At 36.7% G+C, this 72,089-nt stretch overlaps 1 long non-coding RNA gene and 1 other non-coding gene across 4 annotated transcripts; both read left to right on the top strand.

Moving 5' to 3' along the window:
• Positions 1–18,489: 18,489 nt before the first annotated feature.
• LOC112427347 (uncharacterized) lies at positions 18,490–56,733 on the top strand. Of its 3 annotated transcripts, none has more exons than XR_003018867.2 (3): positions 18,490–18,632; positions 22,316–22,425; positions 56,575–56,733. It is a non-coding gene; the product is annotated as an uncharacterized lncRNA (long non-coding RNA). The 3 variants fall into 3 exon arrangements; XR_003018868.2 differs by having other exon boundaries at positions 22,283–22,425; XR_011610866.1 differs by having other exon boundaries at positions 22,197–22,425.
• A 3,297-nt stretch (positions 56,734–60,030) lies between these two features.
• LOC112427363 (U1 spliceosomal RNA) lies at positions 60,031–60,190 on the top strand. The gene has a single exon (XR_003018889.2). It is a non-coding gene; the product is annotated as a U1 spliceosomal RNA (small nuclear RNA).
• The last annotated feature ends 11,899 nt before the right edge of the window (positions 60,191–72,089 follow it).

The raw sequence follows: 72,089 nt of genomic DNA, 5'->3' as shown, positions 1-72,089 counted from the left end.
AGTTCAAGACAAGCCTGGACAACATATAAGACCTTGTCTCTACAAAAATTTTAAAATAAATAAATTTAAAAATTAAAGACATTAAGTAACTAAAAAAAATCTGAATCACAAGAGAGGAAAAAGTTGTGATATGCTTTTATCAGATATCATCACATACTTCTCCATGCATAATATTTAAGACTTTGCAACTACTGTGCATTAGACTCTGGGAAAGAAGAAAGAGGTGTAGGATTCTTTCCCTCATATTTTCATCCAAGACACGGGCCATATATGCTAATTCTACAAAAATTCCTCCACTTGCTAAGGAGGGTACCTGATAGTTTTCTTAGTATGATTCCTTCTTCATCTCCTGTAGTCGACCTTGATTAAGATACTTTCCCTCTGGATTTTTTTCAGTGGCATGACCCAATCAATTCTCTTGAACATTTAAGTCCATTTCATTTGACATTTCTGTTGCTTTTAACCAGAGGCATTTTAACTGATCCAATCAATTAAGAAAAACTATTGCATCCCCTAAGAAAAAGTCTAATTGAAAAAACATATATTTATGGTTCACTATGTGCTACAGCTGTTATCTGGATACAAAGAAAACTAAGTTAATACCGCCCCTCAAGGGGATCATAGTCTATTTTTAAAAATATAACATAAATAGTACAACAATGAAGAGACACTAATAAAGTACAGAGGATGGGGAGAACCTAATTCTTTCTGAGAGATTAAAGAATGGGAAGGATTGAAAAGTTGTTTTTTTTTTGTTTGTTTTTTTTTTTTTGAGATGGAGTTTTGCTCTTGTCGCCCAGGCTGGAGTGCAATGGCGTGATCTCAGCTCACTGCAACTTCTGCCTCCTGTGTTCAAGTGATTCCCCTGCCTCAGCCTCCTGAGTAGTTGGGATTACAGGGTGCCTGCCACCATGCCCAGCTACTATTTGTATTTTTATTAGAGATGGGGTTTCACCATTTTGGCCAGGCTGGTCCTGAAGTCCTGACCTCAGGTGATCCACCCACCTTGGCCTCCCAAAGTGCTAGGATGACAGGTGTGAGCCACTGCCCTAGCACAGGAAAGACTTTTAAAAGGAGAGAATGTTTGGACTACATTTGAAAGGACGATTGTTTTAATAGACTCTCATTTGCCTGTAAATGACAGAAACCTTCCTAAAAATGCTTTACACTAAAAGAAAAAAAAAATTCATAGTCTCAATACATGAGAGTCACATTTGATCTAATTACTCAAGCAATGCCATCCAGAATCTGGTTTCCATTCCCATGTCTGAAAGTAAGATGGCACTGCCATATTCAGGCTTTATCCTACCATCTTACCATCCTCAGGAAAAAGAATAGAGGGCTTCATTCCCAATGGTTTCAACAACTTTTGCAAATGTTCTTCCACTATCTGCTGGCCTCCATTGTTTCTGATGATTCATTTGTATCATTTCCTTTTATATGCATGTTATTTTTTTCTGTCTTCAACTAAAAAAAAATTCAGCAGTTTGACTACTATGGGCCTATATGAGATTTTCTTTGTATTTATTCTACTTGATGTCCATTGAGTTTCTTGAATCTGTAAATTTATGTCACTCACTGAATTTGGAAAAAATTTAAGCCATCATTAAAAAATGTTTGTATAACTCGTGTTCTTTCTGCTCTCCCTTTGAGACTCCAATTATATGTATGTTAAATCTTTAAATATTTCCCACAGCTCTCTGAGGATATTTTAATATTTTTCAATCTTTTCTTTGTTCTTCAGACTGGATAATTTCTATTGATTTATCTTTAAGTTCACTGACTGTGTTTCCTTGGTTATCTTCATTCTTCTATTTGTTCAATTCAGCAAATTTGTTATTTTAGATGCTATACTTTTCAGTTCTAGAGTTTACATTTGATTCATTTTTTATAGTTTATTTTTCTCTGAGCCAGCAGTGCTACTTAGTTGCTGCGAGATATAGGCAAGTTGTTTAACTTTTCTGGGCCTCCCTTTCCTCATAAGTGAAAAACAATTATTGCTATTAGGCAAGCTAATTGTTAAGACCAAATGCATGTAATATTTACTACAATGTTTTAAAACAATAGTAGCTATTATTATGGTGGATTATTATTTTCTGTTTTGTTTTGTTTTGTTGCTTTTTAGAGACAAGATCTTGCTCTGTTACCAAGGCTGGAGTGCAGTGGCATGATTTCACTGCAGTCTCGACATCCCAGACTCAGGTGATGATCTTCCATGGTGTATTATTTTAATTGCCTCCTGTTTTGTCTTGACTGCCACTCCCACTTTAACCATTCTCCACTTTCATATTATGTTAGAATCATCCTTACATAACATACCCTCTCAGACTCAGGTGATGATCTTCCATGGTGTATTATTTTAATTGCCTCCTATTTTCATTGCCTTGACTGCCACTCCCATTTAACCATTCTCCACTTTCATGTTATGTTAGAATCATCCTTACATAGCATAAATTAGTTGACTCCCGTCATTAAAGGATTTAATGATGGTTTAATACCTACAGTATAGCATCTCAATTTCTTTTATTTCTTTCTCTTTCTCTTTCTTTCTTTCTTTCTTTCTTTCTTTCTTTCTTTCTTTCTTTCTTTCTTTCTTTCTTTCTCTTTCTTTCTTTCTCTTTCTTTCTTTCTTTCTTTCTTTCTTTCTTTCTTTCTTTCTTTCTTTCTCTCTCTCTCTCTCTCTCTCTCTCTCTCTCTCTCTCTCTCTCTCTTTCTTTCTTTTTTTGATGAAGTCTCACTGACACTCAGGCTAGAGTGCAATGATCTTGGCTCACTGCAACCTCTGCCTCCCAGATTCAAGAATCCTCCTGTCTTAGCCTTCTATCTTTATTTCTTTATTTGACTTCTAATACTTTTCATTATTTAGCTCCACTGTTTTACCAGATCCATCTCTCGCTATTTCTATGGACTCTACACACTCACATGTCTCATCACCTGCTCTTTCCCATCATGGCTATTACAGTAACAATTCCACATTTGTACATGCTATTACCTGAGTCTAGCATTTCTCCACAACCTATCCCCTACCCTGCATGTACTTATCATCTTGTACAATCTGGCTTAGGTGTATCATCCTTTGTGGATTTTTTTCTAATTTATTTTGAGAAGGATAGTCTCTCCTACTATGCTCCCATGACACTATATTTATTTCTCTATTATTATACTTCAATTTTATTGAAATTATTATCTACTTATGTATCTCTATCCTTCCCAACCCGTTTCTCCCCTGACCAGACCAGACTACAAGATCCTTGATATCATTAACTTGTCTTTTTCACTTTTGGTTCTTAAGTTCATAAGCACATAGCTATGACATAGTAAAAAGCTGAAAAAAATATTTACATGATGATTAAATATATTAATAACAATAATTTATTTTACTTCTAATACTTTTAGATTACCAGGTATATTTTTGAATGAAAACCAAGTACATTTTTGTGGAGGACATCAACTTCTTGCCATGTGGACCACTTCATAAGGAAGCTTTCAACATGGCAGCTGACTTCCTTCAGAGTAAGTGCACAAGAAGGCAGAAATAGGGCACCCTAGATGGAAGACACTGTTTTTTTGTAATCTAATCACAGGATAACATTCCACCATTTTTTCCATATTCTATTTATTATGTGCAGGTCACCAGGTCCAGCCCACGCTCATGGAGTGATTACACAAGGGCGTGTGTATCAAAAGGTGAGGATTCACTGGATGCCACCTTAGAGGCTCTCTACTGCAACAACAATTAACAGTTTTAAACAAGCTTTTTTCTAATAATAAAAGTAAGAAATCTCATTACTGAAAATTTGGAAACAAACTTGTAGAAAAGAAGAAAAAGCCATTCTACTGTCTAGGGAAACCCAGTTAATATTCTGAAGTATCACACTAATTTTTAAACCAAATTTTATATAGTTGAAATGATACCATGCATATCTCATTTCAGTTATTATTATGTCTCCGAAAATGCCACATTATTGTGATAGATATATCATTGCTTATCCATTCTCTGTTGAATATTTTGAATGTTTACTTTTTTAGAAGCAATACTGCCATTATTTTCTAAGACTGGATTCAGTTTTCTTTCTTTTAAGACAGAGTTTCATTCTATCACCCAGGCTAGAGTGCAGTGGCATGATGACAGCTCACTGTAGCTTCTACCTTCTGTGCTGAAGCAATCTTCCCCCCTCAGCTTCCCGAGTAGCTGGAACCACAGGTGTATGCCACCACACCCAGGTAACTTCTTTTTTTTTTTTTTTTCTTTTTTTTTAACTTTTTGTAAAGACATGTCTCCTTGTGTTGCCCAGGATGCTCTTGAACTCCTGAGCCTAAGTGATCTTCCCACCTTGGCCTCCCAAAGTGCTAGGATTACAGGCATGAGCCATCACAGCAGGCCAATAAACAGTTTTCAAATGAACAAGCATAACTTGAAATTTTTTGATGCTAAAAAGAAAAAAATAATTTTAAAAATGGGGGCAGGTTACAGCTACCATAACAGAAGGAACATATCTGCCCTGTGCCATTGTTAGAGTGTGGCTTTTTTATTTTTACACTGTCTATGTGTTTGTTTAGGGGTTTTATTTGACGGTATTTACTTGGAACTAATCAGAAAACTCTTTCGTGTATGCTTCATTTAAATTCTTCTTCAGAGGTGGAAAAGACAGGCTTTATGAATAGATCATATTCCACAGGTTGACAAAACAGCCCTGTTGCAATTATTTTTATTAATAACAATAATAACCTTTGTTTAGTGTTTTACCTTGTGAAGAAGGTAAGACAGGTATTATTGTCATCTACATGTTTCAGAAATGTAGAGAACTTGCAGTCATTTGCCCCAGGTCATCCAACTATTGTGATGAAATATGCAAATTATAAAATTGGCCACATTATGCAAATTATACACAAATACACACACAAGCCAATTTACATACTTAACTATATTTCTAAATCAAGACTTCAGGTTTAAGTAAATTCAGTTTATGAAAAAGCCAACTGACATCCTATTCTATATCTTCAAAAAAGGATTTCAAATGTATTTAAATTCAGTTTATTCAACAGTAAACTAATATGCTTAACTACAGCTTCAAATCAAAATTTCAGGTTTATATAATTTCAGGGTAGTTGATTCTAGTCAAAGATCTGCAGATAGCACCTTTGAAATTTTGACAGACTTCCATGGTTACCATGATAACGTTTCTTAATGTTAGAAAAATAAATTTCCTAAGAAAAACTGTTCTATATAGTAAAAGGACATACAATATATTTGCTAAGAGAGTCTATAATATGTAAAAATAAAAACATAATATCCATAGTATACTAAAGAGCATACATTATAAAATCGTTCTAATATTATATTAAAAACCTGGGCAAGGTGCTACATACTTGTAGTCCCAGCTATTCTTGAAGCTGAAGCAGGAGGATTGCTTGAACTTAGGAGTTAGAGGCCAGCCTGGGGAACATAGTAAAATTTCATCTCTTTAAAATAATTATATTAAAAGCATGCATTATAAAATTGCTAGGGAAAACTAAATATATATATTTTTGAATCTCAAAAATAAGAATGATGAGCATACACTTTTAGAGGAATGGTAAATGCTTTGTGCATGCAGTTTTTTGTTTGTTTTGTTTTTATTTTTTAAAATAGAATTGTCTTGAAGACTGGTTAAAGTTTGCTCATCTCTGAACCTCCAGAAAGGCCCTCTCCTACCCCCTTCTCCATTTGAGTGGATTTTTAAAAAAAATGTATTTCGAAATGATTATAGATTCACCAAATGTTGTAAGTATAGTACTATAGAGAGATCTTGTATACCTAACTTTTCCTAGTGGTTACATCTTATATTGCTATGATACAATATCAAACATTGATATTGTTTGATATTATATTGATATTGTAACATTGCGACAATGTGTGTAAATAGTTTGATGCCATTTCATCACATATGTAGACTCATGTAAACACCACTGCAATAAACATGTAGAATGATCCCATCACTACAAGAATGTGGCTCATGCTACCCCTTGTAATCATATCCACTTCCCTCCCCACCACCATCCTTAACCCCTAGTTAATTTGTTCTCCATCTCTATGACCTTTTCATTTCAAACGTGATATATCAACGGAATCATATAGATTGTGATTTTTACATTGACTTCCCCCACTCAGCATAATGCTCTTGAGATCCATTCAAGTTGCATGTATCAATAGGTAATTTTTATTGTTGAGTAGTACTGTCTGGTATAAATGGACCACAGCTTTAAAATATCATTTTGGGGGGATATTTTTAACTAACAGTCTTAACTTGACTCAGAAGTGACCATGGAGAAGAATCTTATCTACCTATAAGGCATTCTCCTGGCACTCAGAGATTTTCCAATCAAGGAAGTAATTGAAGAAAGGAAAAAAAAAAAAAAAAAACAAACAACAACAACAACAACAAAAAAACTAAACATGATTACTGCAATTTTCAGGTTGAATAAAATAAATACCATAGAATAGGGATTTTTGGAAGGTGGCTTATGTCTTGATTTTCTGTTTAAATATCTTTTCTCTAGAAGTAAAACTTTACAAAAATACCAGTATCTATAGAGCCATTTAAATAAACCAAGCAAGCAGAAAGACAAAGCAAGAACCAACTTCAGGATTTAAAGCCAAATCTAGTTTAAAAATCTTGGTAGTTTATCACCAAATATTATGCTCTAATAAAGCTATCAGAATAATTTCTTTTTAATCTACAATTTCTTCCTACCCCAATATAATCTTGATCAGAAGTTTGAAAGAAAAATAAAATAAATTCCATCTACACGAATTTCTGGTTTTCACTCTTGTGCATATCCTCGATGTGCTGTCAGTCATATTTCCCCAGTTTTGTATGAAATTTGGTGTGACAATTTAAAACCTAGTCACTGCTTTCCTGATGAAGCAATAGCTCATCCTCTGATTTGCATTCTGATTGCTAGCCGGTTTATGGAGTGAATTATCCTTTTTATTGCTATTTGTAACTTAAAAGACTGGTATTAAAATCTCTAGTGGAGCAATTAAGATCTGTTTGTTCATGAGAATCGTGAAATAGATTTTATTTTCACACTGAATTTTTTCTATTCCAATAAATTATTTAAAAAATAATTTAGTTGATGCAAATATCAAAATATATACAGGTTATACTATATCCCTGATGGATAGAACTTCATTTTTGTGATTCTAAGTAAGAATTCACATATAACAAATAAAGGCTTACTCTTCCTAACATTTAAAGAGCTCTTAGAAATCAGTACAACAGGCCGGGCGCGGTGGCTCACGCCTGTAATCCCAGCACTTTGGGAGACCAAGGCGGACAGATCACGAGATCAAGAGATCGAGACCATCCTGGCCAACATGGTGAAACCCTGTCTCTACTAAAAATACAAAAATTAGCTGGGTGTAATCGCATGCGCCTGTAGTCCCAGCTACTCGGGAGGCTGAGGCGGGAGAATCATTTGAACCCAGGAGGCGGAGGTTGCAGTGAGTCAAGATCGCACCACTGCACTCCAACCTGGTAACAGAGACTCAGGTCTCAAAAAACAACAACAAAAAAGAAATCAATAAAACACAAGTTTCCAAATAGGCACCTGCTTTACAAATTAAGAAATATAAATAGCTAAAAAGCATATTAAAAATGTTCAATCTCAGTGCTAATAAAGACGCTAGTCAAAATAACATTAAGATAATATATCACATTTATTTTTTTCTTTTTTAGTTACTATATTGGATAGTATTCAGGGAAATAGTCATTCATGCTCAGCTCCAAGGTGATTTAGCAATGTGCGTCAAAACCCTGAACATTTTGCAAACCCCTTACCCTACAATTCTATCTTAAGGAAATGATAATGGATATGCCAAATGTTTATGTACCACTATCACTATATTTTTAATGTAAAAATTAGAAAAAAATTAAATGACCAAAGACTAGAGGTTGGTTAAATAAATTATGGTATATTTGTGCATTAAAATTCTATCTGATAATTAACAACTATGTTCTGAAGGAAACAAAATTGATATGAAAATATTTATAATGTGTTTTAAGGAAAAATAATTTATACAGGTGTTCAGTTTGGAGTGGCTCTATACATGTGTGTTTGTTCATGGTGTGATTTCTTGCTGACTATTCATCATTAGCTGAAAAAAAAAAAAAAGAGTAAGAAAATGACCTAGAAAATAATAGCAGCCACGGTATTTCAGGTATTTTATTGTACTTATTGGTATTTTTACAAATTAATATAGTCATTATGTATTACTATCGCAATCAGTATTGAAAAGAGACAAAACAATAAGAGATATTTTAAGAAAAGACCAGAGAAAGGTGTACCATTTCTCTCGGTAAATTTGGCAAGAATGATAGCTCTAAAATGAGAATTCAGAGACTCATACTGCATATTATGATTCCTTATAAAGAGCAACTTAATTTTGCTAAAGAAAAATAACACTGTTGATTCTGGAGTGGTGACTAGAAATGTAATGACTCATCTTCATTATGTATTCCTTACTTCAAGCTCAAATTCAAAGACTTGGAGAATAATAAAACTCTGTGATTCTCAGACTCCGCAATTCCATTCCGGATGAACATCTATCTCTCCTTTGTGCTCCAAGTTCTACCCTGTGGTTCATTTCATCTGTTAGAGCCTTTTACAACCAGTCAGGTCTTTCACTTAATAATTGATAAGCTGACCAACTGTACAGTACCTTATCAAATCTGGATCTATCATTTCTGTTTATGGGAATTCCAAGTCTCTCATCCTGCATTCTCTGGTGCTTCCAAAATGCATTTGTTCTCTGTACGCATTTGCCAAAGGGCCTTAGAAAACCTCGGAGTAGGAAGGCAACGCAGAGGGAATCTTTCCTAGGTAGCATCTCTGAGGCAGATTATTACATAATTTCTCCTCAAAAACCCTACACATTTATGAAAAGTGATTCCATTTTTAATAAACTGGCATGCCTCCATGCAAGCTGATCTTGGTTCTTAAACAACTCCATGCACTTTACCCTTCCCATGTCTATGTCCATGCTGGTTCTTTAGTCCACTGCATTCTTGCCTTTCACATCCTTCTGTTAAAATCCAGCTTATCCTGGATAAGATAAAAGTACTTAAGAAATAGTTCCATTATTTTATTATTGCCTTCTCCTTTTCCAATATTACTCTCAGGGTAAATTCTTTGCTCCTTTAGCCTCTATAAGGAATATGTCTTTTTCATTTTTTTATTCCCCACAGCATGTAATTAAGGGCCTCTCACTCAGTAAACAGAAAATGTTTAGTGAACTAATACTGCCTAGTAGACTGACCCGACAGATGATGTGGGGTTTAACAGCTCTTTCAGATTTGGAAAAGTCAGTCTAGATTGATGAAAGATGTCTGAATTCTAAAACACTTGTAAAAAAAAAAGTCCTGTAATGCCGCGGTTGATATATTATCTTTGAGTAATGTTACACACGTAGCTTTTCTTTTGGTAACAGTCCATAATAATGTATTGAATGACTTCTAGGTAACTTTTCCCCCACACACATGATTATTTCTGAAATATTTGAAAGTAATTTTTGCTGCTATTGATAAACGATCTTCGAGTCTTATTTATATTAACCATTTGCTTAGTAAATGTTTTTAACACAGCACAACAATAATAAATTCCCCCAAAGTGAGATCAACTTATTAAACATATATTCCGTGATCCTCTGCTATGTGTGGGAATCAGACATTAGGAAAAATAAGTGAAATATACAGTATGTTAGAAAGTGACAAATAATATGAAGAAAAATAAAACAATGAAGGGGTATCAGAGTTGGGGGGCAAAATAAATCCAAATAAATTAAACTTTATTGTACTTCTCACTTTACAGTTCTGTATGTACTTTGGTTCCTGTTTCTTGAGTCATACTAGAACCTCTTCATTTCTTAAGTTGTAAGACAAAGCATAATGGAACTTAATTGAACTGAAAACACAGGAATATATGTTTTAATGCTGCAATGTGGCCAAGACGATTTGAAGTGCTTGAAGAAATGAGGAATGCAGCACATATGTGTAAAGAAGTAAATTCACGTAGTTCATTGAAGTCAATAAAGTAAAAACAGAAAGCAATTATTTTTATTAGTTTTCTTTTTGACATGCCAACATTAAACATTTCGGAATAGATATTTGAATCCAGTTCCATAACACCTATATTACAATATCATTGCGATTAAATATTAATGAAATACATTAGTTTTATGGGGACATTTTTTTTCTACCATGGCAATCCAGGGTTGCTTCTTTCCCTTTAAACTCTGATCTATCCTGTTATTAGCTGATACTGCATACTAGATATGTAGAGGCACTCTGAATTTTGGAGTGAAATGCCACTTAAAATTTATTCAGGTAAATTGTGGATTCCTAAGAAATGTGATCCAGGCTTTGAATTAGGCATTTCTAGGGAAAGGAAGCAAGGGAGAAAAGGAAGGAAGGAAGGGAGGAATGGAGGGAGGGAGGAAGGACTGAAGGAAGGGGAGTAAGAAGGGAGAGAGGGAGGAAAGGGAGAGAGGAGTGGAGAAGAAGGAGAAAGGAGAGGAAGAAGGAGAAAGGGGAGGAGGAAGGAGAAAAAAACGAGACAGAAAAAAGGAGGAATAGGGAAAGAAAAAATAGGAAGTAGAAAGAGAAACTATGATAATAGAATTATGGCAAACTGTAAAAAAAATAGCATACTTGGATATAATATTATCAAGTGCTATGTAAATAACTTGATTTTCTGGGTTTTTGTTTCAAGAAAATGCTTATTTTCTTAGTTACAAAGTTTGTGGTCACTGAAAATGCCCTGGATTTTAGTCTACATTTGATCTCTATAAGCCATCTGCCTCTTTGGCAATAGCTATTACATAAATGTTACCTAGATATTTATTTGTCTTCAAATTATTTTTAATATACCCTATCCTCTATAGTCTACTATTGTTTTTAGTTCTCTGGCTCTTATGCTTTCTTTATAATAGATAAATATGTGGCATCCACGGAAAACTTTCAGTTCTAAAGGTCCTGAGATTTTACTAGTTTCTACAGCTCTCTGCTGAATATTTCAGAAACATTTACACAATAGTTTCTCCAACAGAGCCATAATATTCACATTTTATTTGTTTAGCAACTGATTATATGTGTGGTGAAACCTTTCTCAGTCAGTTCTGAGATCCGTTGCTGGCCAATTTATAATAAATAGGTTATTTTAACATTAGTAACTCTTACTTGACTTTTTGCTCTGGTTTATACCTGTTATTACAGAGCCCGCAAGCATCATTAACATTTTCTCCACCACTGAAGAATTTCTGGAGCTTCCCCAAGGGTACCTCACATGTGCTCGGATATGAGATCCATCAAGTACGAGTCCCACTTGCATGGATGCCATCCCGCCCACCACTATCCAGACCTGTCCAGCATGGCTGTCTATACCAGGCTTTCCTGCCTTGTCCTCTGGTACCACGACCACCCCTTTTGCTGGGGCGTCCCATGCATTGGAGTGTTCATGGAGCTGAAGCTCCAATGTATTCCGTGGCAAAATAAAGAAAGCTTCTCTCTCTCTGTCTCTCTGGCATGTAATACCTTGTTGAAACAGGTTTCTAAGCTGTGCTGCTTATACCTTAATTTAAGAGTTTCTAGTGAACTACATTTTTCAGTTTTCAGTCACAACGCTTCTTCCGCTGGGCCTTAGATATGCAACAAAATGAATGACAGAGACCCTGCTATAGGTAGAATCCCTCTGACAACTGATACACCGGAAATTGGGTAAAATCTAGACTGCTCTCTCTTCCCTAAGGAGGTATTGGTTCCTGATAGTCTCCACAGCCCCTCAAATCCTGGTATGACTACCCCAAACAGGTCAGGAGACATATCCATGGAGGCCTTGCTCCCAGTACTAGGCACTGTTTAGGCATAAATGAGGAGCACCATTCCGCAAGCTAAGCCAGGTCACTGTCTTCCTACTTTCTGTCTTTTGACTACTTCAATATTTTAGATTCTGACCACTTTATAAGTTAGATTATGTACTTTTTGTGACTCATATAGAAGATATTTTTTCAATGAAGTAACTTCAACATTTTTATTCAATTCCAAGAAAGATTTTGTTGAGTGAAGGAAAAAGATTATTCAAGGAATATCTATTAACATCAATAGCCCATGTGGCTTATTTCTTCCATTTCAAAGTTAATTGATGATGGATTCATTTGGCAATTAAATATGATTTATACTACTTGTTTACTATTTAACATACCTTGTTTTGACTAGTTAATGTGTTTCCAAAATAGAGCATGCTATTACACCCAATCAGCTTTATTATTTTCATACTTAAAAACAAATCATGACTAAGTAGACCATAGCTAAGAATGTGTTCATATGGTGATGTTTTTCTCTACTGATTCCCCATCGTCTCGAAGGGTGCCTAGAGCATGTACAAAACACACTGGATGCATGAACGAAGAATGAATGCGTCTATCAGTCATTCAATCAAGTTTTCTGGAGTGCAGTATGATCTTGTTAATTCAGTGTTTATTCACCTCCGTAATGTATTCAGATCTCTGCTAAGTTAACTAAATTCTACCAAAGGGTTTCCCCCAGCAACTCTACCCCTCATTTAGGTATCCTGAGTAGAGACTAGCCTCCCTGGTCCTAGCCCCACTCCATTCTTGAATGTGTCTGGCAGGCTTGGGGCTGCTTACAAGCCCTTTTCCACCCCACCTTCTCCTTTGCTCCCTTTTCCTTCAACAACCATCACTAGTCTGGCTCTCCACTTCCTTCTTGGTCTCCCACATCCAGTTCTCACGGCCATGTACTGCTGTGGGCCTTCACTCTAGCTCCATTATTTTGGATTCATCATACACATTCTCTCCTTTTGATGGGCTGTTTCCTCAGACACGTCCAAACAAACAGGTAAGTCTGAGATTGACTCTCCTGATCCACAGCCCTGCCCAGCCAGCCTTGTCCCAGAAGCAGCGAGATGAAGTCCATGGAGCATTGTTTCTCATCTGGAAACCCATGAGCCCCCTGATTCAAAAATTACCTGCAGTGACTTAAAAATAAAGATTCCCAATATCCTGCTTTCAAGAAGCATGTAACTGGAAAAATTGTGGACTGCATCTAAATGCATGAGAATATGTTGTTCTTTATTCGAATTGTGCTTTCTCCTGATGATTTGAGTATAAAAACACCTCCTAAACTCCTTCAGATCTAGTAGTAATGGAGTTAATTTCAATTTTATTAAGAATTTTCACTTGCATGTAAGAAAGCACTCAAGCTGAAATAATTGGCTCACTTCTTTGTAAAATTCATCTTCACATTTGTGAATTCCTCTGAACAAAATGTGAGAATTCTGTATATGTGTTTTGTCGAGCATAGCTATGTATATGAACCATTATTAAGTGATCAAAGTGCTCTGTGGGTCAGAATTTTCTGTTAGGTTTATAAAAGATTCTCCCCTAAATATATTGAGGCAGCTTTTTTGCTAACACATTTTGGGACTCCCGGATTTAGTTTCTGATGTCATTGTATGTCTTAAATCAAGTCTTCCTTGGCATCCCTGATTGTGGCACTTTCCAGCTCGAAACTCCGTAGCATCCTGTTTATACAGCTCTAATGGCACTTATCACACTGTATCTTGAATTGCATTTGTTTTCATTTATTTTATCTTGATGGCATTTCAGGGCAAACCGCTACCACCTGTCAGCAAAATGTGAGGGTAATGAAGCTGAAAATCTGGGGAGGGTCACGAATTGGATACTAAAGAATTATCAAAATGCAAAACCACACTCATGCTGGTCGGTGGAAGTCAAGTTGAAGATGTGGCTAATGGAACAAGAAACATTAAATCCATATAGGGCATGTATGAGAATCAAAGTCCATGGGGAAACATGAGGTTGTGGAGAGAGGAATCTAATAAAAAGGCAAACATGAGAAGTAACGGTAATATGCACTTGTTCTATTCAGATGTGTTTTCGTGGCTGTACTCTTGTACCATTTTGAGTTCTTTTTTGAAGGCCCAGAGCTTCTCACGTCTTTGTAAGTCTTAAAGAAGCAGTCAATTCTGTGTGACAAGCAAAGAATCCTATTTCCCATATTTCTATAACTTCAGTGACTGTGGCTACTTTTATTTCTCCATAGCATTTAACACTGACACAAATGTAAGTAATAAATCAAATTTGAATGAATAAATGAATAAAGTGTACATGTTTCACTTTTTTTTCTTTTTCTGAGACAGTCTTGCTCTGTTACCCAGGTTGGAGTGCAATGGCAACCTCAACTTCCCATGTTCAAGCGATCCTCCCACCTCAGCCTCCCAGGCAGCTGAGACTATAGGGACTCACCACCACGCCCAGCTACTTTTTGTATTTTCTGGAGAGATGAGGTCTCATCATGTTGCCCAGGCTGGACTCGAACTGTGTTTTTCACTTTTCAGAGTTAACTACAAAATTCAACAGACACTGGTATTTGTTCGTGAATACTAGTATACTCTTCTGTGGTTGAGGTAGCAAGTTCTCCAATTATACTTTCTATTGCCTCATGAGTCTTCACCTATTAGCAAGTAAGTTTTCTTTAATGGCATATTTAGGATCATTTTAGTGATGGTCATTTATAATAAAAAACAAAGACTACAGTACGCTTATACACAGAGTGCTAATGTATTGTTTAATTCTACTCCATCTGCAAATGTTTGCTTTCTTTTATTAGCTGCATTAGAAGAGGCTAATTTGTATAGTGTTTACATGTTATTTTCCCCAGTGAGGTGTCTGCTGTCATGCTTCCATGGCTCTATTATACCAGAAAATGGTACCACATTGCTTTCGATTGCTTTAATATAAAAATCAATAAAAAGAATTATATGGGGGGGAATCCTCTTAGAGCTGAAAATATGTAATAAACAAGAATGAGAGCAACATTTAAAAAATTCTTGAACATATTTGATCTTTTTTCCTCTCATCTTTTGCTTTTCTCCTTAAAAGTAAAAAGTCACCTCCTGTGTGTCTCAGAGGTACAGCTGTATTACCTAGTGCCGCTGCTGCATCATCTCTGTAGCAGCCGCTGTGTGACAGTTATTTTGCACAGTGCAGGGTAGAAAAAGGACCCAGCAGAGACAGTCGACAGCATAATTAAGAAACGCTCTTCTTGTTCCACTGATCCCCATTATCTTTTCTTCTCACCTTGGCCTGTGTTCTTCTTCTTCATGAAATGGTAGTAGTTTTCAGTCTTGGTGAGAAAATAACAATTCAGCTAACCCCAAACGATAGGAAAACTTGTGCACAGAGTCGCAGGTACATACAGAGTCCAAGTGAGCAAACTAACCTAGTCATTTTCGGGCCAAATTTGAGGCAGATAAAGCAAAAATAGAGATATGGCAGAGGTCAGACATTGCTAGCTGAATTTGTTAAAGAAACTGGAAGCCATTGATTAGTTGTAGGCTTTTTAGTCCAAGAAATGTTTGTCACTGTCCTCAGAGATTTTGTCTTCTTAAGCCATTTTGTGTGTGTGTGTGTGTGTGTGCGCGCGTGTGTGTGTGTGTGTAGACAGAGTCTCACTCTGCTGCCCTGGCTGTAGTACAGGGATGTGACCACAGCTCACTGCAGCCTCAGTCTCCGGGGCTCAAGGAATCCTTTTGCCTCAGCCTCCTAAAGTGCTGGGGTTGCAGGCCTGAGTCACCATACCTGGTCCAAATTTTTGATAAAGCATTTCTGGTGGAGCATTTCTGGGGTAAACCCCACACAAATAGCCATGACTCAAAGTGAAAACTGACCTAACTCAAACTCCACTTTGCTTCAAGGCCTGAAAACTGGTAATCAGTCAGATTACCACAATATGACAAATATTTTTTTGCTCAGATAGATAGGTGATAGATGATAGATAGATAGATAGAGAGATAAGCAGACTATCATTTAAACTATTCGTTTACACTGTACAGGTAGTTTGAAAAATGTCTTCATGGGTATGGCTTCACATTATAGATGTCTTATGATAGAATCCCCAAGCACGCACATATCACCAAAATACTTTTCTATTTGTATTCTAGGTTCAGTATTTAAAAGGAATCCTATAATATAATCTCCAATATATTACTAAATAAGCTTATTTTGTGTGTGTGTGTGTGTGTGTGTGTGTGTGTGTGTGTGTGTATTTGGATGTGTCATCACAAAGATTTTAAGGCTGATTGATGTAACTTCATTTGTTGTTCATAATGAATAGAATCATTTTAAGAGATGGATTTGAGGTCAGGCGCAGTGGCTCACACCTATAATCCCAGCATTTTGAAAGGTCGAGGCAGGCGGATTACTTGAGCTCAGGAGTTCAAGACCAGCCTGGACAATATGGTGAAACTCCATCTCTACAAAAAATACAAAAAAATTAGCTGGATGTGGTGGTGTGCGCCTGTCATCCCAGATACTTGGGGCCTCTGAGGCAGGAAGATCCCTTGAACCCAGGAGGTCAAGGCTTCAGTGAGCCGAGATCCTGCCACTGCACTCCAGCCTGAGTGACAAAGTGAGACACTGTCCAAAAAAAAAAAAAAAGGCCAGAGGACAGCAGGGGGAAGAAAGAGATAGAGTTGAGAGAAGGTAGTAGAAAGATTTTTGTCTAGGCCGGGCGCGGTGGCTCAAGCCTGTAATCCCAGCACTTTGGGAGGCTGAGACGGGTGGATCATGAGGTCAGGAGATCGAGACCATTCTGGCTAACACAGTGAAACCCCGTCTCTACTAAAAGTACAAAAAAAGTAGCCAGGCGTGGTGGCGGGCGCCTGTAGTCCCAGCTACTCAGGAGGCTGAAGCAGGAGAATGGCGTGAACCCGGCAGGCGGAGCTTGCAGTGAGCTGAGATCGCGCCACTGCACTCCAGCCTGGGCAACAGAGCAAGACTCCATCTCAGAAAAAAAGAAAAAAAAGAAAGGTTTTTGTCTGACTCTAAATAAGGGTAAAATTCATGTTGATTTAAAAAGAATTAGGTTGGCTCAAAAAGAAAGGGTGGGGAAGGGAGTATATGCTAAGGCCACTGGGGAGCTATTCTTGTGGGTGGTGGCCATTTACTCTTCAATAAAACATGACTACTTACCATAGCAACCAGAGTAGTAGATAGTATATGTGCTGCCTCTGAGATACAGTGCTTAATAAAGAAATACTTGCAGTGAAGAATGAACAAACACATGGGCAGTTTTTTACAATCTCATAATAGAAAACAATGTCTTTTTCAAAAGCAGTTATATTTTCCCAATTTTTAATACACAGCTACTGTGTGATAATCAATACAATATGCCACAAGCCATTTGTCTTTCTTTGTGACTGGCTTGCCTTTAAAAGTGATAATTTTTATTTGGGTGCTTGTTTCAACAGGATGAATGTTGCATTTCAGAAGGCACCAAGCTGTGATGGGGGGAAGGTAGCCTTTACTTTTCTAGAATGGGAAGTACAAAACGGCTCAAGTCCCTGCCTAGGGAGCACACAGATCCATGTGAGTCTCTGAGGTATGACCAGGTATATTTCTCACATAATATCTACAACTTTCTTTTGAATTTTGTCAAGGGAGGAGGGGCTTCAGTGGTCTGCTGAAGAGGCTGTTCATTGCTTTCAGTGGCAACTTAGATCCTCCATGCTTTTTTCTAAGCTCATTTATATACTTTGGCTGCTAGTTTACCTTGCAACTCCCTGAGCTTTGCATGCGAGGGTCTTGAATTATCTTGTAATAATACTACTCCCTGTGAGTGGTTTCAAAATTTTACAATAATGTTTATTTTGCATGTGTGGGATTATTCATGTATCATTACTACAAGCAGGTATGTTCCATATGTCATAAAAGTTAAATTTTTACTTGGAAATCATAGCCAAAGAACACTTTTTTTCCTGATGAAAGTAATTTAAATTGAAGTAAGACCCTCTAATACCACCATCTGTACAAGTAAATTACTTTCAGAGTAATTAAATATGCATATCTGAGCCATGTACTGTACAGATGAACCAAGTTTTATTGAAGCAATATGCTTATAAATCCCTTAGGTGTTAAAGCTGAAGAACTAATGGCATTTTATATTTATGCAGATACAAATAAGCACAAAGAAATATATTTGACTAGTTTCATCTTTTTTAAAAAGTACATTTTATCAACTTTTCCTAGTTAATATTTCCACCAAATAGTATGATCAATATCTTTATTAGTCTAACATTCTGCATTGATTTAAAGCTTCACCAGTTATTTTCCTATTGTATGTATGTCTGGATTTAAGATAGTGCCCAATCACTTATCTTCTGCAGGTTCCTGGGGAGCAGAGCAACGCAGTGAAACTGAAATTATTAAGTTGTCTGAATTCATAACAGTTGGACTTGCCCCTCCATGAAATAGCACTGCACAGCCAATTGGAATTCATGGCCCTGGCCCTTTATTGCATCATCATGGTTTATAGTCCATAACAAATACAAATACAGAAAGGAACCATAACAATATGATACATCTGACCTGCCAGCCTACCTTCTGGGGCTTTACTTGATGAGCTTACATTCTCAATGCATGGGACAAAAGCAAAGGGAACACTCTCCGTTTACCCCTTATAAGGCCTGACCTTGGACCCCTAGTCCGTATCTTTGACCTTGTCATCACCACCGCAGGCAGCCAATCTCAACTGGGAACAGCAGTGATTTATGTAAGTTTTCCCAGAAACAAGGCTTCGTGAAGGCTTCCCGATGTGAGTTTAAAAGTGGTTTCCCACTGTGGTGAGATACCCCAGTTGCTTTTATAAAGCATTAATGTCTTCCTTACTAGAGCTGAAAAGTGACTTGGGCTCCGAAAATGGTCTGATAAATCGAAAGCTACCAAAGGAAGTTTCTTTGTCAGGAACTTTTTCATCTCAGATTGATAAAAATGGAATGTTTTTCTCTCAGATTGTTCTTAATCCTTAGGAATGTAGTAATTAATTTTTATTTCCTTCACATCAATTAATTCTCATTAAAGTAAAATTAAATGTTCATTGGAAAATGTTGGGACTTTTTCTTATTGCTAGCATCCTCTCATCTTTATAACAAAAGTGGATAAAACCTGCAAGTGATACGGAACTTAAAAAAAAAATGCATACTTACTTGCCCTTTAACAAACAAACCAAATAAATAAATGCTTTCCATTTCAAGACAGGGTCTCACTTTGTTGCCCAAGCTGCAGTGCTGTGGCATGATCTCAGCTCACTGTAGCTTTGATCTCCTGGGATCAAGTTATCCTTCTGCCTAGGCCTCTTGAGTAGCTGGGACTACAGGCATATGCCACCACACCTGACTGATTTTTTTTAAATGTTATTTTTCATAGAGGTGGGGTCTTGCTGTGTTTCCCAGGCTGGTCTCGAACTCCTGTGCTCAAGTGATCCTCCCATCTCAGACTCCCAAAGTGCTAGGATTACAGGCATGAGCCACTGCACCCCAAAACTTGCTTGAACAAAGGAAATTCCAAGTCATCTTTGGAATAGAAGCACCAAGGAATGCTCTATGTATCTTCTTTGGTGCATTTCACTTTTTCATTTGTTTAACATAAGTCAAAGGGAACAAAAAATGCAATACCTTTAAAAGTCAGATTAAGGTTGCATATCACATTATTGAAAATGCATTTAAGACTAGAAGGCTGGAATTGTCCTCTAAAAGCAATCTATTTTATTCCACTCTCTTTTGGCAGGAGCTCATTTAAACTATCCTGTTCAGTGTATCCTCATTGGAAAAGTCACCTTCAAAAAGTGTCTTTCCATTGCTGATCCATGACTAGCCCCTGGCCCCAAATTTTTAGCACTCTGCCACTAAAAGAAAAAATGGGAACAGGGTAATACAAGTTTCAAAAAGTTAGGAATTTATGAAAATTATGAAAAACTTTCCTCTTTTTGATGGTTAAGAATGTGAACTCCAGAATCAGACTATCAGAGTTTGACTGCAGGGTGTCCTGCTGGTGAGCTACAAAACCAGGACAAGTTAATTAATCTTCTTATGCCTTTTAAGATTTTCACACTTTAAAATAGGTATAATAACATTCCCACTTTCTAGAGTCTCTGTGGGAATCAAATGATGTTATACATACATGCTTAGAACAGTGCCTGACACAGAGTAAGTGCTCAATCAGTCTTAGCCATGATGTTGACCATGTGTCTTTCCTTCATATTTAGTTTCTAAATGGCCAAATTAGACTCTTTTTATACAGCTACATATCCTTTATGGCACTAATCACAACTGTAACTTTATGTTTATTCGTGTGTTTGGTTGATAACAGTTCCCATCGAAACTATAAGGACGTGAGGAAACAGATTCACTACCACAGCCCCACATTTTATTTGGCACAGTGCCTGATTGAGAATACATTTCCAATGTATATATTTGAATAAATACATGTTTTTTTATTTAACATACCTACTTGGAAAAACTAAAGAGCTGGCAACTTTATGACAGTCCCCATCTTTTCAAAGTATTTCCTAGTGAATGAAGCCTGAATTGTTTTGGAAACATCATTCTATTAGAAGCTTTCACCACTGCCTTAAGAAGCCCAATTTAGCATTTGACTGCTGAGTCACAAAGGTTTTCTTTCTAATTTAAACCACTTCTGTTACAGAAGAAGTCCACTGTTGTTACTGTAAAGAGGAGGAAACCTGCCCGCGATACTTCACAGTAATTTTCTACCAGAGACTTAAATAGGATGATTTTTTTCCTTTGCAAGTGTATTGAAATGTGTTATCCAAAATTGAATACAGATTTCAAAGTCAAATAGTAATAACAAAACAGAGTCCAATATAGCTTAGAGAATTTTAATCACGGAATCTTATAAAATTTACACTCTATAACTTCTCTCCTTTCATCTAGTCTGGATAAATATGATTTTGTTTCAGACATGTATTTGGAACTCCAGAAACTGTTTACAAGGATCAAGTCTGATTTTACTAGGGACTGCCAGTGAGGTTCCAGGTTCCCCCAATCTGACGTTCTAAGTCTCTCACTTCTGTTGAGCAATATTTCATTGCACAGATTCCTTAAAATCTAAAAGACTCCTGGGGAAGGAATAACTGGAATAATAGTCTGTATACTGTTGTCTTAATTGGAAACAGCTGATTCGATGGGACAGGAAGAGGTGACCCTGGATTTTCATGTTTTCTTCATATTGTGCAATGATTATATATTGCTTTTCTCAGGTAAAAATAAAATATAGTTTTAAAAATAGTTCACCTTGGCTTTAGGTTGACTCTCTGTGGTACAATTCTAAAACTCTTAGGTATACAATAATTCAGATGATTAACTCTTCCTTATCCACCTACGAGTATAATATAATCACAGTGACAATCATTTTAATTAGACAGTGAGTGGAGCCCCACACAGAATTGATGTTTAGAGCTGTCTAGCAGTCTAGGACTGGGAGGATTAGTAGGGATCGGTAAGGGGATCGGAATGGAGTATCCGCTAGAAGAGATTAAAAGACAAATTATTATAGGAGAGTCAGGGTAGTTGAAAGAAGCAGCAGATAAGCAGCTCTCTTAAAATTGTTTGCTTTTTCAAGGCATTTCAACCAAATATGAAAGCAGCTCATACTACCTTTAGTCTCTAAATAGAGAAGAGTAAGAGAATGAACATATCTCTAGTTTGCACATTTTCTGCCAACGTATTCCAAATTACCTCTCAGGAAAAATCTGACTAGCAGAAACTTTACCTGAAAACTTTGTCCCTTAAGAAAGTACACATTTTCTTATCATGAATTTCAAACACACGAGTTTTAAATACCCTTTGAAGTAATCTTCAAATTCTGTATGTTACTGTAAATTAAGAACCCTCCATCACAATGCACATTTATGTATGCAAACCTATATTTCCTTTGAGCACTCCTCTCACTCTACCACCATTCAAAATAATAGCCCAAGCCTTAGCCGGGCGAGGTGGTGGGCGCCTGTAGTCCCAGCTACTCGGGAGGCTGAGGCAGGAGAATGGCGTAAATCCGGGAGGCGGAGCTTGCAGTGAGCTGAGATCCGGCCACTGCACTCCAGCCCGGGCGACAAAGCGAGACTCCGTCTCAAAAAAAAAAAAAAAAAAAAAATAGCCCAAGCCAAAAACTCATTAGTAATCAATATTACTATGAAACTTAAAGTAGAATTACTATGGGTGTCAAAAGGACTTTATAATTTCATGTGGACAATTATTTCAGGTTTCTAGACTGCTTACTTCTCAGTGTTCTGTTTTTTTGTTTTTCTATTTTTTTATAGCAGGTGGGTTTTTTGTTTTATTTTTATCATCATAATCATAATCATCATCTTCTTCTTCATCATGATATGGTGATGCTTTTACTGAGATCTTGCTGGACCATGAATTATTGTTACCAAAGGGATCTGAGAGGCTGAACCCAAAGGAATATGAGTCCCTTCAATGAGAGTGGACTTATGGTATCAAGTCCGAGAAGCATCCAAAAGAATTTGCTTTCATCCTCCAACACAGGTAAGGTTTCACCTCTTCATTTTTGGATACTATTGATCGAATCTGAATATTTTCTATTTTGTTCAACTCTGGGAAATGAGCGGATATTGGAAACTTTTAGATCTACTTTAGTTTTTAGTCTTGGAAGAGGATGATAAGATGTGGGGGGGATTGAAAGCTTTTCCTTGTTCTAAAATGGGTATATTTATACTTGCTCATGACCTTTGAAAGCAAAACTATGTACACTTTCTAAAATTATTTCAGAACCTAAAATAAAGGTTTCAAAAGCAGCACTTTCTAAATGCCAAGGAAAATAACAGAATGTTCTTCTGTTTACAATTCTTCCTCAACTGTTTTATAGATAGAATTTTAAAATAGATTTTGTCTATGAAAGATAGTGTTCATTTAAATTGCACTAGCATGCAATTATGCCACAAGATGTTGTCATCTATTTAAAATAGCTTTTTGTCTCCTGAGATGTTTATTTCAAATAGTTACACTAAATTAGAGTTTCTACTAGAGAAAGATTAAAACTCCAGAATTTTTAAAAAATCTACATCCTGCAAGGCAAAAGAAAACTTATAAGTTTTGGGAAATAGCAAAGGCAGCATCTCCTCAGACCCTGAGGCACCATTTGGTGCTAAAATTCCAGTACCAAGTGGAGAGTTTTAATTGCATTTGCTTTCAGAACACTGGAAGAATACAATGACGGCCAGATGTGAGATAGTATCTCACTTAATTCTTGAGTTTTTTTCATTCTGGAAGTTAAGAAATCAGGTAAAACTAGTTATAAGACAGTATATAGACATCCAATTAAAAGAGAAGCTTAGAAATCAGCTAACATATACTCAAATGAACATTATTTAGCTTCCCTAGAGAAAGGCCTTGATAGCCTTAATCACAAATCCGCTCAGGAAAAAAATATCTGGTAGAAACTCATTAGGATTTTCTGGCCGAAACTAAACTCTTTTGTTAAGAATTACCATCTACACTATGGCTGGGTTGAAGAAACTATATATAAAAGTCCATAAGAGCAACATCAATAAAAGTAACAAAAATTACTTAAAAACTATACCAAGTGGTCGTGTACTTTTGGCCATGAGCGAATAAATGAGTCCAAACTTACCCTTTCATCATAAATATTTAGAAAATGGAACTAAATATATGACACAATAGATTTTAGGAAATGGACACTCAGCATCACAAAATTATGATTCCTGAGAAGAAAGAAAAAATAAAAATAAAATGAACCTTGCAATCACTTCAATTTCTGCCTGGAGGCAGCTTCCAGGCTATGGTGCAGGGAGAGAGAACCCAGACTTGTGGTCTTACCCAAATGAGAAAACAAACACCATAAAGGCTAGAATTTTCAAGACAGAGTCCAAGAAAGAAGGGAGATATATAGAAAGAGCTTCAGAAATCTGCATAAAGTCTTCTTGAGTTTTTAAATGAATACTAATCTGCATACACCTATGTAGAAATTCCATGAAGTCAGGCAAAAAGCTACCTTTAGAGAAAGAAAAATTACTAGAGAACTGCAAAACAAATAGTTCCCAGAGCTCACACAAAGCAGGAAATCATTCAAATTCCCAACAGCCAGAGTGGAGAGACCTCATTGACTATATGGGACATTCATAAGAAAATTCAGAAGGGTTACGATGTATTTATAGGGCTAATGTTGGCCTAGAATAAACCTTATTCTAGACTTACCTTAAAATTCTGGAAACAAGCTTTGAAAGGATCAAACTAATTCTCAAGTAATTTGGCTGTTCTTAAAGAAATACAACAATATCCAACCCTCAAATGTATAAGATTAGCAATGTTTGGCATGCAGTCAAATATTCTTATGTGTAACAAATAACAGGAAAACTTGACTCATAACCAGGAAAGAAATCATTTTATAGAAACATAGTCGGAAATGGCAGAGGTAATGGAAGCAAGCAGGCAAGGATGGTAATCAGTATGCTCAAAGGATTAAAGAAAATGTGAATAAATATGGAGAAGAATATTTTTGCAAAGACCCAAATGAAACATCTAGAGATGGAATATAAAATATATGAAATGAAAATTTTGCTAAATAGTGTTAACAGCATAGTAGACATTTCAGGGGGAAAAAAAGGCTAGTGAACGTGACAAAATAGGAATATAAACTATTCAGAATAAGGCTGACAAAGAAAATAGGAAAAAGGCAACCAACCAACAAAAAGCAACACCACAATAGCCTATATGGTAGTATCAAGTGCTCTAGCATATGTTTGAAAGTCCCTGCAAGAAAAGAAAGAGAATGTGGGGTAAAAAAAAAAAAAAAAAAAAAAAAAGAAAACTTGAAGAAATAATGGCTTTTTTTTTTTTTCAAACTCATGACAAATAAACCTAGAGATCCAAGAAACATATAGAACTCTGAGAAAGATGAGAACAACTAAACATATATTAAGGTACATGTAATAAAATTTCTGAAAAGCATTCATAAGAAGAAACTCTTAATAATGGCCAATAAAAATATACATTACGTACACAGGGAGAAACAAGATAAGAATGACAACAGACTTCTTATCAGAATCTTAGCAATCCAGAAGACAATGGAATGCCATCTTTAAAGTGCTTAAAAAATAACCTGTAAATGTGTTATTCAATATAAATTTAAATATTTCACAAATGAAGATGAAACAAGGTTGTTTATTTTCTGGGAAAATGAAAGCAAGCAGAGTGATATGATTTGTACCTGTGTCCTTGCCCAAATTTAATGTTAAAATAAAATCCCCAGTGGTGGAGGGGGGTGCTGGTGGGAGTGATTGGATCATGGGGACAGATTTTCATGGTTTAGTACCATTTCCTCTTGGCACTGCATAGTGATATATTTCTCAGAAGATCTGGTTGTTTAAAAGTGTATAGTACCTCCCTATTCTCTTCTTCCTGCTCCTGGTCGTGTGAAGTGCCAGCTCCCCCTTCACCTTCAGCCATGATTGTAAATTGGCTCCCAAGAAGCTGAGCAGGTGCACCATGCTTTTTATACAGCCTCCAGAACTGTGAGCCAATTAAACCTCTTACCTTTATAAATTACCCCATCTCAAGTATTTCTTTATAGCAGTGCAAAACAGACTAATAAAGAAAATTGGTACTGAGAAGTGGGACATCGCTATAAAGATACCTGAAAACGTAGAAGCAGCATTGGAAGTGAGTGATGGACAGAGGCTGGAACAATTTTGAGGGCTCAGAAGAAGACAAGAAGATGAGGGAAATTTTGGAACTTCCCAGAGACTTGTTAAATTATTGTGACCAAAATGCTGATAGTGATATGGATAGTGAAGGCCAGGCTGAGGAGGTCTCAGATGAAAAAGAGGAACTTACTGGGAACTGGAGCAGTCACTTTTGTTACACTTTAGCAAAGAGCTTGGGTGCACTGTGCCTCTGACGTAAGGATCTGTGGAACTTTGAACTTTAGAGTGCAGCAAAGTATTCAAGATGTGATCAGACTGCATCTAACAATCTAAATTCATATATGGGAGAAAAGAAATGATCTGAAACTGGAACTTATATTTAAAAGGGAAGCAGAGCATAAAAGTTTGAAAAATTTGCAGGCTGCCTACCTGGTAAAAAATAAAAGCCCATTTTCAGGGGAGGAATTCAAGCTGGCTGCAGAAATTTGCATAACCAAAAGGAAGACAAGTACTAATAGCCAAGACAACAACAAGAGGCCTCCAAGGAATTTCAGAGACCATCATAGCAGCCCCTCCCATCACAGGCCCAGAGGCCTAGGAAGACTGAATGGTTTCATGGGCCAGGCCCAGGACCCTCCTGCACAGTCTTGGGACACTGCTTTCCTATCTCAGCTGCTCTAGTTCCAGTCGTGGCTCAAAGGAGCTCAGGTACAGCTCAGGCCACTGCTTCAGTGGGAGCAAACCATAACCTCAGCAGTTTCCATGTGGTGTTAAGCCAGTGGATGCACAGAGTGCAATAGTTGAGGATTAGGAGCCTCCGCCTAGATTTTAGAGGATGTATGGAAAAGTCTGGATGTCTAAGAAGAAGCCTGCTTCAGGAATGAATCCCTAATAGAGAACCTTTACTAGGGCAGTGTGGAAAGGAAATGTGGTGTTGGAGGCCTTACACAGAGTCCCCACTGGGTCCCGGCTTAGTGGAGCTGTGAGAAGCCACCATCCTCCAGACCCCAGAATTGTAGATCCACTGACAGCTTGCACCATGCACCTGGAAAAATGACAGGTACTTGAAGCCGGCCCGTGAAAGCAGCATTGGGAGCTGTACCCGGCAAAGCCTCAGGGGCAGAACTGCCCAAGGCTTTGGGAGCCCACCCCTTGCACCAGTGTGCACTGGATGTAAGTCATGGAGTCAAAAGAGATTATTGTGTCACTTTAAGATTTAATGATTGCCCTGCTGGGCTTCAGACTTCTGTGAGACATGTAGCTCCTTTCTTTTGGCTTATTTCTCCCTTTTGGAATGAGAGGTTTTACCCAATGCCTATGCCAAAATTGAATCTGGGAAGTAACTAACTTGTTTTTTATTTAACAGGCTCCTAGGCAGAAGGGACTTGTCTTATCTCAAATGAGACATTGGATTGTGGACTTTTGAGCTAATGTTGGAATGGGTTAAGACTTTGGAGGACTATTGGGAAGGCATGAATGGATTTTGCAATGTGAGAAAGACATGAGACTTAGGAGGGGCCAGGGCAGAATAATATGGTTTGGCTCTGTGTCCCCACCCAAATCTCATATTGAAATGTAATTCTTAATGCTGGAGGTGGGGCCTGGTGGGAGGTGATTTGATCATGGGGGTGGTTTCTCATGGTTTATCATCATCCCCCCTTAGTACTGCATAGTGACAGATTTCTCACAAGATTTGGTTGTTTAAAGGTGAGTAGCACCTTTCTCCCACTTCTTCCTGCTTCTGGCCATGTGAAGTGCCAGCTCCCCCTTCACCTTCCACCATGATTTTAAGTTTCCTGAGGCCTCCCAAGAAGATGAGCGGACACATCATGCTTTTTGTACAGCCTGCAGAACCATGAGCCAATGAAATCCCTTAACTTTATAAACTACCCAATCTCTGGTATTTCTTCATAGCAGTGAAAGAATGAACTAATACACCGAGAGGATTTATTGCCAGTAGGTCTTCACTTCAAAAAATACCATAACACTTACACTCTCCCAAGACTAAACCAGGAAGAAGTTGAATCCCTGAATAGACCAATAGCAGGCTCTGACATTGAGGCAATAATTAATAGCCTACCAACCAAAAAAAGTCCAAGACCAGACAGATTCACAGCCGAATTCTACCAGAGGTAAAAGGAGGAGTTGGTACCATTCCCTCTGAAACTGTTCCAATCAATAGAAAAAGAGGGAATCCTCCCTAACTCATTTTATGAGGCCAACATCATCCTGATACCAAAGCCTGACAGAGATACAACAAGAAAAGAGAATTTTAGACCAATATCCCTGATGAACATTGATGCAAAAATCCTCAATAAAATACTGGCAAACCAAATCCAACAGCACATCAAAAAGCTTACCCACCATGATCAAGTAGGCTTCATCCCTGGGATTCAAGGCTGGTTCAACACATGCAAATCAATAAACATAATCCAGCATATAAACAGAACCAAAGACAAAAACCACATGATTATCTCAATAGATGCAGAAAAGGCTTTTGACAAAATTCAACAGCCCTTCATGCTAAAAATGCTCAATAAATTCAGTATTGATGGGACGTATCTCAAAATAATAAGAGCTATTTATGACAAACCCACAGCCAATATCATACTGAATGGGCAAAAACTGGAACCATTCCCATTGAAAACTGGCACAAGACAGGGATGCCCTCTCTCACCACTCCTATTCAACATAGTGTTGGAAGTTCTGGCTAGGGCAATCAGGCAAGAGAAAGAAATCAAGGGTATTCAGTTAGGAAAAGAAGTCGTCAAATTGTCCCTGTTTGCAGATGACATGATTGTATATTTAGAAAACCCCATCATCTCAGCCCAAAATCTCCTTAAGCTGATAAGCAACTTCAGCAAAGTCTCAGGATACAAAATCAATGTGCAAAAATCACAAGAATTCTTATACACCATTAACAGACAAAGAGAGTTCATGAATGAACTCCCATCCACAATAGCTTCAAAGAGAATAAAATACCAAGGAATCCAACTTACAAGGGATGTAAAGGACCTCTTCAAGGAGAACTACAAACCACTGCTCAGTGAAATAAAAGAGGACACAAACAAATGGAAGAACATACCATGCTCATGGATAGGAAGAATCAATATTGTGAAAATGGCCATACTGCCCAAGGTAATTTATAAATTCAATGCCATCCTCAATAAGCTACCAATGACTTTCCTCACAGAATGGGAAAAAAACTTCTTTAAAGTTCACATGGAACCAAAAAAGACCCCACATTGCCAAGACAATCCTAAGCCAAAAGAACAAAGCTGGAGGCATCACGCTACCTGACTTCAAACTATACTACAAGGCTACAGTAACCAAAACAGCATGGTACTGGTACCAAAACAGAGACATAGACCAATGGAACAGAAGAGAGCCCTCAGAAATAATACCACACATCTACAGCCATCTGATCTTTGACAAACCTGACAAAAACAAGAAATGGGGAAAGGATTCCCTATTTAATAAATGGTATTGGGAAAATTGGCTAGCCATAAGTAGAAAGCTGAAACTGGATCCTTTCCTTATTCCTTATATGAAAATTAATTCAAGATGGATTAGAGACTTAAATGTTAGACCTAAAACCATAAAAACCCTAGAAGAAAATCTAGGTAATACCATTCAGGACATAGGCATGGGCAAGGACTTCATGTCTAAAACACCAAAAGCAACAGCAACAAAAGCCAAAATTGACAAATGGGATCTAATTAAACTAAAGAGCTTCTGCACAGCAAAAGAAACTACCATCAGAGTGAACAGGCAACCTACAGAATGGGAGAACATTTTTGCAATCTACTCATCTGATGAAGGGCTAATATCCAGAACCTATAAAGAACTCAATCAAATTTACAAGAAAAAAAACAAACAACCCCATCAAAAAGCGGGCACAGGATATGAACAGACAGTTCTTAAAAGAAGACATTCATACAGTCAACAGACACATGAAAAATGCTCATCATCGCTCGCCATCAGAGAAATGCAAATCAAAACTACAATGAGACACCATCTCACACCAGTTAGAATGGCAATCATTAAAAAATCAGGAAACAACAGGTGCTGGAGAGGATGTGGAGAAATAGGAACACTTTTACACTGTTGGTGGGACTGTAAACTAGTTCAACCATTGCAGAAAATAGTGTGGCGATTCCTCAAAGATCTAGAACTAGAAATACCATTTGACCCAGCCATCCCATTACTGGGGATATACCCAAAGGATTATAAGTCATGCTGCTATAAAGACACATGCACACGTATGTTTATTGCGGCACTATTCACAATAGCAAAGACTTGGAATCAACCCAAATGTCCATCAGTGACAGACTGGATTAAGAAAATGTGGCACATATACACCATGGAATACTGCAGCCATAAAAAAGCATGAATTTTTGTCCTTTGTAGGGACATGGATGCAGTTGGAAACCATCATTCTCAGCAAACTATTGCAAGAACAGAAAACCAAACACTGCATGTTATCACTCATAGGTGGGAACTGAACAATGAGATCACTTGGACACAGGAAGGGGAACATCACACAACGGGTCCTATTGTGGGGAGGGAGGGGGGAGGGACAGCATTAGGAGATATACCTAATGTAAATGACGAGTTAATGGGTGCAGCACACCAACATGGCACATGTATACATTTGTAACAAACCTGCACATTGTGCACATGTACCCTAGAACTTAAAGTATAATAAAAAAAAATCACACACACACAAAAAGTCATAAGAAGTTCTTCAGACAGAAAGAAATTATTAGCAGATGAAAACTTGGAGTAACACAGTAGAATAAAGAATATCAGAACATAGAATACTTTATTTCCTTATTTAAAAAATCTCTTCAAAAGATAATTGATTACTTAAAGCAGAAAACAATATTGTTATAAGATTTGTAACATGTCAAAATAATAGATGACAGCAGCATAATGGATATAATAGGAAAACAATAGTAAACTGTTTCAAGACTTTTATATCACATGTAATGAGGTGTAACATAATATGAAGGTTAACTGTGACAGGTTAAACATGCACCTTTTAAATCCTAGTGCAACTGCTGAAAGTATAAATCAAAGAGCAGAAGCTGATAAACCAATAGTGGAGATAAAAGAAATTTATAAAAATAAACTAAAATGAAAAAAGGAAATGAGGAAAACAGAGACAAATATAGCTAAAACAAATAGAAAATAAGTAGAAAGTCTTCAGATTTAATGCCAGTTGCACCAATCATATATCCACTAAAGGAAAAAGAAAACAATTTAATTAAAAGGAATAGATTGTCAAACTGGATAAAAAGAAAGCAAAATCCAACTATATGTTGTCTACAGCAAACAACTTTAAAAATAAATATAGTTTTTTACATATATGTAGACAGACATAGACATAGATGCAAAAAGCTATACTATGAAAACACTCATAATGAGAAAGCTAAAGTGGCTATATTAATATTAGACAAAGTAGCCTTCAGAAAGAGAAATAAAATTAGGAATAAAGAGGGACATTTTATAATTATAAAGAAGATGTAATGATCACATATATTATATATACATTATATTACATATATAAATATAAAATATATATGCACCTCCCAATAAAGAGCTTCGAATACCTACAGGAAAACCTGACAAAATTGAAAGAAGAAATAAATAAATCCACAATTGTAGTTGGACATTTCAACATTCCTCTCCCAGATGCTGATGTAAAAAACAATGGAAAATCAATAATAATATAAATGATTTAAAACATTATCACCATCTTACCTAACTTTCATAGAACACTGAACTAACAACTGTAAAATATGGGGTTTTATTAAGTGCATGTGGAATATTCCCCATGATAGGGCATATGCTGGAACATAAAACAAGTCTTAAATTTTAAAGGAATAAACTAATACAGAGTAGGTTCTCTTATCACAATGAAATTAATTTAGAAATTAATAACAGAAAGCTACCTCTAAAATCCCCAAATATTTAGAAATTAAATACCGCAGTTGAATATTATATTAGAAATCCCAGTTAATGAAACAAATAACAAATAATACATGCAGTAGAATAGAAGAAACCAAATTTCAGATAAATTAACCATTAGACAAATAGGAATTTCATGAAGATTCCTGCAAATAAGATCAGTATACAAAATTCAAAAGCATTCCTATACATATTCATGACTAATAATAAAATTTACTAGAAATAAAAGATTTTATTCCAGTAGTAATAAAAATTATGAAGTATGTAGAGATAACTGTAACAAATCCTATACACAGTAAAACATAGTAGATTGGAATAAACAAAGAGATATGCTAAGTTCATGAGTGAGATGGCCCAATATCCTAAAAATGTTAATTTAAAATGTTTCTAAAAAGAAGGAGATGAAAGAAGGGAAAGGGGAAGGGGAAAAGGAAGAAGGGGAAAGAGAAGGAAGAAGAGGAAGAGGAGAAAGGAGGAGAAGGAAAAAGAAGATGAGGAGGATAAGGAAGAAGAAATCAACACTTTCAAATCAATTTCCTGATAAGGAATCTTATGGAATTTGACAATTTATGCATAAGAGAAAAGGACAAAAAACAGCTAATACAATTTTAAGGACTAACAACTTCTGGTTAATTGCTCACCATAGCAAAACTTACATTTCTATCATAATTAAAACAGCGTAACACTGATGCATGCTAAACAAATAAACAAATTAAAAAGGATAAAAATCCCAGAAACAGAGCAGTGTACATACAAAAATTAATATATAACTCTGGTGACATTATAAGTAACAAAAGGATAGTCTATTAAGTAAATGATATAGGAAAAATTGGTCAGATAGGCACAAAATAAAAATTGGATCTCTACATCACATTATACACAAAAAATTTAAGCAGAAATAAATTATTTCCTAATTTGTATTAAAATTGGCAAAATAGTATTTATTTAAGAGAAGATAGGATTGGGTAGAATGTCTTTAAAATGATATAAAATACAAACCACAAAAACATATTACTAAATATAATAATGTTAATTTTTAAGATGTTTACATTATAACAAAAATTCTCAAGTAAAGTAAAATAAGATAGTAATAGACAAAGATGAAACAATTGAAAAACAAAATAAAGTAGTATTGGATTATAATCTAAATATTCATGACTCCACATTGATATAATTCGATGATTGAATAAATAAAATAAATGACGGAAAATAGACAAATCTCCCATGTGAAATAATTCCAAAAGAGATGGAACATAATTTAAGTTTGGAATGTCTACTTTGACTTCTTTCCAAAGAGTTCAGTCAGTATGGAAAGGGAGGAAAAATGATTTGCTTTAGAATGGAGAAATCTGACAAACTCAGCCAGGTGAAGGATGTTAGTATCAACAGTTAATAAGACATGTTGATAATAGGTATCAGTCATATGATGTGATAAGAATGGTACTTTTCGTCTGTGGCTTTCCTTCCCCAAACCCATAAACCCATTTCACCATGAGATAAATATCATGTGAATTTCAGTAGAAGGGCTTCCTACAAAATATTTGACTAGACACCTCAAAATTGTTAAGGGCATCGAAAACAAAAACAAAAACAAAAGTCTGAGAAACTCACAGCTAAGAGGAGCCTAAGAGAGACATCATGGCTAAATGTAGTATGAGTATGATCTATTGGATGGAATCCTGGTACAGAAAAAGAACATTAGGTAAGAAAATTTGAATGAAGTATGGACTTTACTTAATAATAATATATAATATTGGTTCAATAATTGTGACAAGTGTACCATACTAATGTAAGATATTAATAAAAAGGAAAACTAAGTGTGAGTATGTAAGAATTTTCTGTACTATTGTCTTAGTCTATTCAGGCTGCTATAACAAAAACCATAGCTTACATAGTTTACAAACAGCAGAAATGTATTCCTTATAGTTCTGGAAGCTGGAAATGTCAAGATCTTAGGCACAGGCAGATTTGGTGTTTTGTGAGGGCCCGTTTCCTGGTTTGTGGATGGCACATTTTTGTTATGTCCTCACGTGGTGGAAAAGGGACATGGCAGCCCTGTGGAGCCTCTTTTATTAAAAACACTAGTTTTATTTATGAAGGCTCTGCCCTCATGACCTAATAAATTCCCAAAGGCCCCAACTCCTAATACTATCACATTGGTGATTAGGTTTCAACATGTAAATTTGGACACAAACATTCAGACCGTAGCAACTATCTTTGCATTTTTTTTTATAACTCTAAAATTGTTCTAGCATGAAAGTTTTTCTTAAAAAGAGAAGGTAGCCATAGTGTGGAAGAAATTTTTTGCAACAGGTATAACAGGTAAAGATTAGCATCTAGGATATGTAAAACACTATAACAAATCAATAACTAAAAATCATATAATATGAAAGAAAAATTGGGAAAGCGTATGAACCATCAATTAACAAAATAGGTACCCCTAATAGCAATAAAAATATGAAAAGTATCTTAACCTCACAATTCATAAAGGCAGTACAAATTTATATTACAATGTGATGAAACTACACATACATCATATGATTTAAAATTTTTTAAGTATGACCATGTAGAAGGAGAGGTAGAACAATTACAATTCTCATGCTCTAATTATAGAATGAAAGGTCAAACATGCTAGAAAGTTAATTACATTTGATAGAGTTGAGGACAAACCATGCTTTCAACTCAATAATTCAACCTCAGTGTATGTATATGATAGAGCAGTTTCTGTCCTACTGGTGATTTCATGCAACTGAGGAATGTGCATCAGCGTTCTAGGGGATACACAGGCATGATTTTATGGAACCATCTGATATAGTTTGGATTTGGGCAGAGACCCAAATCTTGTGTTGAATAGGAGGAGGGGCTTGGTGGGAGGTGACTGGACCACAGGTGCAGATTTCCCCCCTTGCTGTTCTCATGATGGGCTCTCAAGAGATGTGATCTTTTAAAAGTATGTGGCACTTCTCTCTGCTCTTTCTCTGTGTCTCTTGCTCCATCATGGTAAGACATGCTTGTTTCTCCTTTGCTTTCTGCTACAAGTTTTCTGAGGCCTCCCAGGCATGCTTCCTGTTAAGCCTGCAGAACTGTGAGTCAATTAAACCTCCCTTCTTCATAAATTCCCCAGTCTTAGTCTCAGGTAGCTCTTCATAGCAGTGGGAGAACAGACTAATACACCATCCTTTAGACATTCAACTTCATTTTAGAATTTTTAGAAATGAGTCTTTAGAAAACAGGTTTGCCTTTTTCTTTTCTTTTCTTTTCTTTTTGAGACAGGGTCTTGCTCTGTACCCCAGGCTGTAGTCTCAACCTCCCAGGCTCAACTGATCCTCCCACCTCAGCCTTCCCGGTAGCTGGGACCACAGGTGTGTGCCACCATACCTGGCTAATTTTTTATGTTTTTGTAGAGATAGGGTTTTGCTATGTTATTCAGGCAGGGTTCAAGCCCTTGAGCTCCAGTGTACCTCCCATCTCAGCCTCCCAAAAGTGCTAGGATTATAAGCATGAGCCACCATGCTCGACCTACCTATTTTCTTTTCTTACCTACCTCACCTTCACAATCATGCTTTTTTTTTTTTAAAGAAAGGGAAACAGTTTCCCTCAGTGAACCTTACTGTGATGACTTGGCCTAGGTCTAAAAAAATATCTGCTTGCCAAAGAGACATTTCAAGAATACATAGCTCATGAAAGACAGTCCCAGGACTGCAGACACTAAGCTTGGTTATGAAATATTGAAGGTCAGTGGTTACATTCATCCATGTGAATAGAAGAAGTCAAAGGCCCCGTCTTTATATTTTTAATTGATACTTCTATCTATCTTAGAAATAGAATTAAAAATGAGATGGTTGCCATGGAGATGAGTATGAAAGCATATTTATTTGAATTGAAACATAAAGTCATATATTTCTGACAGAAAATAAGTCTGATAGCTGCTTGTTTTGACAATGAAGACTGGGTATCCATTTAAGTTAAATGATACATATTTTCTATCAATCAGATTCACCAAATCTGCTCTGAGGTTTTGGCCAAAATATATTTAAAGCATGAATACAAAATATAATATGCTGAAACATGTATCTTTTGCAATTCTTAAATTTGAATTAAAAAATAGATGTTAACTTAAAAATGTGTAGGGTGATATAAGTAGTTTTCAAATAAACTAAATGTCTACCAAAGGGAAACTGAATTAATGAATTCTGGTATATTCAAACAATGTAATAATACATATCATCAGTTAAAATAAATAGATTTACAAATATCTTCAAAAACCTCAAAAATAAAGCAAGCTGCAGAATATATTCTTTGAGTATCCTGTCATCTAGTATTTATTGAGAAGCTATTATATACCAAGCATTATGTTAGGTGGTTGGGATATAGTAATCAACAAACAAAAACTTCTGCTCTTATAAGGCTCACATTTTCTCAGAGAAGAAAAAAAACAAGCAATATACAAACAAACAAAATATCAACAAATACACATGATTCTAGAGCTATTTGTCAAATAATGATAAAAATGGGAAGGAAGATAGGGAATGCTAGCATAGGCAGTGTGGGATGAGGTACCAGTCTTAAAAAGGCTGGCGAAAGTCTGTCTCACTGACAAGGTGACAATTGAAGAAAGACCTGAAATACAGGAGCCAGTAATCCACATGGTCATCTCAAGGAAGTGAGTAATGGGGAAAAGGAACAGGAAGTGGACAGGCCAAATATGGAGGGTTTGAAGAACATTAAGAAGGGTATGCGGCTCATACAGTGTGAGCAAAGGAGGGAAGTAATCAAGGGTCTTGTAGAGGTAAGAGCTTCTAGATTGTGAATGAGATAGGAGTCACTGGAAGGTTAGAAAATTATCTGATTCCAGTTATTAAAAGATGACTTTTCTTTTTAAGTACCTAAGTTTCAAAAAAAAAAGCTGTAGACGTAGAGGTCAAAAGAGGGAGTACAGTGCTATGATTTGGATATGGCTAATGTGTAATGTTGTACAAAACCTTTCATATGACATTTATTGATTTCCACTATCTAGAGAGACAACTTTGAGTGGAGAGTGAGGAGATGGGAGTAACATGTCAACTATATCAATATTGAAGTGTATAATCATACCAGGCCAACTATGTGTATGTGTGTGCGTGCCAGTGAGCTATGAAGATAGATTTTAAAAAGAGTGGCAAACAACACTATCTTACACAAACTCTTTCAGATACAGAAGATACTACCAGATAATTTTATGTAATCTTGATAACAAAATCTAGCAATAACATTATAAGAAAGAAAAATGCAGTTCAATATCTTTAATAACATACTTGCAAAAAATTTCTTAATTAATAGCAAATCAAATTCAATAATTGTTAAAAGGATTATATACTACAACCAGGGCTGTAAGTGTGTATTTAATATTAAAAATCCATAAATATAAGTTGCCTTATTAACAGGAAAGACAAATAATCATGAACATTTTAATAGATATAGAAAAAGTGATTAAATTGAGTATTTATGGTTAAAAAACAAAAAACCTTATTAAATTAAACAAATTAAAAATAGAGTGGTCCTCTTTTAATCTAAGAAATAGTATCTACAAAAACATCCTACATAAAACATTATATTTAATAATGAATTATTGAAAACTTTTCTCTTGAGAACAGTCATAAGGAAAGGATGCTGCATATCATCATTCTTTTTCAATATCACACTGGAGACCATAGTCAGTGAAATAAGACAAGAAAATTAAATAAAAGGCATTTAATTTAGAAAATAAAAACAAAATTGTGTTGCTATTGGAGGATATGCTTGTGTATAAAGAAGATCCAAAAGAGTCTACAAACTGTAAGAAATGAATTTAACAATATCACTGGGCACAAGGCCAACAGATAAAAATTGTATATCTATATGCTAGCCACTAGCAACAAACCATCATAAAATTAAAAATTTTAAATAATATAATTTTCAAAAGCACTGAAAGTCAGAAACGTAGAAATAAATCTAGTAATTGATGTGCCAGACCTCTGCATACAGCACCATAAAATATTACTGAGGAAGAGTAAAGGAGACCTAAACATATAAAAGATAAAGCATATTCATGAATTGGATAACTGTTTTAGAGACAGAAGTTCTCTATTTAGTCAGTAGATTCATCACAAACCCAACTAAAATTTCAAAAGGTTGGTTTGTGAAAGTTGACAAGATGATTCTAATATTTATATGGACATACAAATGTCTAAGAATAGCCAAGACATCTTGAAGAAGAGAAATGAAGATGGAGAAGTTACACTGTAAGATATCAAAACCAAGAAGTTTTGGCATAAAAACAAACAAAAAAAGCAGACAAAATTAACAGGACACAAACTCCAAAAAGAGATTTACACTGAATTGTAATAAAAGTGAAATAAAAATGATGTTACATTGCAGTGGGGATAGACATTGATATTTTTATAAATGATGGACCTATTGGATGTTCATTTGCAGCCCCTTCCTCACACCATACATAAAATCAAATCCGGTATGATTATAGACATAAATAGGACAAGAAAAAATAAATTTAAAATAAATAAATAAGCTTTGAGAAGAAAATATAGGAGAACATTGTAATGAGTTGGGTTAGCAAAATTTTCTTATACAGGATACAAAAATAGGAAGTCAAAGTGGACAACATTAGAATTGATAACTTTAAATGATCCAAAAATACCCCTAAGGAAGATAAAACAACAACCCATGAAATGGTAATAGTTATTTTCAATACATATACCCAATAAGGGAGTCCTATTCAGAACATATAAAGATCTTCTATAAATCAATAGAGATAATCATTTTGTTAAATATAGAAAAACTTAAACATGCATGTCCCAAAATAAAATGACAAATAAACTGAAATGTGTTCAATTTTGATGACAGTCATCAGACAAATGCAAATTCAAACCACAATTAATATAACTGTACAAACTAAGAATGATTAAAATAAAAACGACTGTCAGTACCAAGTATTGGAGAGTTGGTATCATCTAGAACTTTCATACAATGCTGGTATAATTGTAAATTGGTAAAAACACTTTGGAAAACTATTTACAATAATTAACTAAAACTGAATATACGTAGCTAATGATTCAGTAATTTTTGTGGCAGTGCTATTCAGACTATCTCTATAAATTGAAAGTAATCACAAAGCCTATCAACTGTAGAATGAATAAATTATGATGTATTAATAAAATGAAATACTGTACTCCAATGAGAATAAATGAACTGGAGCCATATGCAGCATTATCCATATCTCACCAACATAATGCTGACCAAAAAAATCTTTACATAGGAGTACACACTCTGTGGTCCCACTCGTATAAAGTTCAAAAGTAGACAAATCTAACCTATTGTATTAGAAATCAGATAATGATTATTTGGGGAAAAGAGGTCACAAGGAAGGCTCCTGAGTTCCTGAGGCTATTCTGTTTCTGAATCCAGGTACTTGTTATTTAGATGTGTAGACTATTAAACTTCATTGAGCTGGTATATTCATGATCTCTAGACTTTTCTATAGGTATGTAACACTTAAATATGATTACAAAAATATCATGTACTTGAGGAAACTAGAGGAAAAAAGGTTAAAAATGAATTTTTTTATTTTCAAACTCTAATAGAAAATAAAAATTTTAAGCAAAATTTTAAAAAATTAATAGCAGAGTCCCAAACATAAAATGTACCAGGAAGAAGGAATTCAGTAAGAAAAGTCAGAACAGACCCAGTCCTGATTGTAAGCAGTGAGTAAAGCCCAGTATAGTAGGTTCAAAGAAACCTGTTCTATATTAACTCCCTGGCTGTGATATATCCCTTGTATTAGTCTGCTCCAGCTACCAATACAAAAATATCACAGACTGGGTGGCTTAAACAACAAAAATACATTTCTACAGTTCTGTGGGCTGGAGGTCCAATATAAATTGTCAACAGGCTTAGTTTCTTCAGAGGTCTCTCTCCTTGGCTTGCTGATGGCCTCTTCCTCCTGAGTCCTCACATGGTTTTTCCTCTGTGTGTGTGCATCACAGGTGTCTCTGTGTGTCCAAATTTCCTTTGTTTTACAAGGGCACCAGTCAGATTTCATCAGGCCCACCATAGTGCCTTAATCTCATCTTCAAAGGCCCTATTTCCAAATATAGTCACATTCTGAGGTAGTTAGGGGTTAGGGCTTCTACGTTTGAATTGTGGAAGGGGCCACAATTCAGCCCAATCACCCCATTGAAGTTGGAAAAATAGCTAATAACAAGACTAGAAAGAGCTACTGCAGTATACTCTATACTTTATTTTGGGGGCTCCAGGAACATCACACTGTGGGAGTTCCCTCTGAGCATTATACCGAGAGATAAAGCGTTCCCCTCCCCCTCTTTAAAACTGACTTTGACACTATAGTGATTTTGTGAGAATTGAAAGCATCAAAGATCAGCAGAGATAGTAGTAACATGACCTTATTGAGGGGTTTTGATCACAGGAGTTTTGAGAGGAAAAAAGGACAGTTGGAAAAATTCTACACAGAACATGAATCTTGAATTGTGTGACAGGGGGAAGTTGGATTGGGCCAGGACAGAAGGGACAGTATTGTAGGATACAGGTGAAAATAGGAGGAGGAGGAGAGGAGTGTGAGCAAAAATTAGTGTGTGTTTAATATCATACTCTGGACAATTAAATTAAAAATATTTGTGGAGTTTAATGATTGTTCTTCAGTGATGGCTTGGACAATATTTTTTTGACTATATTAAATGTTTGTTGAACAATGAATATTTGTTGAAAAAATGAATTGAGCCATGAACATGTAATTAATTTTTGTTGCCAACAAATATCTGTAATAATTCTCAGGCTGTTGTTTATGTTCCTTGATTGGACATCATTCAAAAAGATCATTGTTTTTCTGTTCCAATTGAAGATCTGTAAATAGGGTTTGACCAGCAATTTAGCATTTAGAAGACAGTTAATGAGAAAAGTTAACTACTTCCAGAAATACAGTGTGAGGAACACAGAAGAAGCTCTAACCAGATCAGTTCATATAAAAGTAGAAATTGTCCCCTGGAGCAATTTATATTTTTCAGTTTTCCATTTCCTTATTCCATGTCCACATCTCTTTCCTTCTATTTCTGCTCCTTTCCTATCTGTATCTGATAATTACTTTCTTCTTCATTTTATGTCTCTCGTGGAGGGTCCTCATTGCTGTGGGGACATTTCTTTTTTCACTATTTCTTGCCTTTCCCTGGCTCTTTTCCTTTCTTTACTATTTTTCTACTTCATCTTTTCTCAAAATCCACACCTTTTCCTATTTAAATCAGTCATTTGAAATCAGGTGTATTTAAAAACCACTATGCTATGTTTGTCAAATAAAATGTTACTGAATTTTAAAACCAGTCCAAATATCACTTTATATGACTGATATGGTTAGGCTCTGTGTCTTCACTCAAATCTCATCTCGAATTGTAATCCCCATAATCCTTACGTGTCAAGGGAGAGACCAGGTGGAGGTAACTGAATCATGGGGGTAGTTTCCCCCATGCTGTTCTCGCAATAGTGGGTGAGTTCTCAAGAGATCTGCTGGTTTATAAGTTCTTGGCAAGTTCTTCCTTCAGTCGTTCTCTCTCCTGCCACTTTGTGAAGAAGGTGCCTGTCTCCCCTTTGCCTTCCACCATGATTGTAAGTTTCCTGAGGCCTCCCCAGCCATATGGAACCATGGGTCAATTAAACCTCTTTTTGTTATAAATTACCCAGTCTTCGAAACTTCTTTATAACAGTGTGATAATGGACTAATGCAATGACTCTAAGGAAAAGTACAAATCAGTTGTATTCCAATGGCAGAGGAATGGTCTCCTCAATGTCTTAGAGTTTCTTCAGGAAATTCCCTGACCCCTAGATTGAGTTACTATTCTCTCCTCCCCTAGTATGTTCTTAAAAACATAATAAAATTCAACTATTGCTACTTCTCTTACACTGAATGACTTTTGTGTGCTAATGTCTAAATTCTGTGAAATCAGAGATTAGTCAGTTTTACCCATCCTGTAAGCCCTAGTGCCTATGAGTACCTGGAACGTTCATTACTAAATGAATAAAGTAATGAGTAAAAGGTTTCAGTCTATTCTTCTTTTTATCTTGTCAAAAATAACTCTCTTTCCTCAGTCCTTGTAAGCCATCTAAAACTTTTCTCCTCATTCCACAGTTGCCTGAAAATGTGAAGACCAGAAATGGACTGAGGCAAATGTGATAATGAAGACATTCTCATAGGCATGGGGTTCTGAGATCAATTCCTTAAATTTTAAAAGATTCTTGCTTTGATCTCTTCTTTAATCCATAATGTGCTATTCATTTCTCTTTTTTTCCTTGATGCTCCAGAAGTATATTCTTTAACGTGGCTTTACACACCAAAGTAGACTAGATTTTCTGCCTGTTAACGATAATGGGCCTTTTTTACTTACAGTATAGTACTGAGTTGTTTCTTATTCCCATCCTGCAGTGTGTGTGTGTGTGTGTGTGTGTGTTTCCTGATAACACAGGTAAAACACTGATAAATGAAGATAAATTGTTGGCTTTGTTCCAAAACAAGCTTGTTGTTCTAGGACCCCAAACTGTCTCAAACATCATTAGGAAGCAGCAGGCCACCTAAGGTTGTGCATCAATTAGCAATTAGGTCACACATTGGGTGGTTGCAGGCACTCAGCCTTTGGCCTTGTTCCTCGCAGCACACCCAAGCGGGGCACCAGTATCCAAACAATGCCCACCCTGTTGTATCTTGTTCCTTAATTGGGACAACTTAGAGATGCTAATGTGCACAGGCAGACTGTGTCCTCCAATTAGGCCTCATTAGTGACTCTGACAGTGGTGACCACTGCAAAGTGATATTTGCTCTTGGGAAGGCCTTGTGAGGTATTCTGAGCTCCTGCAGGGGAGAAACAAGGATGCATTTTACACTCTGCCCAGCAGCCGGCTCCTTCTCTCAATTTTCTATGGCTGCTGTTAGTTGGGGCTGGCTTTACCTTCCATGGCTCAGATATTATACCACGATTCCTGCTACCTGGGGTGGTCATTTGGACATTCTTACAGATAGCCGCATGTAGAGGACTGGTTTCTGTCTCCCTCTTTGACCCCATCTCTTCTCTTTCTCTAATTTTACTTGAAATATAGAACATGTGTTCAGAGACAGGCCTGTGGCACCAAAAGTTAACACCACTCTGAATTCTGTAGTGTCCCGCAGTAATTTTCATCTGACTGAAAAGCAACAAATTGAAAATAATAAACTTGAGAAGTGCACAAGAAATAAAGAATGCAGTTATTTTTAATTTTTAAAACAGTGTCAAGGATACTTCAAAAAAACAAATTGAGAAGGCTGCTGTTGACTCTTCACAGTGAGAAACTGGTTGTTGTTCTAACTAAATTGCGAGAAAGGCACATACCCCCACTAACAGAGCACTTTTTGTAGATATTCTAGTCTGTGTACACTTAGTTTAAAAGGAGACACAATGTGATGCATCATTAGGCTTTCTAACACAAATCCATCTGGGTTATACCACTGTAGAATTCACCCCACAGTCCTGGTAGAAAGAGCTCCTCATTAGGCCAGGCTGGCATGGCAACATTTTCTTACACTGTGATGGGGCAGAACTGGGGGAATGTGATTAGAGCCTCCTGCTGCTATTCTCTCAGTTCACTCAAAAGTCATTATCATTTTTGCTTTAATATTTTTATATTTTTTTCTTAAGTATTGAAGGAGTTGAATACATGTACTTTAATAAATAAGACTGGGGACAAATTGGGTGATCCATAATAGGGGACACTCAAAAATGGCAGATCTGAGTGTCATTTGCTTGTAATTGCTTTTCAGATTAGTTTGTTGTTTTTGTTTCATTTTTTATCATCATCCACATTCCAACAGCTGCCTAAACTACTGGCATTGCAGTATGTATCAAGACATTTGCCATCTAAAGAGCCATTAGGAGAATAATAAGGGTAGGACTTCATTGGCCATTTCCATCATGTGATTTCTTTCCCCTAGTTACTTGCATCCTTCTTCCTGCCCCCTTGACTTGTATGAGCAGTTGCTGCAGAGATGGCAGGATGTCAATGCCCCCAAAATTGAACCTGTGATTTGTTTTTCTTTGATTTATGTGCTTGTAGTCAATAAACTTTATAAAGGAAAGTATCAGACTGAACAATCAATCAAAGATAAACAGATTCCTGTCCTTTAAAAGCATTTCAGCCCAGTAGGTGAGTGTCTCATTCATCTTTTGCAGGCATGCTTTCGGCCTTTCCACTGAGACACAACCGACTGCTCACTACAGGCAGCTTTTCTACCAAAGGGCTGCTGCAGTTCAGCTGAGATTTATCAATTTCATGGCACCAGTGGTCCTGACATTGTATCACTTTCAGAATCTAAATGGTTAAGCATGCTGTTTGTATGCTGAGACCTAGGCTTTCCATATACCTGAAAAGAGAGCAAGGTGACTAGATTTAAACACTTTATACTGTATAGTTCTATAAAAATTCATATCATCCACTTTTTTTTCTATTCTAAAAAGCCAAATCCCTTCCCTGCAAAAGAGAATTCCCTCTTCGTTCTATTAGCGGTTTCTGAATCTGCCTTCGAATAAGGCAAATGTCATCCTGCATGTTTTGCTTCTCTGCAGCACAGATGGTATGCATATGCAGATTGGTGATTTTCTAATCAATACAGTGGCACTTGGGAATATCTGTAAGTATTGTAATAATGCATTAGTCAGGAGTGATGTTGTAACACACTGAGATCATACACATAAATCTAAGACACCATGTCTAGACACTCCAGGGAAGATGGTATGGCATGGGTTAGAGCAGGCATTAAAGGAGGGCAATATTTCAAATATGATGGGAAAATAATGCAATTTGCAGACTTTAATAAAACCATTGGGGAATTAATTTCAGTAGGGGCACATTCTTTCCCCAAACATTCACGTTCTTATGTTTGCTTCATGGACACTTGTAATGAGATACTTTTCACCTGTTATCTCAGGCATAAACACAGAATGGGATCTGTGAATTGAGCTGGATTTTTAATGTGCTGAATATGAAAATAATCCCTTTATAGGTAGTGCTTTAGCTGTACAAAAGTGCATTATGCAAACAACACATAGACAGAATAAACCTTGGAGATTCAGAGTCAGAAGAGTTTATAAATTAATCTCCTAAGCACATCTTGAGCTTGCTTAGAGAATATGTTCAATCATAAAAACTTGACCAACTGAACCTGCAAAGTTTTAATAGGAGCGAGCTCGATGATGAAAAATGAAAATGATGTTAAATGTATGCCCATTTTAACGCTGCCCAAAAGTTACAGACTGCTTTCACTCTCTGCTGACGCCAATGCCATTTGCTCTCTAGCCCTTCATTTTAATCAACCAGGCTTTGCTTACATTCTGCAGGCTAAAAACTGTCCCAAAGCTAGGTATTCACTCTGACACAAATGCTTTGATAAAAATGTTAAATTAAATGTAGCCAGAAATGAAACCTGGATTTCCTAGCAGAAAATAGATACAGAATGTATGGCTTCCCCCGTCAGCCCCTTTCCCAGTAAGTTTTGAGCCTTAACACAACAGGCTCCTGGTCCAACAGACCGCTTAGTCTGTCTTCTGGTTGTCATTTTAGTCCATCGCTGCCTTAACTGAAGTCTCCTCAAGTCTCAGGCCAGCTCTGTGCGTCCAACACTCTGGAGGCTTTTCAATTAAAATGTGAGAGAAGCAAAGGCTAGATGGAATCAACCCAATTATCTTTGTAGCCATAGAAATGCACATGATAAATGAACTCCAACCTTTTCCTTTCTGACGACAACTTGGGCTCTGAATAGAGGTGTGATTTATTTTTTTCATTTTTTGGTGAGTGTGAGAAAGAACGCGGTTTTCTTTAGTGTAGAGTGAAACACCACTTACTTGGCAAAATATTCCAAGGCATAACGCTTCCGGCACCTGAACAATTTGGTTGCATGAAGGCTTAAGCTTAGATTTCTTTTTTTTTTCCCCTCGGACTAGTGGTCCAGAGGGAAAACACATTGCAGCATCTCATTTGTCGATGTCTGTTCTTGCAATTGTAGTGATTCATTTCCTATTTTGATTTTGAAATTTGTATTTCTAGATATTTTGCTCTGCATCTTTCCTTCATATGTTGCTTTTAAAGGGGGGAGTAAGTACACACACAGAAATGTATTCAACCTGTTTAAGCCCTTGACCAATTTCCCTGTTGGTGGAAGGTCATTTGATCTGCATTACTAACACTGGGCACACATTTTGAGAGAAAGGATAGGAAGCTCAGCAAGAGTAAAGATCAATCCACAATTTTCCATATCCCTCAGTTCTTAGATCATTGCCACATACCCAGTGGTCACTTCGTAAATGTGTTTGTTTCAGGAAGGGACCATGGACAGCCTCAAGAGAAGTAGCATCCACTTAAAACAAGAAATAATTGCCTTCCCTTTCAGATTGAGGAAATGCACAAGATTTCAGTCCTGTATTTCTTCTAGAGGTCTTATTCTACTCCACTATTTTCTTTTTCACTTCAACAATCTTTTTTGCCAAATGCAGAGTACATGAGTCAGTTTGTCCTTTTTTCTTCACTAGCCTGCCTACAGTTTGCAATATTGCTGGAGTTTGTCCCAGCTGAAGTTTTAGTCGTATAATAATCAAAACTTAAGCCACATGTTCCTTTTAAGTTTTTTCCCTGTACTTTTCTAGTGTCATTTTAATTTATTAGTTAGAAGTTTAAACATTTAATGACAGCTATCACCAAAGTATATGTTTAAGAATATGTCCCTGCAAATACTAACAAACTCTTTTATTTGACTCACTTTTAATAATCCAGTCCATGAAAATCTGATTACCCAATGTCAGTTTCTCCTGACTCCATAAAAATTTGAAATGATAATATAACCACAGAGAGAATGTATATTTACTCTTGTTTAACACTTTACAGTTTACAAAATGCATTTAGGAATATGAGAAAGAGTCTTGGTTGGGGATCGAGAGAGAAAGCAATGATTGTCAAATAGCATTTATGCATGATACTTCTAATGGGAGCATGCTCTGGGCCCCAGCCTGGAGAGGGAGGGTAAGAGGTCTTTGTGAAGGGTTGAGAATCACATTATGAGAAGGAAGAGATCTCAAAAAAGAGACTACCCCTCTGGGTGGGGGACAGTGAGGAAATTGTAACCATTTCAATCAAATCACAAAAATAGAGAGTTCCTTATACTGAGGGCAAACAGAAAAAAAAAATATTTTTCATGGGACAAAATTTATTTCTACATTTAAAACTAGATGCATCATTGTGGCTAGTTGATCCCCAAACCCATCAAAGCTGCTCGACTTACATAATGACAACCTTTGAAGATTACTCTTAACTGTCTTTCTCAACATAGGAAGATTAGTGTGATAAAAGTACAAAGGGAACAAAATAAACAAAAGACCCTGATTATTTTGGCTTAAGGCTTTGTCTCTGTTAAAATGCAAATGTCTCTATAGAAGATAACATTTTATTAGTCATTTACACTTCAATAATAATGACATTATCAGATTCTCACCAGACAGATTTTAATCCACGTCTTAAGAGACCAACGACAGAGGGTACCTCAGAAGAATGAAGAGTGCGTCAACTAATTGGGGAGGGTGGGTAGGAAGCCCAGGCAGGGGAGTTATAATCACAGGAAGCTGAATAAACTGAAAATTTGCTTCTTTGCTTACCAATTACACCCTGAGCTACCCTGCTTTTGCCATTGCATCCCCAGAAGTTGAGACTACAACACAGGTACTTCTAAAATAAATCTTTCTTTGTATACACTCCACTAAATTCAAAACTGAAAAAAAAGCACTAAGAGCTATTTTCCCAACGTGGGACAATATGCACAGAAGGTATTGAGTCACACAGTGAAAATACAGATTTCCCATCTTGTGGTGCTTAACTAGAATGTTGGGTTCCCTCTGTCTCCTAGTTCTTATTTACCTCCTGTTTTCTTCAGAAGCGCAATGCATCATCAGATGGCAGATTACTGATTAGATCAGTCTTAGGCTCAGGAATATCCACACTAGGTCCTCTACATACAGAATCTGCCATTTCAAAGTCTATGTCTTTCTCTCCCCACCCCCAAATCATTTTAAACAACTGACAATATAAAATGCTTAGAACAATGCTAAAATTTGCTTGAATTACTCACGAAATGTCTCTAGGTTGTTTTTCTGTTTTTATGCACCTCCCTTTTTTCACTAATTATGTATGCTAAATAAAAGACAATTTTCTCCTTTTCTAATATTTTGGAAGAGATAATGATTATATAATATTCTATATCAATATTGCCATACAAAAAGAAAATGTCATTCAAAAGTATCTGTGTTAAATTAAATTGCCTAAACAGCCTGGTGAAGTGGATGTACGATGGACTTGCAAATCAAATCCGACCCACTGCAGCACCCTCTCCTGTAAGATGAAGGGGTTGGGCTCTCAGCAATAGCAAAGTGGTTCCCTCTTGCAGGTCAACTCAGACCAGTTGCTAGTGCTACCTGAACTCCTGTGTCTTTTTGGGTTGGTTTGTTTTTGTTTTTGAGATGGGATCTTACTCTGTCTCCCAGTCTGGAGTTCAGTGGTGTGATCATGCTCACTGCAGCCTTAAACTCCCGGGCTCTAGCCATCCTCCCACCTCACCTTCCTGAGTAGCTACAGGCACATCCCACCACACCTAACTAATTTTTTAATTTTTTGTAGAGACAGGGTCTCACTATGTTGCCCAGGTTTGCACTGCTGTTCTAAAAAGGACTGTGATTCTCAGTCTGTGCTCCGCAGAAAAAATTTCCATTATTCATCAACATCTGCCAGAGGCAAGGACCTGGACCAGCAGGACCTGGACCAGATTCTGCCACCCTAGAATGAGATGATGTTAAAATGCTCCTTCGAGTTCTGGAACCTTAATTCTCAGCCACAGAGTAATTTGCATGTAAACACACACAGACACACACACACACACAACTGAAAACTATCAATACTTTATATTTTTAAGGAAAGCTGAAAATTTTCAAGACATTAATATATTCAAAGTAAAGTGAGTTAATAATGGGATCAGGTGAGGTTTACTGTGGCCTGTAGCACCTAGTTTATTTTTATGTATTTTTTAATATCTGCAAGTTTTGCCCCATCATCTGAAACAAACATTTTGCCAATTCCCAGTGCTTGAAATCAAAAGCCACATAGTTCATTTCTATTTCTACATGCTGATAGCACTGTGATGAAGTAATTCCACTCAAATAAAGATACTTGTGAAGTTTTGGATAAACTCATATGCTTTTAGATGAACCACACTTTTCGCCTATATATTCACACCTATCATCAGCAATTGTGACAACCAGTGTCTAAGTTCATTTTATACCAGCCCATTCAAATGTGTGATTGGTATTAAATTAGGAAATCCCATGTGATCACACCATATCACAAGCTGGGAATAACTTTGTGTTTGAGGAGCTTAATTATCATTTTGTCTCTTTTAAAAGAAAAAGAAATCTTAATCAGCAATATACCCTGTAAATAACGTTGTTCTCTTCACACTGAAAACCATTTAATTCCCCATTATCTCTCTTCATTAGCCAAACGTCCTGTTTAGGCAAACTCTGAATATGAAGCACATTATAACGAAGTAGGAAAATAATATTTAGAAACGGCCTTGAACAGAAAGAAAAAACTCAGCAGAACAGAAGTCCATGTAGATCTATGTATTTATCATACTCCAGGCTATTTCAGGAATCTAATTCTATTACGATTGGCCTCAGAAATGTGAACAATTTTCACCCGTTGTACTAAGTAAACGATGAATTCTTATAGACACAAAAGAATAAAGAAAGTTAGCAATTAGTTTTTTATGAAAGAATTTGAATATATGTAAGACTTTGGGCCAAACGAAGAAGGCTGTGGGAACCAGGAAAATCCTTTGTGTCACCAGCTCATCTCTCTATCTACCATCACCCTTTCCTCTAGAAAAATATCGTTTGACATGCAGTGAAATGTGAACAAGGAGTGCCTTAATTGGAAAAATAGTTACAAAGAAGAGCCAGCTAATGAGTATGTAAAGAAGGAAGGTGGCCCCAAGAAGGAGGTGTGGAAGATGCCACAGGCAAACGTGAACCCTTCAGAGATGCGTTAGCCTCTGCTAGCAAACCACTTTCTTCTCCCACTCAGATTGCTTTCTTGGTCACTGCTCACTCACCAGTATCAAGGGCCTTGCCCTAAAATAACGAGATCTAAGGCAATCAGCCTAACAGAAATGACCCCTCATTGTCAAACTAAAGTGGTTCCCTCAACTGGAACAGTTTCAGGAACTGCTGTTCCCTTGACAGCTCAGAGAATGAGAGGGTATAGATGTCAAGCGGCCCTTCCTGCTCCTGCTACTTCTTAACACTAGCGGAAGGAGTTATTGTAGCTCCTTTATAGAGATGAAAGCAGCCCCATTCCAATGTGTGCATGCCCACATGCACTCACAAACACATAATATAAATGAGTAATATCCTTTGATATGGCTGCTCTTTTCCAGGCCTATCTCTAAGGGAGGATAATGCCTCTTACCCCAATAATACTAGTTTAATCATGTGCCTTGTTTGACCAATGAGTGAGAAGAATGGAAGTGTCAAATGCCTTTTTTTTCTTTTTTCTTTTTTTTTTTTTTTTGAGACAGGATCTCACTCTGTCACCCAGGCTAGAGTACAGTTGCACTACCTCGACTCACTGCAGCCTCCACCTCCCAAGTTTAAGTGATTCTCGTGCCTCAGCCTTCCGAGTAACTGGGATTACAAGCATACCACCATGCCCGGCTAATTTTTGTAATTTTTGGTAGAGATGGGACTTCAGCATGTTGGCCAGGCTGATCTCAAGCTCCTGACCTCAAGTGACCTGCCCACCTTGGCTTCCTAAAGTGCTGGGATTACAGGCATGCGCCACTGCACCCGCCAAATGCCACTTCTGAGTAAAAGGTGTAAAAGCCTTCATAAGGTCACATTTTTCTTTTTCGTCTTTCATGAATCTGGCAAAGGGTTGCCAGGGGAAAAAAAAAATACAGGGCACATGATTAAATCAGAATCAGATAAACAACAAACCTTTCTTGGCATAAGTCTATCCCAAATATTGCAAGAGACATATTTCTGTACCTAAAAATCATTCACTATTTATCTCAAATCCAAATTTAATTGGATGTTTTGTATTTTCATTTGCTAAATTTGGCAATTCAAGTTTGGCAGGATCCCAGATAATAGCTGCTATATTGGCCAGTGTTCTAGAATAAAGAGAGAGTAAACAGGGCTTCAGCAGACCTACAGCCAACCTAAAATGTGGTCAAGCTGTGTGGTCTTAAGCCACTTAGAGTTGAGGGTCATTTGTTTCTGAAGTAAAATCTAGAAAAAGCTTACTGATAAAACTATCATTTTTCTTCACTAAGATTCTATTAAAACCCATAAGTAGGAGAAGTTAGGGAACATTCCTCTTTGGTACTAGTTTGAGTCTCTTCTATGTCCACTCTTCACATCAGTTTTATGCCCTCTGCTCATCTGCATTGTTCTAGTTCCATGTTGTCTAATGTTGCTTTGATCATTCCTTTTTTTATCAGAGTCCCTCTGTCAATGACAGCTGTCAGTCTTCCTGCCTGCAACTAATGCGGCTTTAGCCTCCACGGTACAGAGGTTTTCTCCCTCACTATACAAATTTCATCAATAGTATTTTTAATACTCTGCTTGTGTCAGTCAGTCCCTAGTTGCCACTGCAGGAATTGAGTGCAAATTTTGCACTATACCAAGTGCCTATCACCTCTATAGACATACTCACTTTAAAATGTATTCTGGTTGTACAACAGTGGTTTATCATTCCAGAAGTGCTTACTGGATCCCTCTCGACTGAGAGTCAGGTATTGGCTTTACTGTGATGAACAAGGCAGATGGGATAATTGGCCTCATGGAGTTTATAATCTACAAGGGGAGGGGATGCATAGACTTTACTCGATTTTTAAAAAATAAGATTATTACAGGATTTGTATGTTTTCTCCCTCTCTTTAACCATCATCCCTTCCAATTCACTCACAAGCTCTTTTCCTTTAAGATTTATTTCTGTTTTTCATTATCAAATGTCCCTATATCAGCAGCAGCTGGTGGTTAAAACTTTTTTATCTTCTGCCAATGTGAGTTTTTTATTTTAACTTTTTAATGCTCCTTTAAACAAAATTTATAATTGGTTCCCTTAGGGAATATGCTATATTTTACTCTTGTATGTGTTAATTCAAATAAAATACACTCTACCAAATGCTCACTTTCAGTGGATTCAGGGAAGGGAGGAAGTGTTGTAAAAAGAAAGGCATGGTCTCTGCCCTCAAAGAGCTTAGGTATAATCTCCCAGCAGGGGTAAGGCGCGGCTGCTCACGCCTGTAATCCCAGCACTTTGGGAGGCCGAGGCGGGTGGATCACGAAATCAGGAGATCGAGACCATTCTGGCTAACACAGTGAAACCCCGTCTCTACTAAAAAATACAAAAAAATTAGCAAGGCGTGGTGGCAGGCGCCTGTAGTCCCGGCTACTCCGGAGGCTGAGGCAGGAGAATGGTATGAACCCGGGAGGCAGAGCTTGCAGTGAGCCAAAATCAGGCCACTGCACTCCAGCCTGGGCAACAGAGCGAGACTCTCTCAAAAAAAAAAAAAAAAAAAAAAAAAAAAAAAAAAAATTCCCAGGAGGAATTAAAACCAAGGCCTCTGAAATAGTTGACTAATTATATATGGTACAAGTAGTAAATGTTAAAGAAGTGGTTAAAATAACAAGAGTTCTAAGATTTCAGAGAATGGAGAGTTTTCTGTGGACTCAAGAACTCAGGAGGTAGAAACTAAATGTGGCCCAGAAGAATGACAAATAAGAGTTTTATTGGACATAGAGGAAGAGGTAGGCCTCTCAGGCAGGAAGCATGGCAAAAGAACTTAGCTGAGAATGGGTAGGGAGGAATCGTGTAGAAATAATGGCAAGTACTGCCACAGGTGGCTTAGGGGCTTCTGTTAGGAGACCTTGAAACCCAGACTCAAGAGTTTGCACTCTAATGATAACAGGATACAAGTAAATGTTTTGAACCAGATAATGACATGGTGAACTCTAATTTGCTTCTTCTTAATAATGCTGCTACTGTAACCTTCATTTTTTGTAAGATAGAATCTAAACTTATATAGGCCTAGCTTTTAGCACCTCTGTGTGTGCATCTGTGTGTTTGTATACGTGACTGTTTATTCATGGCTTTTAGATTGGTTTCTATTCAACACTACAACATTTTCCGCTAATGGACTTGCAGGAGGCAAAATGTATTCACGATACATATTTTAATTACAGGTGGCAGGAATCCAGCTTGAAAAGCTTTACAGAAATAGGAGAATTTATTGGGAGAATAATGAGATATCCCATAGAATCCAGGGGAAATCTAAGCTACGGAAATGTCAGTAATACAACTGGGCTCAGGAACTATCCAGGAATAGAAGAATTCAGGATTTTCTTTATCTCTAGTCAATGTACCTTTTTATTTATCTGCACCATTTTTCTTTCTCCTTGTGTAAATCAGTTAATTTACATTCTATGGCATAAAATTAATATGAGGAATTCTCAGATTAATTTAAAATTAACATCTTTGGTTTCAGGAGACAATGCCAGAGCTCTCACTCTAAAATTCACAATCTCAGAGAAGGGGTTCAGTGGCCCAGTTTGATCCGGGTTCTAACTTCTTATATATCAACTGTGACCCTCTGTGGGGCAGAGTCATATTGTATAAAATCATTGCTCCTATGTTAAAAATGTGAATGCCAAGGGGAGATATTTCTAGAAAAGTTGAGGATGGACCATCAGAGAAGAAATGTGTCTTGCACACATCTCAACCATCTTTTAATAAGGGAATATATAATTTTAACTAAAAGGGCACTTATTACACAGGAATGCTAAATCACCATCCAAAGCTTAGGCCAAACTAAGGCAGTTTGGATAGGCTCTCAGAGCCTCATTTTTTCCTATATTTCTGCTCTACTATCTTACAAGTAAGTGTCTGGGTTCCTTCTTTAACAGGAAGACAGAAAATGGAAACCTAGAAGATAGAACCCTGATGGAGGGGTGACTTGTGAATAAATATCCCTGAATAAATATTGGTCTGCGCCAATAGTTTCTGCATTGCTGGAAGGTTCCTCTCAAAACTGCCTTAGCCAAGGGTTCATTGGTCAGCCTGAGCATGTGATACAATGATTTATTTAATTGAAAGCAAGCAGAAACAGATGGGGACATCAGCTGCTACTGCACATTGGTTGCTACTACTGGAAAATTGGTTGCTGTAACAAGCACACATGGGAAAGAACAAAGTGTTGAGATGATCACAAATGGGATTATAAAGGTTAATACATGTGTATAGTTATTACTTTTCAAGCTATCACTAAGATTCATCTTTGAACTGGAAATCAGGATAAACATCTCAGAAATTTGAAATGGCAAATGTCAAGTTTCTGTATTTACCTATTTGCATGTATGTGTGCTCTTGCATTAAGCCTTTCAGTTTACTGCAATATGCATTTCAACTGAAATATAAACGCATAGAAGCAGGAAGCTCGTTTAAAATTTTTTTGGCTACAAATCCTCCTCTCCCCACCACTTCTACCCATCTTTTGTGTCTAAAACATTAACTTGACCCAGGAATTGTTCAATGAATATTTACTTATTGGTGGATTTATGACATAAATATTTTAGTAAGAATCCTCAGATGGTCATATGCAAAGTGAGTTGGGTAGTAGATGGAGAAAAGACTAAATATAGCAAAATACATTTGTCTCAGCTTACTAGTCTGTAGACATACTGATAAGGATCTCTACAGTCCGATAGCAATGGATCTGAAAAGAAATAATTATTTTTCAAAAAGACTATGAAGAAAAGGAATCATAGGATTTAGAAATTGTTTGGCTATTGTGTGTTCAGAAAAAAAATTAGTAAAAGGTAATGTAAATTTTTAAACTAGGAGAATAATAGAGTTAGGGAAAACTAGAGAGAGATTTGAAGGAAGAATAAGTTTTAGGAGATTCAAAAATATTTAAGTGGAAATAACTAATAATATTTCATTATTATGACATAACATTTTCCAAAAGAAAGTGCCAAGATGCTTTAAAATGGATCTCAAGATGAACATGCCTATTACTAAATAAAAGCTGACGTCTGGAAAATTATCTGAGATGATAATCAAAGCCATAAGATCTGATTCTTAAAAATTTGAAGCAAATTTTAACTAGACTATTACCATGCTTTAAACTTACATATATGAATGGGGCTGAAAAACATTCAATGAAAAACTTCAGTAACCTACCATACTAAATAGACCTATACTTTGATATAGAAGAAAGAATCTGGATTTGGATTTCAAAGATTTGGATTCTTATCTCACCACTACCACTAACTAGCTACGTAATGTTAGATAAGTCTGATACGCTGGCTAGACTCAGTGTCCATCAGTAAAAAGACAATATTTGTATAGATGTTCTCCAAGATTCCTTCCAGTTCTGAAATTCTCAGATTCAACTCTCAATATGGACTTGCAGACTTGACTTTCAAAGATGCTGTTCTGTGCTTTCACTTAATACAAGGCTAGTGATTCTGTTTGACATCCGGAGGTCTTATGGAACTAGGACTCAATTCATAAGAATAAACACATTTGAAGAGATGATTCAGTAATTGTGGGGTTTGTTTTGTCTACAGTAATTCACAATGGCTACCTCAATTTAACCAGTCCCTCATGGTTACAGTAATCGATGATTTTGCAATATTTTTTGATGCTTTACTTCCATATAAGAATGTATCTTGGTATGAAAGTTCTGTCACCAATGGAACACTTGGCAAGGTCAGGAGATACTTTTGGTTGTCACATCTACTAGGGTGGTATTACTGGCATTTTGTTGTCAGAGATCTGGAATGCTGTTAAACATTCTACAACGCACAGGACAATTCCTCTCTCCTCTAACAAAGAATTCTCCACTCAAGATATCAATAGTGTCGAGTTTGAAAAACAATTTTTCTTCCTCACCTTTCTTAAGTCCTTAACAAATTAGCCTTAAAAACATCAGACAATATAGCCATTTCACCACTGTCCTGCTCACTTAGTCTTCTCACATGTCCATCCTTGCAAAGTTGTATGGAGGGCACATGACCCTAGTTCTCCTGATTTCTGTGGGGAGAGGGGAGGAAAAAATGAGAACTGAATCTGCAAGATGACCTTAGAGTTGGGTCTAAACTCACAAACTAAGTGATTAAGTTTTCAAAAGGAATTCAGAGTCAGTACAACAACAGGCTTTATTTTTTCTCCCTACTGTATTTGTCACTTTTGAGCAGGTAATTTTGGTGAATAGAAACTAAGACTTACAGGGGAAGCTAATGAGTTTATTCAAGAAGCACAATGTGAAATTAGTGACATCATTTGGAAAAATTAACTCTCTCAGACAAAGCTTGTAAAAATTGATTAACACACTAGTAGTGGCTATTGAAAGGACATGCTTTCACATCTTTTACAAAACAACTTTCAGTTATTATGAAAGTGTATACGTATTTGGAATTAACACACATTTATGTACTTAAGTGTTCTTTTTTCTCCTAATGTTGCATTTTTAGTTTCTGCAAATTTGTTCACAGTTATATTATTTGGAAAATAGGACTGTACAGAAGCAAACTTGGGCTGCTGATAAAGTGATCTGTGTCACCTGGCTCTATTAGTCTTTTCTTTTCTTCCCTTTTTGTTATTATTTATTGGCATTTAGCCTGCAGCAAAACATAAGTTTTAAATGTGGACTTTATGGTGTGTGTGAGTCAGTCTAGGGAGGGTAAAGTATTTCAAGAGCAGTACAAAATATAAGTATTCTTGAATTTTAATTTTAAGCAGTTTAACATAGGTATGCAATGAAGGTTTATTTATTGAATTTGAAAAATTAATTTCTTACAGCCTTGAGTGTATTTTGCTTTGCCTGCCCCTGGGTTTGTACATATTGGTGTTTTATTCTTCCTTTTTAATATTTCAACAGGTGAGGCTGGCAAGAAGGCTGATGATGCTGTTTTACACCTAGAGGTCTTATGGAACCAGGACTGCATTTGTACATGGAACAAACAACTTTGGGGGATGGTTTAATAATTGCCTTTGGTAGGGCTTGTCTCACATTCATTAAAAACTCCAGGCAAGGCTGCTTCCTTGATCATCATTTCTTTTCAGTTGCCAAGCAAACAAACAAACAAAACTCCCTTCCTGATAGTTACTTAGTTATCTAACCTAGAATGTCTTTGACTAAAGTCAACATTTAGAGGTTAGAGGTTGGCAGACATTTGGGTAATTGCTGGAATGGATAACTAGTCTGCTTTTCTTGTTTTTAAAAACATTTGAGATACTATTTATTTATTTTATTTATTATTGTTTATTTTAACCTTATACCACATTAAGGTTTCATTGTCAAAAATATTTATTGTGTTCTCTCTTTGGTGAATGAAAAATATCATGTTGCCTAATTATCTTTGATGTAGGAAATGACTAGAGCATAATTAATATAAAAGATCATGATTTTATTATTTAGGAAATGATAAGGGAATACTAAACCTCTGTCTAGTTCATAATTACAGATATTGGAAACCATCTATCTTTTTTTCTCATTTTGTTTTATAACTAGATCTGACTTTAGGCTTATAAAAGTGACATTCTATATGAAGCCCACAGAAATACATCTTGTATAGAAAGTAGACAGCCAGTATTCACTTTTCTGTGTCAAAGGAATGCCCATAAGAATTGTTGGTAGGCGTCTAAATGTGGAGGTAAGTAATAAGCAGGTATTGACTTCTGTTGAGATCAATATCGAGATTTGTTGACCCAAAGAGGTTAAAATTGACTGAAGAGTGGGACAATAAATCTTGTTATTGACTAGAAAGCAGAAGTCAATATATGTATTATTATAAACATTTTTCTTTTGGTGTAGATGATAGGGGTGGAGTCATTTTTAAGACCTTAAATGCACATGGCCATATGTTTTTTATATCATGGTGGTGGCCAATACAGGCTCCTTGGCTTATTAAAACAGTGGCTATTCACATGACATCAATCACATACCTGGTTCATCATTTGCCATTTCAACTATCTTTCTCCCTGTACTTTAGGCCCTCTTATCCTGATTAATTTCAAATTCAGATGTGGAATACACAAGCTTGTATAATGAAACTTTGTTTTTTAAAAAACAAAACACACTTATCCTTTGTTTCTCTAGACAGCAGTTGACATCTTCCCAACAGCCTTACATTTTCAGGCAATGGAAAGACTTCCTTCTAGGCTGCACTTTGCAATGTGACTCTTCCCTTCAGTTGAGCTATTGTATTTACTAGGTCATCTAAAAAGCATGTCACTTTTAAAGACTGACTTTTAAAAAATGTATATTTTAAATGAGGAGTTTTTTGAAACCACAAAATATATGCAAGTTAGGTCATTTCTAAGACTTTCTATTCGTCACTAACCAGCCATTCACAGAAAGCCAAATTGAGATTTTATTTTTCTACAGTTGAGAGAAGTAGGAATGGAAAACAATTTCCCATTGTTCCAAATAGCTCTCATGTTGATAAAAAATTAAATTCTGTACATCCAAGCTGAACAGAGCATGCAGGGCTACACTAAGTCTCTGTTCTGTAGTTTTGCCTAAACTGAGGACTGCACACAGCATCATGAATTCATGAAATCCTAGAGGAAGAGTCAGCCAGAACATCAATGTTTCAGATTACTAGCCCAAAATTCTTTCACACCATGTGAATCCACCCCTCCTACCTCCATCCCTGGCTACATGGTAATAATGAAGGAAAAACACAGAAGTTTCTTTCCTTTCTAGGCTCCTCCCAAAAGAGGGTACTTTAGAAGCAATATTCAAGTCCATAAATGCTCAGAAATCTGTTAGGGATGAAACATGAGAGATGCCTTGAACGTCTCACACTATGGGGTGTCTCCAATTCCTTAATACACCCCATTGTGCATCACGGCTGGAGAATGCACTGCACAACCCATTTCCTCCTTTAACTGTGAATTTCCTTGCTTTTATGGTTTCAGATTTTAATGGTTGAATTACATTTACATCTACTTGTGCATTTGCCATCAGCAGCCAAGTTCCAGCCTTAAAGCCTTTATGAACTTTGAGAATAAGTTTCTCATAAACAACCTCATTTGGTTTATCCATATAAATTCACACAACAATTCATAGTGCTAAGAAGCTCCAGAGACACCTCTGTACTAAATGGCAGGTCTTTCTGTCTTTACTGGTTTTAAGTACTTTACAATGAATCATAGCTCAAGACAAATCGGTAATTAATTTGCAATAATTCCAAAGCCACTGGAAATGTGACAAATGTTGGTTAGCTAGAGGCATTGATCAGTTCAATTAAGTTTTAGAATCTGTGGTTTTTAGTGAGAAGGAAATAGTTCTATAACGGGAACACACCCAAATAGTACAGAAGAGCCGTCTAATCATGTAACAGAATATTGATACTATTATAGATATGCATCCAGGCTTATACACCAAAACATCTGTGTTTTCATCCTAAACACAGGAAAGTACATAAGGCAAGAATGTAGCTGGAGGACAGCTCTGGGATACCACTCTGAGAAAAAATTATGTTTTTAATCTTACCAACCCCATTATACAAATTAAATATATCTATCTTATCTGTTTATAGATTAGATACATTTTCTACAAAAACTGAAAAATTTTAATTTGACTTTTTACTACTTTTAATTATTGCTAAAATATATAATCTTGCTGTTTCTCTCATGCATATTGTTTAAGTAAAGACCAGAAAAGGATATAATCTAAACCCTTTGTCTTCTTGTAATAGGAGGGTTGCACTCGAACCTTCTTATTTGTTCCATAGTTCAGCTGGTCACAGTCTGTCACAGATGCCTACTGATGGGACTTCCACCATGGTTAAGAACCACAGGAGGTAGATCAGGACCATGTCCACAGATATAGAAAAGCTCATGTCACTCCACAGCTAACATCGCTCCATTGTGAAACTACACCTAATCATCAGAAAAGGCATTTCTTAAGGTATACACCCAAGTAGGGGGTGACTTGGAGAGGGGACAACAGCAACAACATTTTGGAGGTTGGAAAACAAAGCAACAATTGGTAAAGGAGTTTGCAGACCTGAAAAAGAATGGAATCATAAACTAGCAACAGAGAAAGCTAAAATCCAACATGTTTTGTGTTGCAGAGTCCTCCGAAAGCCTCAACCTCTGTAGAAACAGGGAAGAGGTGAAGAAGACTCTGAGGAGGAGGATTGATTTTAAAAAGCCTAGTAGTCAGAGCCCCTTCCCAACCTCACACAGCTGGGCATCTGCTCCTCTCAGTACAATGAAAGAATAAAGTTACATTCCCTGGAGGTAATATAGCAGAGGTTCTCCGTACAGGGAGTGAGTGTTAAGATCAGGGGTTCTACACACTGAACTTAGAAAGCATATGTGCATATTTACCTGGCGGGGGAGATACCCTTATCACAAAGGTGGTTTTCCCAGAGTGAGGCTTAAATGCTGCATTTCAGATATGTTGACCCTGTGATTTACCCACATTTGGGAAATTCATCTGCATAATTTGTGGTAGTGGGAGACTGCGTTTGCTTCTCCCTTGGTTAAAAAAAAGAAAAAAGAAAGCCTATGTGAATGTCTGCATATGATCCCTGAATCGGGGATCCAATTACTTTTGTCGTTCCCAGAACACAGGCAATCAGGCTTTCAGCCTAAGTAGAGGACTGGGGAATGGATTGCTCCCAAAGAGACAAAGAATACAACATTTGAGGTTCTTTAAATAAACGGCCTTGCCAGATCCCCTGCAGTAAATACTTCAGTCAGCTAATCTCACACCATGAATTTCCAACCAGCCTTTAAAAAAAAAAATTGTTCTTAAACATGAACCATCAAGGATCAGACAATGGAAAATTATAAAGTCCAAAACAATCAAAAGTGGACACTACTTGGAGAACAGAGATAACGAAAGGAGAGAAGTTAAAGAGGAAAAGACATCACTATGACTCATAATCATTAGCAATATAAGGAAACTACTATTACTATGAAACAAGAACAGAGGACTTGTTTTTAAGGAACACAGAGGAAACATGAGCCTTGGAAAGTAAAATTATAATAGAAAAAATGTTTAAATTCAACAGAAGAGTTGAAAGATAAAGATGAGAAAATCTCCTGAAGATAGAAAAAAGGAAAACAAGAGAGGGAATAAAAGAAAAAGATAAATATCATTCACCAGTCCAGGATGCTCAATGCTCAAATAAAAAGTGGTACAGAAACTACTTGTATACATCATCAACAAGGAAAAAAAGAAAGAAAGAAAATTTATGTAATTTTTCCTTCATATACTAGACCCTGGCCAGACCCTGTGACCGTGTAAGGGGTTAGTCCTCAGAGCTCTGGCTGGCCGGGCCACATAGGCTTTTACTGAGAATTCTTCAGCAGGGAAACTGTGACCTTCTCTACTCAGATACCTGGTGCGAACTGCAATTCATGACTGCCACAAAATACCTTGACTTACACAATGCTTTAATCTTAAAATTTCTGTATTTGATTAGTTTTTAAAATTAATTTTTTTCAAAAACAGCATTGTATTATAATTGACATATCAACTGCATATATTTTAATGTATACACTTTAAAGTGTACACATTAAATGACATATGATTTATGAATTGACATATGAATAGACCTGTGAAACCTTCACAAGATAATCAGCATATTCATTACCCCTCCAAGTTTCCCTATGCCCCTTTGTCCTCCCTCACCCATCTGTTCCTCATTCCTGCACTCCAAGAAACCACTTCTTTCCATCACTACAGATGACTTTGTATTTACTTTCTAGAGTTTTTTTATTAAATAGATTCAGATAGTATATATTCTCTTGCTGACTTATTTCATTCAGCATAGTTATTCTGAGATTCATCCATGTACCAATAGCTCATTCTTTTTATTGCAGAATTATACTTCATTGTGTGGATATACCATAATTTGTTTATCCTGTCCCCTGTTTAGTAACATTTAGGTTGTTTTCATTTGGGAGCTATTAGAAATAAGAATACTATAAATTTGTTGGTAAGTCTTTTTACTAACATACGCTTCAACTTCTAGTGGGTAAATATCTACAACTAGAATTACTGGATTCTATGGTAGATGTATATTTAGCTTTTTAAGAAACTTTCGTATTTTTTCTAGAGTGGTTGTATCATTTTACATTCCTACCAGATTATGAGAGTTCTAGCTGCTCTACACCCTTGCAACACTTGGTGTGGCCAGTCTTTTTAGTAATAGCCATTTATTAGATATTTTCTAAGTTTTGAAAAGAAATGCATTTTTCTTATAACATGCACAACTACTGATTGCCCACAGAGCTGTGATTTCCTGCATATCCCCCTACACCCATTATAGTGACTGATACTACTATAATTTTCCTAAGTTCCCTTGCAGCTAGAAAATTGACACATAATTCAGGACCAGAAAATGAGATCTGTGAGAGAATTTTCTGTGAAGCTTCGGAGAAAGTTTCAGTCTCTCTAAAATAATAATACTAATAAGACACACCGAGAGAGACTCCTTCCCGTCCCTAGAAGTGGCTGTGTGAGGATCTGATGCCTAGAGCATAAGGGCGAAGCTGGATACCCTCTGTTTCACTCTCCAGATGCACTCCCCTCCCTTCTGCATTCTGCTCTCAGAGAAGGCTGATCTACATGAACAAGTTAAAGCGTTCCCTTTCTCTCTGACTTCCCATTGAGTTTAACCCATGAGGAGCTCTGGCAGGTGATTGGAAGAATAGAAAGTGAGAGAAGCAGTGATTCCTCTACCCCTCTCCCCGCAGTCTTCACAGATGATGGCTCTTTCCTTATACTGAAGGTCATAGCTCTTCTCAGTCAGTTGCTCTACATGCCTCCTCTTTCCTGGTTCTAGCAGGTGTAGCTGCTCCCTCCTATTGCCTTACCACACTTAGGAATGGTGGCAGTCCTGCTGTTGTTACTAGCCCCTTGGGGAACAGCATTATCCCTTGTGGTTTCCTACACTCTGCCTATACTTTTTATAAATAATCTTGAGCTTTCCTAATTTAAAGGTCAGCTATTTTGCCTGGGACTCTTAATGATTCAGTAACTCTTGAGACAATGAGGGACAAGCCTGAACATAAAGGCCAACAACAAGTAAGAAAAAGTTGGAAAGCACCCGAGGTATAGATAACGTTGTGTTTCTGAATTAACCAATGTTGGAACTTCTTGCATCTAAGTTACTTATTTGTTATATAGGACATAATAATAAATATTTCAATTGTGAAAAATTATTGCCACAATAAGAGCCATCTGACTTGGTAAAGAGTCAGCCCATGATCCTGTAAGTTTTACCAATCATGCTGAATTTTCTTCTTATTCTTATCACTCTTCCTAACTGGAAGAGTGGAATAACGTTTTGTGACTTGGACACCTCACTCACTTCACTCTCATCCCAGCCAGTTTGCAGTGGTAGGTCTTCCATGCCTGATTTTCTCATTTCCCTCTATACTGGCCTCTTGGAACTTTAATCCTGAGTTCTGACCACTGGGTTACGAACTGTTCTAAAAGGACAGTGCTATCATCAGACTCCTCCCTAGTGAAAAGGAGCTCCTTGGGCTACTATAGAATCTCTAGCTTTATAATTTTGCTTTCTGGGAAATCTCCAACTCGCAGCTTATAGCTACTTTTCTTCCAGCATCCTCTGCTGTTACTTCTTGACCACTATCAACAATGACCAGTTAAACTGATACTTCTGTTTTGGGAGTGTAACTACACATGCGCGTGCCGCACCTCCTCACAGTTTTGTTTCCATAAATAAAACATGAGTACACCTTAGGAGGGCATTTTTCTATAGCCCTGTCACCAAAATTAAATATTCTTAACAGTGTTTTGCAATAGCTCCCAGTAACAATAGCTGTTGTACTAGCAGAATTAGTAGTTACTAATTGAGCTCTATGAGTATTTACTGAGCACATACTATATTCCAGACGCTGTGATATGAGTTTTGTGTGAGTTATTTCACTTAACCATCACCACCCTCAATGGAGCATGTTGGCTGGATGGCTTTGATGGCTGTGTCCCATTGTCAAAAAAAAAGGCATGAGAGATTGAATCGGCTCTTGTTTTAATCTGTATAGCTAACAAGTAAAAAGAATACTAAGCAATTCAGAATTCTGTCAAGTTGAAAAGTCTACAGAGCTAGGTGAAAAGATGTCTAACTAAGATCAAAAGAAACACAAAGCCACTCAAATGAAGCTGCAACTTAGGTGAGGGCAACAGAATTTCTTGATCAGCTCAAGGTTAAGGGTACATAGATTATGAGACCAAACTTTTTTTTTTTTTTAATTTAGGTGTCCATGAGATACAGTGACTATGAATAGGGCTCTACGCATCTCGCTGGGTCACTAGAAATAATTCATTCACCACCCTAGCCCCTATCTCTTGATATTCACTCTTGACTGCTTAGGAAAACATGCCCCAACACTGCTTAGGATATTATAATTGTGTCCCTAGTAGATAATTATTTTCTCAGCTGGGAAGTTTTAATTATAGAACTAGTTAAGAAAACCAAACGCAGTATTAATATGAGTATATATTAAGGAAGCATGCTTGACTTTGGGGTATTTATAATGTTTAAGATATTTTAGTCTATTAGAGAACAGGTAAAATGTGTGATTCAATTTACAATGTGTAAATAGGTAATTGATTTAGGCCTGTGAATTGAAGTTGAAATTTTATTTAGTTTATATAGTCATTGCAGTAGCTTACATAGTATTAAAACATTTAGGAGAACTTAAGGTTCATAATATTTCCAGGTTTAATTTATTAGAAGCATTAGAGGTATTTTAAATGTTCTGGAAAATTTTACTTTTAAATCACACATTTGAAGTATCTAAATAAGAAATCAAATACATTTAATTTATAAATTTGGTGTAAAATGTTTAAAGGAGTTTAATTAACTAGTTTGTAAATGGAACTAAACATTAATCAAAGGCCTCATATAAGTGATTGCTACATTTGCTAGACATATAAATACAACATTATGGAACAACTAAGCTTTCAAATTTTAAGTCTAATAATTCAAACATATTTTTAGCTAAAATAAAACTCTGAATAATCTTTCCCGCATGCAGAAATCATCTTTGAAATTATTGACACTGACAAACTTCATTGCCAAAGCAAAACAGATGATAAAGAAGTTTTAAATTATCATGAAAGTAAAGACCTCCTCTTCTACAATTATTACATATTACAAATGTCTTCAAATACTCCCAACTTTAGGCCTATTTCATGGTACTGATACTGAGACGCAGAATGGGGTAGTATATCAGTCCATTTTCATAAAGCCATGAAGAAATACCAGAGATTGGGTAATTTATAAAAGAAAGAGATTTAATGGACTCACAATTCCACATGACTGGGAAGCCCTCACGATCATGGCAGAAGGCAAAGGAGAAGCAAAGGCGCACTTACATGGCGTCAGGCCAGAGAGCTTGTTCAGGGGAACTCCCACTTTTAAAACCATCAGATCTGGTGAGACTTATTCACCACAACAAGAACAGTATGGGGGCAACCACCCCAATGATTCAATTATCTCCACCTGGCGCCACCCTTGACACATGGGGATCATTACAGTTCAAGGTGAGGGTTGGGTGAGGACACAGCCAAACCATATCAGGTAGTAATCACCCATTTGGGCCCTGGAGTCAGATTTATGCGGTCAGTACCCCAGTTGCTTCATGTACTAGCTGTGAGATTCTGGGTAAGTGCTCAACTTTCTAAGATTCATTGTTTTTGTTTGTTTGTTTGAAAAACGGTTTATACACCTAAATTGTTAAGAGGTTTGAATGAAATAATGCTTACAAAGTATTTAGCAGATAACCTGGCACCAAAGTAAAGGCTAAATAAATGTTAATTAGTACTATTAAGAGGAGAAGTCTTCTACAGGAACAACTCTTATCCTGGTTTTCAAACAGATGCCCTTAGAAACAAAACATGATAATTACGAATTCAGTGCATAAAAGTTTTGCACCTGGTAGTGAATAGAGAGAGTGTAAAACAGCTTTGTTTTCTGGTGCATAGAAACCACAATCATCAAGAATAATAAAAGGTATTGTTTATCAGCAATAAGCTCCTCTTATTTGTCTTCCGATATAGAAACTTTTACGTATTCATTTCTAGAGGAATTATAGTTTTACAATTGCACCCCCAAATTGCATGACCTATTTAGTTTTAGACTCTGCCCAATTGTACTATTATAAAAGGAAATATGAAAAGAATGATAATATCCATCCCTAAATCAGCTCTTTTTGTCTTGGTAAAAAGGAGAAGCAACTTAGGTGTTCCTTAGTTATACTGTAGAAATGATGCTGTGAGCCTTCCAAAGCTAGGTCATAAAAGATCATCTTCTACCTTGTTGTCATGGAATTACTCACCCTGGGGTAAGCCAACTACCATGTGGTAAGGACATTTAAGCAGTCCTGTGCAGAGGCCAACGTGTCAAGAAATGAAGGCCTCTTTTCTTGAACAGCAGAACTAAGAGGTCCAGCCAACAGCCATGTGAGAGAGCCATCTTGAGAGCAAATTCTCCAGCCCTCTTCAAGCCTTCGGATGATGGCATCCTCAGCCAACACCTTGACTGCAGCCTGATGAGGGACTCTAAGCTAGGACCACCCAGCTTCTTCATACTCAGAAACTATAAGATATAAATTCTTCCAGATTCTTCATACTCCGAAACTATAAGATATAAATTCTTCCAGATTCTTCATACTCCGAAACTATAAGATGTAAATATTTGTCATTTTAAGCCCCAACACTGATACAATCAAGCACACACTGCTATGGAAAAAGAATTACTTAAATATATTCATATAAATGTGTAATGGATATGCAAATTTAACTGTTTAACAGTATAAAATATGTGAGAGTTCAGAATAATGCATATAGTATGACTCAATTTTTGTTTAAAAAAATTTAAAATTATCATTTGTTTGTACATGTTTGTTTGAGTATGGAGGAAGGTGCCAAATGATTCATACCAGACTGTCACTTTGATTACCTCAGGAGTGTGGGAAAAGAAAGATGGTAAACTTTTCCTCCTCAACCAGTACCTAGTACTAGTAATAGACAACTAATACCTTAGTACTATTTGCATCATATGAAGAAGATGTGCTACTTTTACAATTTTAGAAAATATAGTAAAGAAAAGTGGGAGGAAAAATATTACATTTGGATAATAAAATTTTAATTTTGTTCTTTCTGCATCTCTTTACATTTTGCAATGGCCAAAATAAATTAGATACTTTAGTTTAAAAAATGTTTAATTAATTTTTGAAAACGGAAAGTAAACCATAAATGAACCTTTAGGATATAGATTAGGAACCATTGTTCTCAACAGGACTTTACGCACCAATCTGATCGTAAGGTTTCTTCAGAGGGCTGTTTAAAATGTGAAACTCGAACACATGCTTTCCATCAGCGTGCAGGGCATCTTTAGTCTACAAAATAATAAATATTTAAAGCATTCTTTGTATTTGGGCAGGGCTTGATGGGAAGGATGGTCAAATACTATACCTGAGAACTTCAGTCACAGAAAAGTAAAAAAGACTCAGACAATTATCCAATGAGTTCCTGGTTAAACTGGAAAGAGGGCTCAGCTCTCCAGTTCTGAGCTGGTCAGTTGACATCTTATTTCTGAAATGCAAATTGGTGGAATTGAAAGAAATGTCTGTATATTGTACACATATCTGAGATAAAACAAACAAATACACACCAAATTTCATTGTCTAGTCCCTTTATATCAGCAATTTTTTTTTTTTTTTTTGGAATTGTGGTGGGACAAAGTGCGAAAGATCTTGTGAGCATCATTTTAACAATGGGCTAATGAGCCAGAGTTTTGCTGAACTTCCATTGGCAAACTGCAGAGTTCCCTAGAAAACCACATGACAGGGCTTAGTTATCCCATGTTTCTATATTCTCTCTGCCCTGGCAAAATTAGATTCCTCAAGTCAACTTGATGCACCAAACAGAACTTTAAAGACATAAGCATCTCTGCACCTTTTAAATGAAAAATGTGTTTTGAGAAAGGCGAAAGGAAATAATCATTGACCTTGATCGTTTCTGAGCCAAGATGTCTAATTCCCAGCAGAAGCTGAAGCTGTGCAAGTGAGAGGAAATGTATGAAGAGAAGGAAATACATACCTCCTAATTCTACTGTAAAGTTTGTCTCTAAGTATCATGTCCCTAACAGACAAACACACCTTTAACGAAATTTCGTAATTCATTTTTTTTTCTAAAGAGACAGAAAAAAGATCTGCTTTATTTTTCCCATTTAAAACTTTCACCACTGGGACGAATTCAAACTTATATTCTTCTTAGGATTCAATTGGCAATGCCTGATATGCTTTAGATGACAAATCACTTCCATCTTTGTGATCTGTTTAATTCTCACAAAAACCTTTTAAGTTTGGTATCAGCCCTCTTTAACAGAGGCAACAGCTAAAGTGCAAAGAAACGGAGTGATTAATTCATAGCCACTTAGTGGCATAAACCAGATTTAAAGTTAGGTCCTCTTTCTCTAAATTCTACATACTTTATTCTCCTCTGCATTTGCCTCTCATGCTACTCTCTTTTACAGCCTTTGAAATGCTTCACAAATACATCTCAGCCCCGCTTCACCTCTGAGCACCAGCCCCAAAGCCTAAAATGAAAAAGCAAACACATCAGAATTAGAGATTCAAGTAAATGTTGAGTGATAGCACCAATTATTGGCAGCCCTCCTACACCTTTGAAACGTGAGTGATTCTTCAGTCTACACCCATGCCTCAGAAAGAGGCTCTTGGGAAACTGGTGACTCATTCCATGATGAGTCTGGACAAATAGAAAGGCCCAGGAGGCACTTGCACATAATAATCAGGAGGTATTGACTTCTATTGAGGTCAAGAGCAAGATTTATTAACCTAAGAGATAAATATTGACTGAAATTTTGGATGGTTCTTCTTTTTCTTCCCAGAAACCTGGTAAATTACTCAGACTGCCACTCAGACACTTGGAAACAGAATTTTTCTCCAGTTTTATGTCCGTTTTTAGTTATAGACATCCTGAGGGAGGAAAATCTTTGTACTATATTTTAGAGAGATATTTAAAATCCTGCTAATTATTGCTTCATTTTTATCTATTCTAAGACTCACTGGCCAGAAGCCTTTTATTATACAGTAATAGGATTTCACGTCCTTGGGGCTTTTTTTCTATGGTCTTCAGTGTCTGGCTGTGAGTCCAAATTTCGATTCATCTCATGTGATAGCCTCTATTCTTTTTCTCTCTAGTTTTCTCTCATCCTTAAGAAATAGTTTGCCTCCTGTGGAAACCCCTCCCAGGCCTGCAAATTGTGCAAGCGGCCTTAGGAATGTTGTGTTCCAAAAGCCCCTCATTGTGACACACTTATCACTAAGTCATAGTAAACCTTTTTTCTTCTGGTAAGTTCCTCACAGATGCCCCAGTCCAGAGGGTCTGTTCAAGTATCCAGGGACCTCCCTGTCCCTTTGCCCTGTGGCTTGAAGTGGTTTGAGTTTGTCTTCAGATGTTGGTCAGATTTATTTTCTTCTCTTTCTTGATGACACGGAACAGTCACCCCAGATAACCTGCTTTCTTTTCAGACCTTTTTCCTTGGTATTTCTTTTCTTGGAGTCGTCTCCTTTCAGTAAAGTTGAAGGTATATCCTCACATTATGTTAAAAGCTTCAAAATTGTAAATCTGGGAGGCTTCAAAAATGTACTGTCTTCATTTAAATATACTCCTTTCTGATCAGAAAGATCAATACCTTCCATAGCACGTTTTTGCTAAGAATGAGTATGTTTAAGGCTCTTATCTCCTTGACTTGAATAAATTACTAAAAGTACTCATTCTAGTTACTTTGAAATACCATAGAAACATTTGTGGCATTAACACAGTGTATTGCAGCTTTTGAAGTTTTATTACTTTTCAGTTCTTTTTTATTATATATTTAAACTCTAATCCCCTTTCTTTTCTTGAGATGATTGTGTTTGCCAAAGACCTGTATGGAAGAAGTTTGCCTTTCTTTAGAAGCATTTTCCTCCCACACACTCATTCCTTCTGAGGTTGTTATGAATTTTTAATCACAGAAGATGTTACTACTGTTATTTTCTAATTTTGAGAGTCATCGCTATGCGTTGACACTACTGGAGCACCTGCAAGGCACTGAGTCCAGCATGCTGCGTAGGTAGCAGGTGGGAGGTCTTGATAGAAATGATTAATGGAGATTTGACCATGACCCACCCTCTAGTGATAAGCAATATTTGAGTACGTGACAACTATACAGTGTCCTAAGATAGGCTGTAAGTTGCTTTTAGCTGATATTTGTATAGCACTCCTTCTTGCTTCAATACGTTACATTGTGCTTTTAGCCACCAAGGAAATGGGATGGTACTGGCCATCAGTAATGATGTGCTTAATGTGTCATGCACAACTTGTGAACAGAGAAAGTTCCTGAGAATGAAAAGAGGCTGAATCTCAGGGACAAATTCACATAGGAATTTTTGCCACAGAAATGAACTGGAGATAATCAACAGCAAGAAAGTCCTTGAAATTCAACAACAGAGATCCAAAGAAGCTGAAAATTAATCAGCTGCCACAAGGTGGCGAAATCACATTGATGTCCTTCCTCCTGCTCTATTTCCTCATAGAAACCTTTTAATGTCAACTATCTGAGGACAAAGGTGTCATTTCTACATTTAAATAAAAACCACTTCTCACCAAGATTTACAAACCGTTTCAGTGCATTCAGACAGCTATCTGGGTATACTGGATAGTGTGTGAATAAGTGAGGTGACACTACCAAATAAAAAGCAAAAAGTACATTTTGTTTTCTCATAGCTACCTGTGAGAACCTGTGTTCTCCCCATATCTGGTGTCCATTTGCTAAAGACTAAGAACAGAAAGCATTTAGGATGTATTTTAAAGCATGTTGCAGAAATTCTGTGAAGTGCAGTTTACTTTAGATACAAGGTGGGCGCATGAACAAAGATGCAGATGCTATTGTAAATATTTCAAGTGCCATCACAGAGAAAAAGAGCAGTGTCAGGATTCAGTGGCCCTGTATCCTGGGCTACTGCTCACCAAAGCATGAACTCTGCTCTTACTGGTGTTTTCAAATCCTGACACATCCATTTATATTTTGGGGGATTTTGTTGAACACTAGTTGCCTCTTACTTTAAAATATTTTATAACAATACTTCAAAGTACTGTTGTGGAGATAAAATGAGTGAATTCATATAAACTTAGCCGCTGGCCAGAAGCACATTGTGGAAATTAGACAAAGGTGCCTCTCAGGGTGCACACATCCCTTCTCTAGGAGGCAGAACATGGCAAGCAAAGTTTCCACTAGATCTCAGCTCACTTGTCCACTTTCCTGGCCATCCTGGTGCAGGGGTCACTCTGCGTGATTGTATGTCTAGGGTCTGCATATAAAGTACTTAAAATGATGCCTGGCACAAAGAAGATGAGCCCTCTAAAAACCATCATCATCGTCATCATCATCAACACCACATCCCCTGTGGCCTTGTCATTGTAGCCTTACTATGTCTAGTTTATTCTACAGGTATGTGAGAAATGTATGTATAGATAGGTAGCAGGGAGATACAATGCAGATTAAACAACTTTATAAACAAATATGCTGACCTGATGGTGAAAAGTACAAGAAAAAATTATGAGTCAGAGTGGTGTGAAATCAAGAATATAAAAAAAATACAGAAGGTGTAAAGGTTGGGACCTTTTTACAATGGTAGTTCCCCAGCCAACCCCCAGTGTAACCCTCCCTTCCACCCTATCCCTGCCTAGCCCAAGGCTTACTACAACTGGTATTGGGACTTGGCTACACGTTTAAAGTAGGTCTTTTGCTTTATTTAGTGCTTTTTCAGACACCATTTCTGGGAGCCAGTACTAACACATGACTTCCTGGGTGATCGTCTTTCTGCAGGGCCTCATGTCAGCTCATCCAGACATCAATTTACAGTGACTACTACACTCACTGGTAGATGGCTACCAGGTATCCCTGACTGTCATTAAGAGTGCATAAAGGATGACAGGCAAGGAACCAGTTAACAGAACCCGGCTCTGACAAACCACAAGGTCTCAAGGCACTTCTTTATCAAAAGAGCTTTTCTATTTACCTTAACTGTGGCATTAGGAGCAGTGGCAAGAGTTTGCATCGGAGCGAGTGCGTAATATAGGTGAGGTGTCTGCGCAGGACTCTTTCAGTCTAAATAAAACAAATACTAACACGGGAAAAGTGAAGAATGTGACAGTTTTGCTCTTACAGTTTACATCTTCTTCAGAAGACCTTGGCACACTTTTCAGAAGGCGAACAAAGGGTATTCATGACATGTCATAGACCACTCAACACAAAACTTCCATTTTACTGATTTATTCTCAGAGTGCAGTTGCTGACAAAATGCACGTTGATTGTGAAAAATGAGGAC

The sequence above is a fragment of the Macaca nemestrina genome, chromosome 1 (genome assembly GCF_043159975.1).
Source record: "Macaca nemestrina isolate mMacNem1 chromosome 1, mMacNem.hap1, whole genome shotgun sequence".
Classification (NCBI taxonomy): Eukaryota; Metazoa; Chordata; class Mammalia; order Primates; family Cercopithecidae; genus Macaca; species Macaca nemestrina.
The sequence above is the reverse complement of the archived record's forward strand: the minus strand, read 5'-3'. Positions and strand labels throughout refer to the sequence as shown.